Consider the following 72,089-nt stretch of genomic DNA (forward strand, 5'->3'; position numbering starts at 1 on the left):
TCAACCATGACCATATTGAATGTTGGAGCAGGCTCAAGGTGCCATTGGACATGCTCCTGCTCCTAATTATGTTCTTATGTTATTGCATGGAGTGGGGTGAACATTGACCTGATATATTTTGTGATGCGTACGTAAACAGTTAACCATTAGCGCAGTTCTGAGCTCAGAGCGAGGAATGTCTGCAGCTGAACCACATCCGTGTGCAGCATGTTAAATTTGTATAGAACCTTGGCTAGACAACACTTGGAGTCCTGTGCACAGTGCTGGTCTTCAGAGAATCACAGAATAATAAAGCACAGAAGGAGGCCATTCGACCCATCGAGTCTGTGCCGGCTTGTTCAACGAGCAATCCAGTTAGTCCAGTTCTTTCCCCATAAACCCTGCAATTTTTTCTCCTTCATGTATTTATCTAGTTCCCTTTTGAAGGCTACTATTGAATCTGTTTCCACCATCCTATCAGGCAGTGATTCCAAATCCTAATCACTCGTTGAGTTAACAAGTTTTTCTTCATGTCGCCTCTGGTTCCTTTGCGAATCACATTAATTCTGTGCCCTCTGATTATTGACCCTTCAGCCAATGGAAACATTTTTGTTAATTGGCAAAGTGAAGCGATCCCACAATCAATGGGTCAGATCAAAGCTCTGCAGTCCTGCCACATCCAGTCGTGAATACTGGGAGATCATTTAAGCACTAATGGGAAGAGGAGGCTCCATGAATATTCCCGTCCTCAAAGTTGGCAGAGCCCAGCATGTGATTGCAAAAGACAAGTCTGAGTCATTTGCAACCATCTTCTGCCAGAAGTGCCTCATGTATGATCCGTCTCAGCTTTCTCCTGAGGTCCCCACCATCACAGAAGCCAGTCTTCAGCCAATTCAATTCACTTGACATGATATCAAGCTGAGCACACTGGATACAGCAAAGTGTATCGGCCCCATCAACTGTCGTGCTGAAGACTTGTGCTCCAGAACTAACTGCACTTCTAGCCAAGCTGTTCCAGTACAGCTCCAACATTGGCAACTAACGACAACATGGAAAACTGCTCAGGTATGTCCTGTCCACAAAAAAAGAGGACAAATCAAATCCAGCCAATTACTGTCCCATCATCTACTCTCAAACATCAGCAAAGTGATGGAAGGTGTCATCAACAGTGTTATCAAATGCCACTTACTCACCAATAATCTGTTCACAGATGTTCAGTTTGGGTTTGGCCAGGACCACTCGGCTACAGACCTCATTACAGCCTTGGTCCAAACATGGACAAAAGAGCTGAATTCCAGAGATGAGGTGAGAGTGACGACCTTTGACATCAAGGCAGCATTTGACTGAGTGTGGCATCATGGAGCCTGGATAAAATTGAAGTCAATGGGAATCAAGGAGGAACCTCTCCACGGCTGGAGTCATACCGAGCACAAAGGAAGATGGTTGTGGTTGTTGGAGGTCTATCATCTCAGCCACAGGACATTGCTGCAGGAGATCCTCAGAACAGTGTCCTCGGCCCAACCATCTTCAGCTGCTTCATTAATGAACTTCCCTCCATCATAAGGTCAGAAGTGGGAATGTTCACTGATGATTGCACAGTGTTCAGTTCCATTTGCACCTCCTCAGAATATGAAGCAGTCCATGCCCGCATTCAGTAAGACCTGGACAACATTCAGGCTTGGGCTGATATGTGGCAAGTAACATTTGCACCACACAAGTGCCAGGCATTGACTATCTTCAACAAGCGAGAGTCTAAGCACCTGCCCTTGCTTTCAACAGCATTACCATTGCCGAATCTCCTACTATTAATACCTGGGGGTCACCATTGAACAGAAACATAAATGGACCACTCTGATAAATACTGTGGCAACAAGAGCGGGTCAGAGGCCAGGTATTCTGCAGCGAGTGTCACATCTCCTGACTCCCCAAAGTCTTTCCACCATCTACAAGGCACAAGTCAGGAGTGTGATGGAATAATCTGCACTTGCTTGGAGGAGTGCAGCTCCAACAACCCTCGAGAAGCTCGACACATCCAGAACAAAGCAGCTCATTTGATTGGCATCCCATCCACCACCTTCAATATTCACTGCCTTCACCATGGCTGCAGTGTGTACCATCTACAAGGTTCCCCGCTGCAACTCAGCAAGGCTTCTTTGGCAGTATTTGCCAACCCGCGACCTCCACCAACTAGAAGGACAAGGGCAGCAGGCACATGGGAACACCATCACCTGCAATTTCCCTCACTTGGAAATATATCGCCATTCCTTCATTGGCACTGGGTCAAAAGCATGGGTCTCCCTCTATAACGGCATTGTGGGAGTACCTTCATCACAAGGACTGCAGCAGCCCAAAAAGGCGGCTCACTACCATCTTGTCAAGTGAAATTAGGGATGGGCAATAAATGCCATCCTTGCCAGCGACATCCACAGCCCGGAAAGAATTAAAAAGACATTAACATGGAAAGACTAAAGGAGACAATTTTAATTGCACCCAGTGCAGTTCTCAGCAAAGTTCCTAAATTAACTTGTAAACACTGGATTATTGGACCTTCGGCATCAACAACATTTGAATCCATTCATGGACAAGAAGGGGACAAAGAGATATCCAGTAGGATTGGAAAGGATGATTGCTATTTGGTATGAAATGCACAATTGGACGAAATACAACTGGGTACATTTATGAAGGAGCTGCTGGTATTGGATTTATAAATTGATGGAACAGACATGGCGGGGAGGAGAATGGGGGGTGTGAAAGTTTCAGGAGAAGTATCTATTTGACTTGACAATTTAACTCATTTAGTGAATGATGCATTATTCACTCAATGCATAAATAACCTTAATGCTTTTAGTGAAATACATTTACTCATTCCAGGAGGATTATACTTTGTTGGAGTACAGTCCCACACATATTCCTTGCCCAATTCCTTATTCATGTAGGAGCCTAGTCAGTGAGTGTTCACAGGTTAGTCAGCCATGACGTGGGGTAGGAGGGGTCCCAGAACCACGCCCAATCGTGTATTCTACTTGGGGTATAATAGAATAGTGGTATTGTTACTGGATAAGTAATACAGAGGCCTGGACTACTGATACAGAGGCAAAATCCCACCACGGGTTCTGCAGAATTTAAATTCAGTTAATTAATGGAATAAATCTGGAATAAAAAGCTACTACAGGTGATCATGGAATGAGAAGATTATCATAAAAACCCATGTGATTCTCTAATTTCCTTTAGGGAAAGAAATCTGCCGTCCTTACCCAGTCTGGCCTATATGTAACTCCAAGCCCACAGCAAATTGGCTGACTATCAACTGCCCTCTGAAATGGCCCAGCAAGGCACTCAGTGCTACAAGGCGTTTCACCTTCAAGGGCAATTTGAGATGGGCAATAAATGCTGGCCTTGAGCTCAGACATTACTGGTCTGTATGGCAGTTACTTGCTTCTTTGCCCACACAGCTCAACAGGAAGTCTATAGCAGCAGTGATACGTTTAGTTACTGAGCTACCCACAGTAATAACTCTGAATGCAAAGAGCACAGATGCATTTAAGGGGAGGCTAGATAAACACATGAGGGATAAAGGAATAGAAGGATATGCTGATAGGTCTAGATGAAGTGGGGAGTGCGGAGGCTCACATGGAGCATAAACCACAGCATGGCCCAGTTGGGCCTGAATGGTCTTTTTCTGTGCTGTGAATTCAATGTCATTCTTAAAACACGGGCACCTGTGAAGTTTTTCAAATCGAGTGAGCTTGAGACTTTGTCAGAAACAGAAAGTTGCCAAACCCATCAGCCGCAAACCCAGGCCGACTCGTGGAATTGTCGCTCATCAATATATGAAATATTGTAACATCGATACCCAAAAAGTGCCTTTGAGAGTTGCAAAGACATTAACGTGGAATGGCTGATGGCACTTTAATTGCAACAAATACAGTTTTCAGCTAAATTCCTAAAACAAATTTGTAAACACTGGATTATTACACCTGTAGCATTTACATTTGAATCCATTCATCGGGGTGAAGGAGAGAAATGGAGAGCCCTGTGGATTTGGACAGATTAATTGCTATTTGGTATGAAATGCACAATGAGTCTAAATACAAATGGATACATTAGGTTGATGAATTGAGGTATTAGGCATTGGAGCTGGGGGTGAGGGAAATGTTTATCCAGAGGTGTGTGTTTAACTGCTTGGGCCTTTCGCTTTGTGCCTTTAATGAAATACATACACTCCTTCCAGAAGAAGATGTGTTGGAGTACATTTGCACAGGTATTTGTTCAATAACTTACCTAATTACTTATTTATGCAAGCCAAGGTCATGTTGGCAAGTTATTCAGCCATGAGGTAGGATTGAGCAGATGAAAATCTGTCCCAGAACCACCACACTCAGGTATCCACTGAAGCTGTGACAGCAAGCTGATGTCACCTGTTGCTTTCCCTCCTCACCCAATTGTCGTCCCCGGGGTTCAATGCACGAGGACATTGCTGGTCTGTACAGCAGTTGCAGATTTGCCTACAAAGCTTAACAGAAAGTCTACAGCACCAGTGGTGAGTTCAGTTACTGAACAACCTGCAATAATAACCAAACAGGATCTGCAGCAGCTACTGAATACAACCTGCTAACTCCAGGGCCAGTGCAATTATTAAATAGGAAGTTAACCCAGGACTTTTTCTTCACTGTCTGGAGGTGAAACTCAATATACTGGGAAACATTCCTTGTGTAACACACATCACAGCAACTTGTATTTTGTTGTATGGAGTTGTCATTTATCTAAGGGCTGAGAGAATGTTCACAAGTGGGAACATGTATTTTTAATTCAGCTGTCTAGTTCCCACATTCCCTCTCTAAACCTATTTAAGACTCTCCTTACACTGTACCTCTACCTAGGCTTTGACCCTCAGTCAATAGCTCATGTGGCTGTTAATGGTCTAAATGTAAATTTTAGACCTTGCATCATGTGTCTGAACATCCAAATCTATAGATCGACATTACACCAGAGGAAAAACAAATTTCATAGGATTAAATCCTATAACTATTGCACAGCTCCAGCTAATTCTGGTTTGATGTAAACCACATTATTTTAATTGAATAATAAGCAACCACTCCAATATACAACGATACAAATCCCAGTCCAATATTGAACATTTATTTACAGTTATGTTACATTTCACATCAAGAGCCCATGTCTCACAGATCTTTGTACAAAGTCAGAAGCCATCATTCCCTACAGGACAGGGATCCCCATTATATAAATACATGTACTAAACACAAAGTGCTTGATCCAGTCAGTTTAGTCACTCTCCCCCAGCTTGAGCTTGTCAAACAGGTACTCTCCCAGGCCATTGTCAGGGGCTCCCAGTCTCTTCAGGTTGGTGATGTGATCTCCAAGCTTCTTGATCATCTTCACTTGTTCATCCAAGTAGTGGGTCTCCAGAAAGTCACACAACTGAAAGAGGGAAACTAGTTATGTCCAGCAGCAAATATCATGGAACGTCAGCTTCCCCTTCAGAATTTGGATTTTAATCCTCTTGAACTGGAGGAGAGTCAAGTGATGCAATTGAGATTTGATGGAATTACTGCATCATTAGGTGCTCAGATCATGGGATCACAGAGACACATTTACAAGTCACTGTCCAAAGTAGGCCAACTTTCCCCAGCCCTTCCCAAACAGAAAATACATAGGGAGACTACAACTCAAATCTATTAAGCATGGAGATCTTTTAATTAGCCCCAACAACAGCAAGGTGCCACAGCCTCCAACTTACCCAAAAGCCCACATTAAATTATTAACAACTTACATGCGGGTCTGTCCTCTCAGTGGAGAGTTTGTGCAGATCCAGCAGACTCTGGTTCACATTCTTCTCCATCTGCAGAGCTCTCTGCATCGCCTCCAGACCATTGCTCCACTCAGCCTGCTCTGGTTTCTGGAAATAAAGAAAATTCCAACAGTGCACTTACAATGGATTAAACAAACATTAAAAAGTATTGACGGAAATTAGGGGTTCAATCAAAAGTCTACTTTACCATGAACCCATGTGTGAGAATATAAAATTGCCATTATGCAATCACAACAATGAGTCACATTGATGAGGCAAATAGCATAGCTGTGTTTAAGGGGAAGCTAGGCAAGTGCATGGGGAGAAAGGAATATAATGATATGCTGAGAGGGCGAGATGAAGCAAGGTGGGAGGAGGCTCGCTGGAGTATAAACACCAGCAAAGACCAGTTTGGCCAAATGGCCTGTGTTGTAAATTGGAACCAATTGCTTCAGAATGTACTGGGAACAATCAGTCGAAGTGGAGCTAGACAGAAGGCCACTCCTTTATTGAATCCAACCTTGATATCTGTCAAGATGATCCGTCCTCCACGACAATTCTGGAATTTCATCAGTTTCTCAGCATGTTCACGTTCCTCATGTGACTGCTCCTTGAAGAACTCCGCAAAGTGACGCAGGGCAACATCATCCCGGTCAAAGTAGAAGGACTATGGAAAAAAAATTTTTTGAGTAATTTGGTATTGCATAGCAGACCCATAACCATGTGTACATTACTTAAATTCAAATTTTACTTTCTTTCAAGGGTTCAAAGTCTTACTGAAACTTTGATGTGCATGGGCAAGGAAACAATGTTTTGATATCCTTACCCAATGAAAAGCCAGAGCACAGCATCAAAGCCTTGATTTTTCAGTGGTGGGAGCAAGGAAGAAAGTGTTGCAGATTGGACCACCCTTGCAGGAAAGAATACTTCCCGACATCCTTCTTAAATGGTCTAGCTTAAATTTTATTATAGACCCTCAGAAAGTCCATGGAATGCATTAGAATGAGGATACAAATTCTGAGTTCCATGTATTCCAAATAAACTTCAACAAAAACTCAAAGGAGAACAAGAAAGTGAGTTAAGATTCAAGATACTCCGAATAGTTGGGCTGGATACAGCACATAATTTAGTAAATTCACTTTACATAGACTCCATTGTGAAGTGGTCTAAAATGTAAAACTAACCATAGAGAGATAAACATAGGAGGAATAGAGCTCCATGTTGATCAGCTTGTTAAAAGCATCCTCACAGTCCTGGTGGTAGTTCTGACACACTTGAGAAGCCATCTTGATTCTTTTTCACAAATCAAACCTTTGTTGTAGCAACAAACTAAGATTTAGCCAACCTCAAACTCCTGTATTTATACTGAGGGATAATCCAGGGTGTGGCAGCCTCGATAATGAGTGACGGTCCTCAATACGCAATCAGAAGTTGCAGCCTCTCAGAGCACCAATGAACTTAAGGGAGGAGGGGGATGTACTCCCAGAGCCAGTCAGATTTTTGAAGAATGAGCATCATTGGCTGACAACTCAATGAGGATCCCAATTGTCCTAACTTTCCTCAAACTCAGTTCAAATATCCATAATACAGGTTGAAATGAATCCTCTGCTCTTCAGGCTAATCAATTGGGAAAAATATAAACCATAAATGCCCGCTTTACAAGGGGGAATAAACAAAAGTTCCAAGGGCCCAAGATTCCACTTGGCTTTTTTTGGCGCTATTTAAGATTAACGACCAAGTTTTTAAGCCAAAGTAGCTCCAAAAAAAATCCGAAGTGTCGCCATTTTTCTGTTTGAATTTGGCGCTGCGCAGAAAAGCCTTAGCTTCTGTGGGTGGAGCTTATTGATAGCGCCTCAAAACTGAGGCCCCGTTCTGCGCATGCACAAGTATTTGGGTTTCCAGGGTAACGTGTTGTTCTACAGTTTACTCTGTAGCTAGCCCATGCTGATTTTTCCCGTGCCGACCCGCTGAGATTTCCAGCATTTACCGCTTTTGTTCCAGCATCCAGTATTTTACTTTAGTATCCATTCTGTACCTGGCCTGGGAGTATTTTGATGCTGAATCTCCCCATCCCAGTCAACGGCTCGCAAATGGCCCCCCGCTGCTGCCTCATCCCTGACCGAATGGCCCCCTGCTGCCGCCCCTATCCCCGGCTTGGCTTTCACCTTGCCCCCGGGCTTCTTGGGATATGGTAACATAGAGGCCTGGACCGATGATCAAGAGACATGACTAAAAGTCCTACCATGGCAGCTGCAGAATGTAAATTTAGTTAAGTAAATAAAAATCTGGAATAAAAAGCTAGTATCAGTAATGTTGCCCAGGGAGTTATCAGATTGTTGTAAAAACCCATCTGCTTCACTAATGTCCTTAGGGAAGGAAATCTGCCATCCTTAACCGGTCTGGCCTATATGTGTTTCCAAACCCACAGCAATTGACACTTAACTGCCCTCAGAAATGTTCTCGCAAGCCACTCAGTTGTAACAAACTGCTACAAGAAACATTAATAAGAGTAAAACAGGATGGACCACCTGGCATCGAACTCGGCACCAGCTTTGGACAAGACAATGGCATACCCAGCCCATGTTGACCCTTCAAGGTCCATCTCACTAACATCTGGGACTTGTGTCAAAATTGGGAGAGATGTCCCACAGGCTGGTCAAGCAACAGCCTGACATAGTCATCCTCACAGAATCATACCTTTCAGTCAATGTCCTAGACTCCTCCATCTCCATCCCTGAGTATGTCCTGTCCCACCAGCAGGACAGACGCACCTGAGGTGGTGGCTCTGCAGAATACAAAAGGGATGAAGTGACCCTGGGAGTCCTCAACATTGACCCCGGACCGCATGAAGTCGAAGGTCAAACATGGGCAAAGAAATCTCCTACTGATTACCATCTACTGCCCTCCCTCAGCTGATCAATCAATACTCCTCCATGTTGAGAATCACTTGCAAGAAGCACTGATTGCAGCAATGGATTTCAATGTCCATCAGCAGGAGTGGCTCAGTAGCACCACTACTGACCGAGCTGGCTGAGTCCTGAAGGTATAGCTGCCAGATTGGGCCTGCGACAGGTGGTGAGAGAACCAACAGAAGGGAAAAACCTATTTGACGTTGTCCTCACCAATCGTCGACAATGCTATCAAGTGCGACTTACTCGCCAATCATGAGGTGGGGTGGGAGGGGTCCCAGAACCATGCCCAATAGGGTATTCTGTGTGGGATATGGTAGAATAGTGGTTATGTTACTGGATAAGTAATCCAGATACTGGGGCTAATGATCCAGAGAAAAGATACCACTACAGCAGCTGGGGAATTTAAATTCAGTTAATTAATTCAATAAACCTGGAATAAAAAGCTGGTATCAATGCTGGTGATCATGAAACTTGTCGGTTTGTCATAAAAATCCAGCTGATTCACGAATATGCTTCGGAAAATAAATATGCCATTTGACCCGGCCTGGCCTATATATGACTCCAGGCCTACAGCCAGGTGGTTGACTCTTAAATGCCCTCTGAAATGGCCTAGCAAGCCACTCAGTTGTACAAGGCGGCTCACCAGCACCTTTAAGGGCAATTAGATATAGAAACATAGAATCATAGAAAATAGGTGCAGCAGCAGGCCTTTCGGCCCTTCGAGTCTGCACCACCATTCAATATGATCATTGCTGATCATGCAACTTCAATACCCCATTCCCGCCTTCTCTCCATACCTCCTGATCCCCTTAGCCGTAAGGGCCACATCTAACTCCCTCTTGAATATATCCAACGAACTGGACTCAACAATTTTCTGTGGTAGAGAATTCCACAGGTTCACCACTCCCTGGGTGAAAAAGTTTCTCCTCATCTCGGTCCTATATGGCTTACACCTTATCCTTAGACGGTGACCCCTGGTTCTGGACTTCCCCAACATTGGAAACATTCTTCCCGCATCTAACCTGTCCAGTCCCGTCATAATTTTATATGTTTCTATGAGATCCTTTCTCATTCTTCTAAATTCCAATGAGTATAAGCCTAGCCGATCCAATCTGTCTTCATATATCAATCCTGCCATCCCGGGAATTAGTCCGGTGAACCTTCGCTGCACTCCTTCAATAAGCAATAAATATGGGCAATAAATGCTGGCCTTGAGCTCAGATATTGCTGATCTGTATTGCAGTTACTCGCTTCTTTGCTCACGCAGCTTAACAGAAAGTCTACAGCAGTCGTGGTACGTTTACTGAGCTACCCACGGGAATAACTCTGATTGCAAAGAGCATAAATGCATTTAAGGGGAAGCTAGATAAACACGAGGGAGAAAGAAGAGAGGGATATTCTAATAGGCCTAGATGAAGTGGGGTGGGAGGAGACTCACATGGAGCATAAACTATGGCATGGCCCAGTTAGGCCGAATGGTCTTTTTCATTGCTGTAAGTTCGATGTAATTCTTAAAACACGAGCACCTGTAAAGTTTTTCACCGAGTGAGCTGAAGACTTTGTCAGAAACATGAAGCTGTCAAACCCAGGCCAACTCACAAGAACAAAGGAACACAAGAAATAGGAGCAGGAATAGGCCATTTGACCCCTCAAGTCTGCTCCGCTATTTAATAAGATCATGGCTGATCTGATAATGGATTCAGTTTCACTTCACTGCCCGCTTCCCATAACCCATTATTCCCTTATCATTCCAAAATCTGTCTATCTTCATCCTCCACATCTCTCTGGGGTAGAGAATTCCATAGATTTACACTCCTCTAAGAGAAGAAAGTCCTCCTCATCTCAATTTTAAATGGGCAGCCCTCTAGTTTTAGTTTCCCCCATGCCTGGAGATATACTGCCTGCTTCCATCTTGTCCAGCCCTCCCATTATCTTATATGTTTTGTAAAGATCACCGCTCATTTTTCTGACCTCCGATGAGTGTAGACCCAATTTACTCAACCTATCTTCATAAATCTACCCCCTCATCTCTGGAATTAACCTAGTGAACCTCCTCTGAAGAGCCTCCAATGCAAGTATATCCATTCTTAAATACGGAGACCAAAACTGTACACAGTACTCGAGGTGTGGCCTTACCAATACCCTGAACATTTGTAGCAGGACTTCCCTTCTTTTATACTCTATCCCCCTTGTAATAAAGGCCAACATTCCATGTGCCTTCCTGATTACTTGCTGTAACCTGCATACTAACATTTTGTGTTTCATGCACAAGGGCCCCCAGGTCCCTCTGTATTGAAGCACTTTGCAATTTTTCTCCATTTAAATTACAATCTGCTTTTCTATTTTTTCTGGCAAAGTCGATAACCTCATATTTTCCTACATTATACTCCATATGCCAAATTTTTGCCCACTCATTTAGCCTGTCTATATCCCTTTGCAGATTTTTTGTGACCTCCTCACAATTTGCTTTCCAACCCATCTTTGTGTCATCACCAAACTTGCTTACATTACACTCGGTCCCTTCATCCAAGTCATTAATATAGATTGTAAATAGTTGAGGCCCCAGCATTGATCCCTGTGGCACCCCACTAGTTGCTGATTGCCAACCGAAAAATGACCCATTTATCCTGACTGTCTGTTTTCTGTTAGTCAGCCAATCCTCAAACCATGCTAATATGACTCGAAGAATTGTGGCTTGTCAGTGTATGAAATTTTGTGTGATTGATACCCCAAAGGTGCCTTTGAGAATTGCAAAGACATTGGGCTCAATTTTCTCCAGTTATCTGCACCGTTTTTTTGGCGCACGCAACTTTTTTTGCTGTAAATTAAAATATCTAAGTTTCCCCAAAGTTTCTGCGTTAACGTAACTCAGTTAGTTACGATTTTTTTAGGTTAGGATTTTTTTTGCATCATACGGGGTGGATCATGATGTCTGCCCCAGTTTTTCACATTTAAGCAAGTTTGGCCAACTTACATTTTTTCTAGGACGGTGTATGTGACCACTCCCAAAACACCTTCTGGGCATTTAAGAAAAACCAGCACGCATTAAAAAATCGACGCAAAAGGACGCCACTGTTTTTATGCAAAGTTTTGGAGAAAGTCAAGAAGACAAAAAATTGCCTTATGAAGCTTCATTTTTTAAAACTCAAAATGGAGAAAATGGAAGTCGAATGCAATTCTTTAATTTTCGATATTTTTCAAAGTGCCACACCACCACCGAACGTCTCCCCACCGGGCTCGAGGGTCGGAGCGTCAGCCAACGGAATCAATCCCTCGCCCGGACACAGGGGCTCGGGGCTCGGCTTCAAAAGGAGCCCGGGGAGGTGATGGAAACGGAACTGAAGGGATGAGAACCCTTGCACTATACAGCAGCATCAAAAGAAGCATGTGGTATGTTTGCTGAGCCCCTGTGTCCAGGCGAGGGAGTGATTCTGCGAACCGACCCACTAGGGCATCGACCATGGGGAGAGAGAGAAGAGAGCAGCTTTAACTCCTTGTCCTGCTATTTTGAGCTTGTTGCAAAGATACAGTTTAATTATGGGGGAAATATTGACAATGCCATACCTCATGCAAGCCTCCTGGATGATGGTGCTGCGGAGGAGACGGTTGATTCGACATCATCACATGAGGGACTGCAGAGCACGTAGGATGATGGGCAGGATGCCTTCCCCATGTCAGGTATATCGACACAGGTGTTCATACCTGCACCTGAGTGATGCAGACTGTGTGAGAAGGCTGCATTTCCACAAATAAATTTTAACCGAAATCTGAACATTAGTAAAACAGACTTGCAACCTAGAAGCGTCAGGAGGTCTGCTTTGTCACTTGAAGTGAAGGTTACAGCTGCACTTTCATTTTATGCATCTGGATCATTCCAGGCCACAACTGGGGATGTGTGCACCATTTCTCAACATGCAACATGTTATGCCTTGAATAAAGAGTCAGACTAGATGTTGCAAGCTCAAAGTAAGGTGTGACCGTAATCCTTTATTGCAGATCTCAGAGTGCCTCTCCAGCTTGTGAGGCCTCCTTATACACAGGTGCTCGCAAGGGATTCTGGGCTCCTTTGGGACTCCAGGGGATAAGCCCCCTGGTGGTTAGACATGGTATTTACAGGGTTATATACATAACAACATTACCCCCCAAAGTCAATAGTGTAACTGTTTACAATGTGAGTCGATCTGGGGACTTCCTTTCCCTAGATGATCGTTTCGGTGCAAATGCTGGTTTTGGTGAGTCGTTTGTTGGGCCCTCGCTGGGCTGATGCGCACCTGGTCTTGCTGGTCTGCTAGGCATGGTGATTCCTGCTGGGCTGCTGTGGGTGATGGGTTCTACTTCGTGGTCAACCGCTGGGTGGGTTGCCACTTGTGTCTGTGTTGGAGGGTCAAAAAAGTTAGTCTATTTGGGTTGTTCTGGATAGTCCGTAAATCTGAGTTTGGTTTGGTCCAAGTGTTTCCTGCAGGTGAGACAATTTGAGAGTTTGACCACAAACACCCTACTCCCCTCTTTGGCCAAAATAATACCAGGAAGCCACTTGGGACCTTGTCTATAGTTCAGCACAAATACAAGATCATTCATCTCAATTTAATGTGACACATTTGCGCGATCATGATATGTATTCTGTTGAAACCGCCTGCTCTCTACCTGTTCGCGTAGATCAGGATGGACTAGGGAGAGCTTTGTCTTAAGCGCCCTTTTCATGAGCAGTTCAGCGGGAGGGATCCCAGTGAGCAAGTGGGGTCTTGTGCAGTAACTAAGCAGGACTCAGTACAAACGAGTCTGCAATGAGCCTTCAATTACCCTTTCCAAGCTCTCTTCATTGTTTGAACTGCTCATTCTACCTGACCATTGGATGCTGGATTGAACGGGGAAGATGTGACATGTTTGATCCCATTGCGGGTCATGAACTCCTTGAACTCGGCACTGGTATAGCATGGCCCATTGTCGCTTACAAGGAAATCAGGCAGGCCGTGCATTGCAAACATGGCCCGTACATTTTAATGGTGGCAGCGGACGTACTTGCCAACATTATCACACATTCAATCCATTTGAAGTATGCATCTACAATCACGAAGAACATTTTTCCCAAGAATGGGCCTGCATAGTCGACATGGACCCTGGACCACAGTTTGGACGCCAGGACCATAAACTTAGTGGTGCTTAACTGTGAACATGTGAACTGTGAACATTTGCGCACGCAGGACTCTAAGCCTGCATCGATACTGGGCCATCAAACGTCGGATCTGGCTATCACTTTCATCAGTACGATGCCTGGTTGGGTGATGTGGAGATCACTAATGAAAGTGTCCCTGCCTTTTTTTGGCACCACTAACTGATTACCCCATAGGAGTCAGTCTGACTGTCTAGACATTTCATCTCTGCACTGCTGTTACGGCTTTGTTTCTTCCTGCATCTCTAACGGGACACTAGACCAACTCCCGTGGAGCACACAGTTTTTTACTAAGGACAGTAAGGGGTCCTGGCTCATCCAGGTTCTAATCTGGCGGGCTGTAGCAGGTGATTGCTCACTCTCCAATGCTTCCATTACCATAACTAAATCTGCGGGCTGTGCCATCTCCACCCTTGTGCTGGGCAATGGCAGCCTACTGAGAGCATCTGTGTCTGGCCTGTGGCAGATGGCGTAGTTATATGTGGACAACGGAGCGCCCATTCTGGATGCGGCCCGACGCATTCGCATTTATCCTCTTGCTTTCAGAAAAGAAGGATCTAAGCAGCTTATGGTCCGTTTCCAATTCAAATTTGAGCCCGAACAGATATTGATGCATTTTCTTTACCCCGTAAACGCACGCTAACACTTCTTTTTCAATCATGCTATCGGATCTCTCAACCTTAGACAGACTTCTGGATGCATAATCAAGCGGTTCCAATTTTGCAAATTCATTAGCTTGTTGCAATACACATTCGACCCCGTACGATGACGCATCAAATGCTAGTACCAAACGCTGACATGGATCATACAACACAAGCAATTTTTTTGAGCATAACAGTTTCCTCGCTTTCGCAAAGGCATTTTCTTGGCTTTTACCCCATACCCATTCATCTCCTTTACGCAGTAACGACTGCAGGGGTTCATCATGGGCCTGATGCCATCCGCCGTGATTCTTCTCTCCTCGAACTCCACTTCAGGCACCAGGAAAACGCATTTTGAGCGTTTTTGCCTGAGCCCCAGATGATTAAGCCGACTAAGAAACTCCACCAGGTTCTGCAGGTGCTCGACGGTGTCCTGACCCATAACCAAGATGTTGTGCTGGAAGACCACGGTGCACGGGACCGACTTCAGCAAGCTTTCCATGTTCCTCTGGAATATCGCCGCGGCAGCTCGAATCCCAAAAGGGCATCTGTTGTAAATGAAGAGACCTTTTTGCGTGTTGATGCAGGTGAGGCCCTTCGATGATTCCTCCAGCTCCTGCGTTATGTAGGTTGAGGTCAAGTCCAGCTTCATGAATGTTTTCCCTCCCGCCAGCATCGCAAATAGGTCATCTACCTTTGGTAGCGGGTATTGATTCTGCAGCGAGAAATGATTGATAGTTACTTTGTAATCCCCACAGATTCTGATGGTGCCGTCTCCCTTTAGGGCTGGAAAAATTGGACTGACCCACTCATTGAATTCGATCGCCAAAATGATGCCTTCTCATTGCAGCCTGTCCAGCTCGATCTCCACCCTTTCATCATATACGGTACTGCTCTCACCTCATGATGGATGGGTCGCGCCCCCGGAATCAAATGCATTTGCACTTTTGTTCCTTGGAACTTCCCGATGCCTGGTTTGAACAGCGAGGGGAATTTCTTCGGACCAGGGCACATGAGGTGCCGTCGACGGAAGAAAGCGCTAGGACATCGTCAAGTTCCAGCGTATCTTTGTCAGCCAGGTTTTGCCGAACAGCATGAGGCCATCGCCCGGTAACACCCAGAGTAGTAACTCGTGCACCGCTCCATCGTAGGTGACCTTTACAGTAGCACTGCTGATTACAGGAATCAGTTCCTTTGTGTATATTCTCAGTTTAGTATGAATGGGAGTCAGGACTGGCCTTGAGGCCTTGCTGCACCACAATTTATCGCAAGTCTTTGTGCTCATTATGAACTGGCTTGCGCCCGTGTCCAGCTCCATGGACTCCGGGAGTCCATTTAATTCAACCTTCAGCATAATAGGGGGAAACTTTGTGGTAAATGTGTGCTACCATATACCACTGCCCCCTCAGTCTGAGGCTCTGGTTCGTCGTGATTCACTGTGAATCTGTCCTCCTCTGCAACATGGTGGTTTGCAGGATTAGCAGGGTTTGCAGCTCGCCTGCACCTGCGTTGGAGGTGTCCCATTGTTCCACAGCCCTTGCAAATGTATCCTTTGAAGCGGCATGAATGGAAATGATGATCACCCCCACAGCGCCAACAAGGTATTAATGTCCTTGTATTCACAACCCTTGATGGTGGACTCTGAGTCATCTGCGGACGTGCAGCTGCAGGCTTGTAAGTTCTGCCCTGTACATTTCGATTCGCAAACAACATTACTTTGTTCACAGTACTTGCAGCAGCACTAGTGTGCTGAGAAATTTGTTTGATATTGTCACTGGTGGTGATAGAGCTCCCACCTGGGCTACCGCTATGGCATTACTCAAGGTTGGGGTATCTACAGTCAAAACTTTGCGAAATATTACTTCATGGCCAATGCCAAGTACAAAGAAGTCCCTGAGCATGTGCTCCAAGTGTTCTTCAAATTCGCAATGTCCGGCAAGGCGCCTTAGCGCGGCGACGTAGCTCGCCACTTCCTGGCCTTCAGACCTATTGCATGTGTAGAACCGATACCTCGCCATCAGAATGCTTTCCTTCGGGTTTAGATGCTCCTGGACTAGTGTGCACAACTCATCGTTCGAATTGTCTGTGGGTTTCGCTGGAGCGAGCAGATTTTTCACGAGGCCATACATTGGTGCCCCGCAAATGGTGAGGAGGATTGCCCTTCGTTTGGCAGCGTTCGGTTCTCCTTCCAGCTCGTTGACCAGGAAGTATTGGTCGAGTTGCTCCACGAAGGTTTCCCAATCGTCTCCCTTTGAAAGTTTCTCCAGGATGCCCACGGTACTCTACATTGTTGCAGTGGGGTCCATCATTTGTATCTCATCGCCAGTTGTTATGTCTTGAATAAAGAGTCAGACTAGATGCTGCAAGCTCAAAGTAAGGTTTGACCATTGTCCTTTATTACAATTCTCAGAGTGCCTCTCCAGCCTGTGAGGTCTCCTTATGTACAGGTGCTCCCAAGGGATTGTGAGCTTCCTTGAGACTCCAGGGGATAAGCCCTCTGGTGGTTAGACATGGTATTTACAGGTTTACATACATAACACAACGGCAGGTGACTGCTGCACTATATACCCGGAGGAATGTCGACATAAAGTTCCCCATGATCACTCAGGCAATGCGTGACAGGGCTGTGGGCTTCTCCAGGATTGCTGACTTCCCAAAGGTACAGAGCTGCATTGATTGTAGCCACATTGCCTAGCAAGCACCTTTGAAGGACTCTGAGATGGACAGGAACAGAAAAGGCTTCCATTCCGTGAATGTGCCTCGTGTGTGATGATATGCATCGCATCATGGTAGTTGATGCGAGATAGCCTGGGAGCACCCACAATGTGTTCATCCTACGTGAGAAGGGCAGTTCTGACTGCTGGGAGATAAAGCGTTAGGCCTCGCCATCCGGCTCATGACGCCCCTACATGCAAGCCGGATGGAACCTGACGGGGAATACAACATGTAGCACATTGCCACATGCAGCATAATAGAGAGGGCCATTGGCATCTTGAAGCAGTGTTTCCGATGCATGGACCATCCCGGAGGCTACTTGCTATATTCCCCTGAGATTGTCAGTCAGTTCACTGTTGTGTGCTGCATGCTGTATAACTTAGCCATCATGAGGCAGCAGCAGCTGGTAGTAGAAGACCCACCTGAGGTGAGAGTGGCTGATGATGAGGAAGAAGATGCAGATGACGAAGAGGAGGAGGAGGACGAGGATGAGGAAGCCATGCAACTACTTGAAACCGGAGCACGACGGCGGAGGAGGGCGGGCGGTTGTACCCCTTTAACGATTTCTCGAGCCTTGCACCAGCAGCTCGTCCGTGAATGCCTTCCTGCCTCAAGACTCAGCGGCAACTATTCCACATGGACCATGATTAGTGTTTGGATCTGTTTCGTAATGTTGTGTTGTGTTAATGGAAAAATAATGCAAATGGTTCTTCTTTATTTCAAAAAGTTGTGTTAGTAATGGAACAAATAATGGAAATGATTCTTCTAAACTTCAAAAAGTTGTGTTAATAATGGAAATGATTCTGTTATAATTTAAAAATATATATTATTCAAAAGTTTAACACTTGTTTGTACTTAACTTTAATCAAAATATTCTTGTATCAAACTTTAAAGTTTTCAGTTAAGATCACTTACAAACTTTAAGCTCACTTACAAACTTTAAGATCACATACAAACTTTTAAACTTGTGAATTTACATAACTTACAAAAAATGTTTAATTTGAGAACAGTTACAAAAGTAACAACAATAATACCAACAACAACAGCAGCAAAGAAAGGCTGCACCTCGCCTCCACCTTATGCTAAGACCACCCGCTGTGCTTCGTCTTGGTGACTTGGATAGCTTAGGTGAGTGGGTAAATGAATGGCAGATGAAGTATCATGTGGATAAATGTGAGGTTATCTACTTTGGTGGTAAAAACAGAGAGACAGACTATTATCTGAATGGTGACAGATTATGAAAAGGGAAGGTGCAACGAGACCTGGGTGTCATGGTACATCAGTCATTGAAGGTTGGCATGCAGGTACAGCAGGTGGTTAAGAAATCAAATGGCATGTTGGCCTTCATAGCGAGGGGATTTGAGTACAGGGGCAGGGAGGTGTTGCTACAGTTGTACAGGGCCTTGGTGAGGCCACACCTGGAGTATTGTGGACAGTTTTGGTCTCCTAACTTGAGGAAGGACATTCTTGCTATTGAGGGAGTGCAGCGAAGATTCACCAGACTGATTCGGGGGATGGCGGGACTAACCTATCAAGAAAGACTGAATCAACTGGGCTTGTATTCACTGGAGTTCAGAAGAATGAGAGGGGACCTAATAGAAACGTTTAAAATTCTGACGGGTTTAGACAGGTTAGATGCAGGAAGAATGTTCCCAATGTTGGGGAAGTCCAGAACCAGGGGTCACAGTCTAAGGATAAGGGGTAAGCCATTTAGGACCGAGATGAGGAGAAACTTCTTCACCCAGAGAGTGGTGAACCTGTGAAATTCTCTACCACAGAAAGTAGTTGAGGCCAATTCACTAAATATATTCAAAAGGGAGTTAGATGAAGTCCTTACTACTCGGGGGATCAAGGGGTATGGCGAGAAAGCCGGAATGGGGTACTGAAGTTTCATGTTCAGCCATGAACTCATTGAATGGCGGTGCAGGCTAGAAGGGCTGAATGGCCTGCTCCTGCACCTATTTTCTATGTCTATGTCTATGTCTATGACTCCACCCCTGCACGCAGGTACCGAGCTTATTTTTTTCGAGGATCTCGGGTAATGCGCACTTCTTGATGGGGGGCATGGGCAGGCAATAATGTGGAAGGCCCGGCTTGGGCCTCTTCAGAGGCTGGTCTGGGGATTGGAGTGCGAGTGGCAATTGATTCTGTGAATGGCTGTGGGGTCTGGGCGTGTTCCCTTATTGCAGCAACGAACTCCGACATTCTCTCCCTCATGTGCCCTGACAGGGTCTCAACTACCTGCGACATTCCCTCCCTCATGTTCATCAACATTGTATCAGCTGCCTGCAACATTCCCTCCCTCATGTGCCGAATAGTGTTCCCATTTCTCGTGAAAGTATTGTTAATTCTCCCGACAGTCCCGATACCTCTTCACCCACCCCACTGATGGTGTCCAGGAGTGATCGCGTAAGGTCAATGCTCTCCGCACTCATTGCCATCATCTGAACCACACCTGTTAGATCCTGCACCTCAAGAGAGAGCTGTCGAGCTCTCCTTCCACTGCTCACCCTGGGTGTGGCTCGCTGCACCCCACTGGATCCCGCAGCTTCGGACGGTGGGGCCCTGGGTGTGCCTTGCTGCACACCACTGGAATCCCCAGCCTCGGAGAAACCATGGAATGTTCCAACACTCGTACCACTCATTAAAGGGCCTGGCACCACAATCGGCAGTACCTGCACCTCCGCCAGAGTGGGTACAAGAGCGGGGGCTTCATCCATCCCCTTCCCCTACCCCTCCCCCTCACACCCATGCTCTTGGTCTGGAAGGTGGCACTGGAAGATGTTCTCTTAAGGCTCGTCCGTGTCTGAATCTTCTTCTGTATCGGCTTCAGCCTCATCAGGGTTGGCCGCAAGTTCTACAAAATATAACAGAATAGACAAATGATTAGCAGCAGAGGAAGGGGCAGGGTGATATGAGTAGGCTCACATAGTACAGGCAGCAGGCTCATTTGAAGGACCACGATGAATGATAGCACATTACATTAACCGAAGCCTGACTGACAGAGATATCCCCATGAATCGAAGCATGGCTAGCCCGCGCAGCACTTAACATTTAGCAAAGCCAGACTGTAGAATTTGCAGGGATTACCCTCTCCATCAAGTGTGGGCCCAGCTTGTGCAGTGGTGGTTGCTTTTCTCCAGGCAGGACCCATCAAAGTAGCGACCCTGTCTTCCAAGGATGTCAGTGGGTGCAGATTTGCCGGGTCTCCTCCTGTTCGAGTTCTTTCCCTTTTGTTGTGTGCCACCTTCCTCTGCAGTGATGAAAATATAACTTTTTAGAGAGGGAATCTTTCTGCTGGGTGGGACATATACTGATGCTCACATTTACAATTGCAATTCCAGTGAATAAATGAAAATATTACTTACACTAACTACTTGACCAAGGTCCTGCTACTTCTTATTGCACTGGCCTCCAGAACTCGGGGTGGTCACCATTGCACAGTAATCTTCTGCAAGTTGGTTCCAGTGTTTCTTCATTTCTTTTGGTGAAACTTTTATGTGACCTCTACTGGTGTCCAGCTCTTGCCATCTGGCCTCAATTACAGTAACTGGTGTCTCCACTTCATCCTGTGAGAAATTCTTGGTCTTTGAGCTATGTTGCATATTGTATTGCAGCTCCAATTTTTCCACTGAGAATTAAAGTTCTCACACACAACTGGCTCTTTAAAAATGGCTGAATGCAGACCGGGAGCTGTACTGGGCATACGCGTCTATTGCAGTCACGTAAAAAACATCATTTTTTTCCCGCGCATGTGCTGGGGGGAGCATCATTTTTTTCAGTGCAGACATTAAGCTCCACCCCCCTAAAGCTAAAGGACAGGCTGCGTGGCGCCAATTTCAAGAAATAGAACGGGGAAACTTGCAAGTTATTTTTTTTGTCCAGTCAGGGCCAAAAACAACTGGCGTAACTCTTGCAATACACCAAAAAACGGCATTGGGGAAAATTGAGCCCAATAACATGCAATGGCTGATGATGGCAATTTAATTGCACCCAATACAGTTCTCAGCTAAATTCCAGAAACTAACTTGTAAACACTGGATTTTTACAGCTGCAGCATTAATATTTGAATCCATTCTCGGGGTGAAGGAGGGAAATAGAGATCTAGTTGGATTTGGACAGGATGATTGTTATTTTATATCAAATGCAAAGTGGGACGAAATACAAATTGCTACATAATTTTCTGCTAGAAATACGTCGATTTTGCGACCGGGTTTTTGGTGCTATTTCACCCATTTTGAAAAAACCCGCTGGCCGGGAAATTCGGTGACATTTTGCGGCAGCACTTTCCACGTACCGCTGGGCAGAGGAGCGCCGCTGTGCCAGACCCGATATCGCATTTTCACCAAAAATGTGACTCCCTGTACCCGTATTCTGTGCTCAAAATACCGATGAGGAAAAACCTATCATAGCAGCCCTGCCAGCATCGGTAAGTATGAAGACCTGCAAAAAGGCAAGTTAAAGTTTTTATTTTTTAATTCTTTTTCAATGATTTGATAGATAAGTGTCTTGTAAATGTTGTGAGTTTTTTCTTTTTCCAATTTATTTTTTGGTCGTTTTCCACCGTCCCAAGGCCAGCCTCAGACTGAAGTTGGCGAGGATCGCAGTTTGCGCCATGAATCCTCGTGCAACGCCAATTTTAACCGATGAGAAATTACATTTCCGATCTGCTAGCGATGCGAAAATGGTCATTTTGCCTAAAAAAAAAGAGTTTTTGCTGAAACGCGAATTTCTAGCCCATTTGTGTATGAATTGAGGGATTTGGCTTTCGGGCCCAGAATGGGGTGCGGGGGTGGGGCAAATGATTTTCCAGAGAAATGTGTTGAACTTTTTGGGACTTTTGCTTTGTGCATTTCATGAAATACATTTACTCCTTCCCGAAACGATATATTTTGTTGGAATAGGACACATATATTCCTTCTATACGTTTCTCACGTGAGCCTAGGTCGTGCTATTCGATCATGTTGGGAGCGGGCGGAAGAGAAGCTGGCCCAGAACCATGGGAACGAGAGAATCCACACTAACCAATGAAGCGGGGTCAGCAAGCTGATGTCACTAACATTTTCCCTCCTCACCCAATTGTAGTCCCCGGAGTTCAATGTACTCATAGATTGGTCTGTACAGCAGTTTCTGCTTTACAGAAAGTCTACAGCAGCAGTGGTGAGTTCCATCACTGAATTACCTGCAGTAATAACTGAACAGGATTTATAGCAACAACTTAATACAAATAGCTCTTCCCAGGGCAGATACACTTAATAGAATGCTACAGACCCAAAGCTAGAAAGGGGAATTAGACTGGATAGCTCGTGGTGGACTGGCATGGACACAGTGGGCAAAAATGGCCACCTTCCACACTAAATTTCTATGATTCTGTAATCCAGGACTTCACGAAAATAAAATGGCACAATTGAGTGCCCAGAAGACATGCCCTGTATTGAGTTGCCATTTATGAAAGAAAGTGAGAGAGAGAAAGTGAGAGAGAGAAAGAGAGAGAGAGAGAGAGAGAGAGAGAGAGAGAGAGAGAGAGAGAGAGAGAGAGAGAGAGAGAGAGAGAGAGAGAAAGAGAGTCGTGGGAACGGTATTTTTATTTAGCTGTCAAGACCCTATCCTCCAAGTTATCGCTCTAAACCTTACCACCACGAGGACACTCCTTAACCCCAACCTTGACCATCCTTTGTCACTCAATCAATTGTCTGAACGCCCCAAACCCCCTCCCCTCCCCTCAATGTTTCAGGTCTTACAAACAAGTCTGAATATCCCAGTCAATATATTGCCATTACAACCGAGGAAAAACAAACTTCATAGGACTAAATCCCATAACACTGTTGCACAGCTCAGTGTAATTCTTATTTTATGTAAACCACATAATGTTGATTGATTGAATGGTTGCTTATTTTTCAAACATGCAAAAGAGACAAAACCCAGTACAATGTTGAATAGTTTATTTACAGTTATGTTACATTTCACATCAGAATCTCAGGTCTCACAGCTTCTTGTAAAAAGTCACAAATCATCATTTCCTATAGGATTGGGGGTGGGGGGGGGGGGAATGTTGGGGGGGTAGGGCAATTATATAAATACAAGTACTAAACAATAAGCTTGATCCAATAGTCAGTTTAGTCACTCTCCCCCAGGGAGAGCTTGTCAAAAGGTACTCTCCCAGGCCATTCTCAGGGGCTCCCAGTCTCTTCAGGTTGGTGATGTGATCACCAAGCTTCTTGATCATCTTCACTTGTTCATCCTAGTAGTGGGTCTCCAGGAAGTCACACAACTGAAAGAGGGAAACTAGTTACATCCCGCAGAAAATATCAAGGAATGTCAGCTTCCCCTTCAGAGTTTGATTTTAATGCCCTTGAACTGGAGGATAATCAAGTGGTGCAATTGAGATTGATGGAATTACTGCATCATTAGATTAAACTTACTGCACAATAGGTGTTGAGATCCTGCGATCACAGACACATTTACTAGTTGCTGTCTACAGTAGGCCAACTTCCCACGTCCCTTCCCACTGCTCCCCAACATAAAATGGAGACACACCAACACAAAGCTATTGGGCATGCAGATCTTTTAATTAGGCTTAAGGACAACAAGGTTTCACAGTCTCAGCCCAAATTAAATTATTAAGAACTTACATGAGGGTCTGTCCTCCCAGTGGCAAGTTTGTGCAGATCCAGCAGACTCTGGTTCACATTCTTCTCCATCTGCAGAGCTCTCTGCATCACCTCCAGACCATTGCTCCACTCATCCTGCTCTGGTTTCTGGAAAGAAAGAAAACTCTATTAGTTCACCAACACCAGATTAAATAAACATTTCAATCAAAGTCTACGTTTCCATGAACCTATTTGCTAGAATATAAAATTGCCATTAACCTATAACAAGCACTAGAGTCATATTGATAAGACAAATAGCTTGGATGTATTTAAGGGAAAGCACATGGGGAGAAAGGAATAGAACAATATGCTGATCGGGTTAGAGGAAGCATGGTCGTGTGGAATATAAAAACCAGCACAGTCCAGCTTGGCTAAATGGCTTGTGTGCTGTAAATTGGAACCAATTTTTTGACAATGTAATGGGAACATTCAGTCTAATGGGAGCCAGACAGAAGGCTACTCCTTTATTGAATCCAACGTTAATATCCGCCAAGATGATCCGTCCTCCATGCCGATTCTGGAATTTCATCAGTCTCAGCATGCTCACGTTCCTCGTGTGACTGCTCCTTGAAGAACTCCGAAAACTGACGCAGGGCAACAGCATTACCACGTGTACCATACATAATATCACCTCAATATTGTGCTTTCTTTCAAGGGTTCAAAGTCTCACTAAACTTGTATGTTCATACCCGATGCAATAATAAACCTTGGCCCAACATCAATGACTTTTTTTGCAAGGGGGTGGCGGGGGAGGAGGAGGAATGGAACGGGAAAGAAAGGTGTTGCAGATTTCCACCATACTTTCAGGAAATAATACTTCCTGACTTGCCCCCTAAATAGACTAGTTCTAATTTTAAGATTACATCCCCTCATTGCAAAGGTAAAGTAGAGAAAGTCCATGGAGTTATTTAGAATGAGGATACAAATACTGAATTTCATGCATTTAGTGCAGAATGTATTCCAAATAAACTTCAACAAGCTCAAGAGAGCTCAGGAAAGTGACGCATTAAGATGCAAGATACTCAGAATCGGTGGGCTGGATATAACACAGAATTTAGTCAATTCACATTACATCATCTCCATTGTGAAGTGGTCAAAAATACAAAACTCAGCATAGAGAGATAAACATGGGAGGAATAGAGCTGCATGTTCATCTGCTTGTTGACAGCATCCTCGCAGTCCTGGTGGTAGTTCTGATGCACTTGAGAAACCATTTTGATTATTTTTCACAAATCTAAACTTTGTTGAAGCAACAAGCTGAAATTTAACTAACATCAAACTCCTGTATTTAAACTGCTGGATAATCCAAGGCGTGGCAGCCTAGAGGATGAGTGACAGTCCTCAATACCCAATCAGAAGTTGTTGTCTCTCAGCGCACCAATCAACTAAAGGGAGGAGGGGGATGGACTCCCAGAGCCAGTCAGATGTTTGAGCAATGAGCATCATTGGCTGACAACTCAATGAGGATCTCAATTGTCCTAACTTTCCTCAAACACAGTTCAGAAATTCAGCATCACAGGTTTAAATGAATCTTCTACTCTTTGGGCTAATCAAGTGTGAAAAACTTATAAGTGCCCCTTTATGAGGGGGAATAAACAATATGTTCCTAATCTGAGAAAACTAACATAAAAACTCAAGTCCCTCTCGTGACCACTGACCACGGAAAGCCTCAATCATACAACAAGCACCGCGTGCTCCCTCTTCAGGGACATAGAAACATAGAAACATAGAAATATAGAAAATAGGTGCAGGAGTAGGCCATTTGGCCCTTTGAGCCTGCATCACCATTCAATAAGATCATGGCTGATCATTCCGTCAGTACCCCTTTCCTGCTTTCTCTCCATACCCCTTGATCCCTTTAGCCGTAAGAGCCATATCTAACTCCCTCTTCAATATATCTAATGAACTGGCATCAACAACTCTGCGGTAGGGAAATCCACAGGTTAACAACTCTCTGAGTGAAGAAGTTTCTTCTCATCACAGTCCTAAATGGCCTACCCCTTATCCTAAGACTGTGTTCCCTGGTTCTAGATTTCCCCATCATTGGGAACATTCTTCCCGCATCTAGCCTGTCCAGTCCCATCAGTTTCTATGAGATCCCCTCTCATCCTTCTAAACTCCAGTGTATAAAGGCCCAGTTGTTCCAGTCTCTCCTCATATGTCAGTTCCGCCATCCCAGGAATCAGTCTGGTGAACCTTCGCTGCAGTCCCTCAATAGCAAGAATGTCATTCCTCAGATTAGGAGACCAAACCTGAACACAATATTACAGGTGAGGCCTCACCAAGGCCCTATACAACTGCAGTAAGACCTCCCTGCTCCTATACTCACATTCCCTAGCTATGAAGGCCAACATACCATTTGCCTTCTTCACCGCCTGCTGTACCTGCATGCCAACTTTCAATGAGTGATGAACCATGACACCCAAGTCTCGTTGCACCTCCCCCTTTCCTAATCTGCCTCCATTCAGATAATATTCGACCATCGTGTGTTTGCCCCCAAAGTGGATAACCTCACATTTATTTACATTATACTGCATCTGCCATGCATTTGCTCAGTCACCTAACCTGTCCAAGTCACCCTGCAGCCTTTTAGCGTCCTCCTCATAGCTCACACAGCCACCCAGTTTAGTGTCATCTGCAAACTTGGCGATATTACATTCAATTCCTTCATCTAAATCATTAATGTATATTGTAAGCAGCTGGGGTCCCAGCACTGAGCCCTGCGGCACTCCACTAGTCACTGCCTGCCATTCTGAAAAGGACCCGTTTATCCCGACTCTCTGCTTCCTGTCTGCCAACTAATTCTCTATCCACGTCAGTACATTACTTCTAATATCATGTGCTTTGATTTTGCACACCAATTTCTTGTGTGGGACCTTGTCAAAAGCCTTTTGAAAGTCCAAATACACCACATCCACTGGTTCTCCCTTGTCCACTCTAGTAGTTACATCCTCAAAAAATTCCAGAAGATTTGTCAAGCATGATTTCCCTTTCATAAATACATGCTGACTTGGACCAATCCTGTCACTGCTTTCCAAATGTGCTGCTATTTCATCTTTAATAATTCATTCCAACATTTTCCCCACTACTGATGTCAGGTTAACCGGTCTATAATTACACATTTTTTCTCTCCCACCTTTTTAAAAAAGTGGTGTTACATCAGCTACCCTCCAATCCATAGGAACTGATCCAGAGTCGATAGACTGTTGGAAAATGATCACCAATGCATCCACTATTTCCATGGCCACTTCCTTAAGTACTCGAGGATGCAGACTATCAGGCCCCGGGGATTTATTGCCTTCAATCCCATCAATTTTCCGAATACAATTTCCCGCCTAATAATCAGTTCCTCCTTCTCATTAGACCGTCAGTTCCCTAGTAATTCCGGAAGGTTATTGGTGTCTTCCTTTGTGAAGATAGAACCAAAGTAATTGTTCAACTGGTCTGCCATTTCTTTGTTCCCCATTATAAATTCACCTGAATCTGACTGCAAGGGACCCACATTTGTCTTCACTAATCTTTTTCTCTTTAGATATCTATAGAAGCTTTTGCAGTCAGTTTTTATGTTTTCGGAGGCTTCCTCTCATACTCTATTTCCCCCCTCTGAATTAAACATTTTGTCTTTGTTTCTATGTCCTCCTCTGCTGAATTCTCAATTACTCCCAGTCCTCAGGTTTGCTGCTTTTTCTGGTCAATTTATATGCCTCTTCCTTGGATTTAACACTATCGTTAATTTCTTCTGTTAGCCACGGTTGAGCCACCTTCCCCGTTTTATTTTTACTCCAGACAGGGATGTAAAATTGTTGAAGTTCATCCATGTGATCTTTAAATGTTTGCCTTTGCCTATCCAAAGTCAACCCTTTAAGTAACATTTGGCAGTCTATTCTCGCAAATTCACGCCTCATACCATTGAAGTTACCTTTCCTTAAGTTCAGGACCCTTGTCTCTGAATTTGTCACTGTGTCACTCTCCATCTTAATAAAGAATTCTACCATATTATCATCACTCTTCCCCAAGGGGCATCCCACAACAAGATTGCTAATTAATCCTTTCTCATTACACATCAACCAGTCTAGGATGGCTAGCCCTCTCGTTGGTTCCTCAACATATTGGTCCAGAAAACCATCCCTAATACACTCCAGGAAATCCTCCTCCACCGTTTTGCTACCAGTTTGGTTAGTCCAATCTATCTGTAGATTAAAGTCGTACCATGATAACTGCTGTACCTTTATTGCACGCATCCCTAATTTCTTGTTTGATGCTGTCCCCAACCTCACTACTATTGTTTGGTGGTCTGTACACAACTCCCACTAGCGTTTTCTGCCCTTTGGTATTCCGCAGCTCCACCCATACCGATTCCACATCATTCAAGCTATTGTCCTTGCTTACTATTATGTTAATTTCCTCTTTAACCAGCAACGCGACCCCACCTCATTTTCCTTTCTGTCTATCCTTCCTGAATGTTGAATACCCCTGGATGTTGTGTTCCGAGCCTTGGTCACCCTGGAGCCATGTCTCCGTGATGCCAATTATATCATATTCATTAATTGCTGGCAGTGCAGATAATTCATCCATCTTATTAAGAATACTCCTCGAATTGAGGCACAGAGCCTTCAGTCTTAACTTTTTAACACACTTTGCCTTTTTGGAATTTTGTTGTAATGTGGCCCCTTTTGAATTTTGCATGGGGTTTCTCTGCCCACCATGTTTACTTTTCTTCTTTCTATCTTTTGCTTCTGCCTCCATTCTACTTCCCTCTGTCTCCCTGCATAGGTTCCCATCCCCCTGCCATATTAGTTTAACTCCTCCCCAACAGCACTAGCAAACACTCCCCCTAGGACATTGGTCCCGGTCCTGCGCAGGTGCAGACCGTCCCGTTTGTACTGGTCCCAACTCCCCCAAAACCGGTTCCAATGTCCCAGGAATTTGAATCCCTCTCTTCTGCACCACTCCTCAAGCCACGTATTTATCTGAGCTATCCTGCGATTCCTACTCTGACTAGCACGTGGCACTGGAAGCAATCCTGAGATTACTACCTTTGAGATCCTACTTTTTAATTTAACTCCTATCTCCTTAAATTCATCTTGTAGGACCTCATCTCGTTTGTTACCTAAATCATTGGTACCTAGATGCACCACGACAACTGGCTGTTCACCCTCCTGCTCCAAAATGTCCTGCAACCGCTCTGAGACATCCTTGACCCTTGCACCAGGGAGGAAACATAACATCCTAGAGTCTCGATTGCGGCCACAGAAACATCTATCTATTCCCCTTACAATAGAATCCCCTACCATTATTGCCCTTCCACTCTTTTTCCTGCCCTCCTGTACAGCAGAGCCACCCACGGTGCCATTGTCTTGGCTGCTGCTGCCTTCCGCTGATGAGTGATCCCCCCCAACCATACCCAAAACGATGTATCTGTTTTGGTGGGGGATGACCGCAGGAGACCTCTGCACTAGCTTCCTTCCACTGCTCTCCCTGTTGGTCATCCATTCCCTCTGTGACTGTGTAACTTTTACCAGCTGTCTGACCAACTCACTAAACGTGCTATTCACGATATCGCGGATGCTCCAGAGTGAATCCACCTGCAGTTCCAGTGCCGCAATGCAGTCTGTCAGGAGTTGCAGCAGGACACACTTCCCGCACTTGTCGTCGTCAAGGACACTGGAAGTGTCCGAGTTCCAACATAACACAGGAGGAGCATAACACGTGTCCGAGCTCTCCTGCGATGACTTAACCCCTAGATTGACTTAAATTGGTAACAACAATGATAAAGCTTACCTACTGATAAGGAAAATAAAAGAAAAACTACTCACCAATCACCAGCCAAACACTTACCCTCTTGGCTGTAACGTCACCTTTCGATTTCCTTCTACTTCTTTGTTTACCTCCTGCCCCTGCTGCAGCTGCACCGGCTGAGCCTCTCTGACTGCCTCACCGGCTGGCCTCCTCCTCAAACTCCCGCCTCCTGTTCGATCTCCCCGGACTCCCGACTGTTGGGCCTTTATAGGCCGCTGGCTGTTTGAACTCCCGCCTGCTCGAACTCCTGTGTGACCTTAGTCTTTTATTGCTGGTGTGCCGAGTGCCTCTCCAACCTGTGATGACTTCTTAAATACCTGTGCTCCCAAGGGACTATGGGGTCCCTTGGGACTCTGGGGAATGAGCCGTCTGGGAGCAGTACAGAGGAAATATAAGTCCACATATATAACAGGTATATAAAATGGAAAAGAGTGGCTAAAGTAAATGTTGGTCCTGTAGAGGACGAGACAGGGGAATTAGTAATGGGGAACATGAAGATGTCAGAAACTGAACAAATATTTTGTATCAGTCTTTACGGTAGAGGACACTAACAATATCCCAACAGTGGATAGTCAAGGGGCTATATTCGGGGAGGAACTTAACACAATCACTAAGGAGGTGGTACTCAGTAAGATAATGGGACTAAAGGCAGATAAATCCCATGGACCTCAAGGCTTGTATCTTAGCGTTTTAAGAAAAGTAGTGGCAGGGAGTGTGGAGACATTGGTTGTAATTTACCAAAATTCCCTGGAGTCTTGAAAGGTCCCAGCAGATTGGAAAACTGCAAATGTAACGCCCCTATGTAAAAAAAGAGGCAGACAAAGAGGAGGAAACTATAGACCAGTTAGCCTAACATCTGTGGTTGGGAAAATGTTGGAGTCCATTATTAAAGAAGCAGTATTAGGACATTTGGAAAAGCAAAATTCGGTCCGGCAGAGTCAGCATGGATTTATGAAGGGGAAATCATGTTTGATAAATTTGCTGAATTCTTTGAGGATTTAACGAACAGGGTGGATAAAGGGGAACCAGTGGACGTGGTGTATTTGAACTTCCAGAAGGCATTTGACAAGGTGTCACTAAAAAGGTTACTGCACAAGATAAAAGTTCATCGGGTTGGGGGTAATATATTAGCATGGATAGATGATTGGCTAACCAACAGAAAACAGAGAGTCAGGATAAATGGTTCATTCTCTGGTTGGCAACCAGTAACTAGTGGGGTGCCGCAGGGATCAGTGCTGGGACCCCAACTATTTGCAATCTATATTAACGACTTGGAAGAAGGGACTGAGTGTAACGTAGCCAAGTTTGCTGATGATACAAAGATGGGAGGAAAAGCAATGTGTGAGGAGGACACAAAAAATCTGCAAAAGGACGTAGGCAGGCTCAGTGAGTGGGCCAAAATTTGGCAGATGGAATATAATGTTGGAAAGTGTGAGGTCATGTACGTTGGCAGAAAAAAATCAAAGTACAAGTCATTATTTAAGTGGGGAATGATTGCAAAGTGCTGCAATACAACGGGACCTGGGGGGTACTTGTGCATGAAACACAAAAGGATAGTATGCAGGTACAGCAAGTGACCAGGAAGGCCAATGGAATCTTGGCCTTTATTGCAAACGGGATGGAGTATAAAAGCAGGGAAGTCATGCTACAGCTATGCAGGATATTGGTGAGGCCACACCTGGAATACTGCGTGCAGTTTTCATTTCCATATTTACTTTGGAGGCAGTTCAGAGAGGGTTCACTAGGTTGATTCCAGAGATGAGGGGGTTGACTTATGAGCAGGTTGGGCCTCTACTCATTGGAATTCAGAAGAATGAGAGGTGATCTTATCAAAACAGATAAGATTATGAGGGGGCTTGACAAGGTGGATGCAGAAAGGATGTTTCCATTGAGGAGGGAGACTAGAACTAGAGGTCGTGAACTTAGAATAAGGGGACGCCCATTTAAAACTGAGAGGAGGAGAAATTTCTTCTCTTAGAGGGTTGTAGATCTGTGGAATGCACTGCCTCAGAGAACTGTGGAAGTTGGGACATTGAATAAATGTTGAGACAGAAATAGACAGTTTCTTAAACAATAAGGGGATAAGGGGTTATGGGGAGCAGTCTGGGAAGTGGAGATGAGTCCATGATCAGATCAGCCATGATCTTATTGAATGGCGGAGCAGGCTCGGGGGCCATATGGCCTACTCCTGTCTCTATTTCTTATGTTCTTATGTTCTTATGTAAGTCATGCTTGAATATAAATACTCATCTTGGCCTATATCAATTTAATAGGCTACAATTTGGTGTTTTTTCCACCCCTGCCATATTCTCAGGGATGATGAACCAGATTTTGCAAGGTATTGGAGGGGTTTTTACAATACATACTAATTTCATCACCAAACAGGCAAATTCATAACATATTGAATTAAGTCCTCAAATGGCTAGAGAAGCACTGAGTAGAAGTGACTGCTTGCATGTGTGAGTTATTTCAAAACTCAGTGGAGTACTTAGGGTGGAGTAGACAAAGATGGTTTACATCCAACCAAGGGATGCAATCAGAAATGCACCCACTCCCCAAGAATGTCACTGAACTTCGATCATTTTTGGGTCTTTTGAATGATTATGGGAAGTTCCTATCAAATTTGGCTACAGTGTTACATCCAGTGAATGATCTAGTGAAAAAACAGGTCCATTGGAAGTTGTCAGAAGAATGCGACACAGCATTCAAGGAGTGTAAAAGACAATTGGTAGACAGCACCGTGTTAGTTCACTTTAACGTATCTCAGGAGATCAAGCTAGCATGTGACGCTTCTCCATATGGAGTTGAGGCAGTGATCTCTGATGTACTACATCATGGTTCAAGCTACGGTGTCCCTGGAGATGGAGCACGCATTGTCTGCCGGTACGCTCACGGTCTTCCATGAGAGATAGGGACCGGAGGCAACAAAATTTTAAACTGATTTGTTTAACGGCCAAAGTTTCATTTGTTTATTTGTCGGTTCTAGTGCCCCCTTTTAAGGGGGACGGTCACATGATTTATGGTTTCACTTAAAATAGTTATACGACATAGTGTGGAGGAGGAACCAATTGCTTTTGCTTCATGCATTCTCAGTGCCAGTGACCGTAATTATGCGCAAATCGAAAGGGAAGGTTTGGCATTACTTTTTGGGGTCAAGAAGTTCCACAAATACTTGTACGGTTGTAAGTTTACCATCGTTACAGACCATATGTCTCTGACAGCAATCCTCTATCCAAAGTCCCCAGTTCCAACATTAGCTCCAGCCCAAATGCTGAGTTGGGTTTTGATTTTGTCCACATATACATATGATATTGAATACAGATGATCAGCTGATCACAGTAATCTTGATGCTATATCTAGATTGCCTTCCCCATCACAAGTTCCGCCCGATAGGGACAAATCATTCGATTTTTCAGACAACTATTTTAGTTGAAGACAATAATCAAGTGCCCCCTGATTAAAGCGGGGGGCATACTCCAAAATGTCCCCGCCCCAAGGGCACCAAAACACAAATAATTGCCCCCTGGCGAAAAGGGTGGCAGGGGCACTAAAACTGAGAAACATAGACAAATTTAACTTTAAGCAATAATATTCAAATTAAAATTTGGTTGCCAGGGTGATGATGCACTCGAGTCCCTCTGGCGCCCACCTCTCACGGAAGGCCACGAGCGTACCGATGGACATTGCATGCTCCATCTCCAGGGACACCCTGGCTTGGATGTAACCGCAGAAGAGGCAGGCAGTCTGGCTGAACGATCCCCTGACTGGACCAGCTGATGGTCTCCTTGGCCATTCCCAGGAGCAGTCCGACGAGGAGGCCTTCCGACCTGCCCACTTCCCTCCACACAGGGTGTCCAAAGTTCAGGAGTGTGGGACTGAAGTGCAACCAGAATTTGAGGAGCAGCCCTTTCAAATAATGGAACTCGATTTTTCAAACATTGATGAATGCCAGTCACAGTTGGAGAGATTGTTAGAGCAACCAAACATGACCCAGTTATGTCAAAGATGTATGATTACATCGCAAATGGCTGGCCAAACCAGGTAACTGACAATGTTATTCATCTATTCTTCATAGGAATGAATTATCAGTCAATAAAGATTGTTTCGATAAAGATTAACTAAATTCAGGTCCAAATTATTAGATCTTCATGACCAGCACGTGGTAATGCGCTTGACAATGTTTTGCACGTAGTTACTTATGGTGGTCAGCTCTAGATAAAGATATTGAGTGCATCGTCAATCAGTGTACAACTTGTCAATCAACAAGCAAGAAACCACCATCAGTACCATTATAGCCATGGCAATGACCTGCCAGGGTATGGCAAAGGTTTCATATCAAAGTTGCTGAGCTAGAAAGATACCAATCGTGCATTGCGATTGTTAGCCATTCAAAGTGGGTCAAGGTGTTGCCAATGCAGAAAATAGACATTTTGCAAAGATTATTTTCTTCATTTGGCCTCCCAGAAGAAATTGTGTCTGCTAAGAATTTGCACAATTCACAAGCAAAAATGGTGAGAACCATATTAAAGTTGCACCATACCACACTGCATCAAATGGTACAGCAGAGCGCAGTGCAAATTGCAAAATATGCCCTCATCAAACCAATGTCGGGTCCAAATCCAAAGAAATTACAGTTGTCATTGGACCACAAATTCATTAATTTTCTAATTACATAAAATACTCCTCATACAACACTAGCAGAGTTGTTTCTCAAACGACAGCCACAAACCAGATTCACATTGTTCAAACAAAACTTCACACAACTCTGATTTACTGAGAAATGGTCCGAGTATAAACATGTTACAGCAACTGGGATTTTGCTGTATTGAGTAGTCATTTATGTAAGGGCAGAGCGAATGCACTAGTGGGAACAGGTTTTTTTTTTTTTAATTCCACTGTCTAGGTCCCAAGCTCTACTGTTCCCTCTCTAAATCCTATCTGACCATGCTTTGTCCCTCAGTCAATATCTTATGTGGCTGTTCATACCATTAACATTTTAGACCTTGCAACAGATGTCTAAATATGCGACTTACATGACCTTTACACCAGATGAAAAACAAATTGCATGGGGTTGAATCCCATCACACTATTGCACAACTCAAGTGTAATTCTTGTCTGATGCAAAACAAGTTAATTGCTCATTTTTCATCCACTCAAAAACATACAAGGAGACAAAACCCAGTCCATTGTTGAACAGTTTATTTACATTTCACATCAAGCACCCAGGTCTCACAGCTCTTTGTACAAAGTCAGAAGCTATCATTCCCTAAATGATATTTTTAATTATACAAATACTGTACACAATTGCTTGATCTCAGGTCAATTCAGTCACTCTCCCCCAGGGTGTGCTTGTCAAACAGGTACTCTCCCAGGCCATTCTCAGGGGCTCCCAGTCTCTTCAGGTTGGTGATGTGATCTCCGAGCTTCTTGATCATCTTCACTTGTTCATCCAAGTAGTGGGTCTCCAGGAAGTCACACAACTGAAAGAGGGAAACTAGTTATGTCCAGCAGCAGATATCAAGGAATGTCAGCTTCCCCTTCAGGAGCTTGGATTTTAATCCTCTTGAACTGGAGGATAGTCAAGTGGTGCAATTGAGATTGATGGAATTACTGCATCATTAGGTTAAACTTATTGCACAATGTGCTCAGATCCTGGGACACATTTAACAGTCAGCCAACTTCCTCATCCATTCCCACACAAAAGCCAATGAGACACTTGCACAAAGCTATTGGGCATGGAGATGTTTTAAGTAGGCCCAAGCAGAGCTAGGTTCCGCAACCTCCAACTTACCCAAAAGACAACATTAAATCATTAAGAACTCACATGAGGATCTGTCCTCCCAGTGGAGAGTGTGTGCAGATCCAGCAGACTCTGGTTCACATTCTTCTCCATCTGCAGAGCTCTCTGCATCATCTCCAGACCATTGCTCCACTCAGCCTGCTCTGGTTTCTGGAAAGAAAGAAAATTCTACATTGAACATAGAATGGATTAAACAAACATTGTAATGTATTGAAGGAAATTCAGAGTGCAATCAAAAGTCTACTTTATCATGAACCTGTATGTTATCAAATTGCCATTAAGTTTTGCTATCACAAACACTGCAGTTATATTGATGAGGCAAATAGCTCAGATATATTGAAGGGGAAGCAAGGCAAGTGCATGGGGAGAAAGGAATCAAATGATATGCTGATAAAGCAAGGTGGGAGGAGGTTTGTTGGAATATAATCACTACAAAGACCAGTTTGGCCCGTGATGTAAATTGGAACCAATTGCTTTAGCATGTATTGGGAACAATCAGTCTAAGGGGAGCCAGAGACAAGGCCACTCCATTATCAAATCCAACCTTGATGTCCGCCAAGATGATCCGTCCTCCACGGCGATTCTGGAATTTCATCAGTTTCTCAGCATGCTCACATTCCTCATGTGACTGCCTCTTGAAGAACTCGGCAAAGTGATCCAGGGCAACAACATCCCAGTCAAAGTAGAAGGACTGCAGAGGCATCAGAAGAGTATTTGGGTGTCGTGTACAGTACATAACTTCAACCTCAATGTTTTGCTTTATATTTCAAGGGTCCAAAATCTCAAGGAACTGGTATATACTGTCATGGAAACAATCTTTTCATACCCATACCCAACAAAAACTACAGCCTAGCATCAAAGTCTTTAAAATTTGAGGGAGATGGGAAAGAAAGGTGTTCCAGATTTCCACCACACTTGCAGGAAATACTAATTTGATTTCCACCTAAACGGGCTAGCTCTAATTTTATGATTACATCCCCCATTGAAAAGGCAAGGTACGGAAATTCAATGGAGTGATTTAGAATGAGGACACAAATTCTAAATTCCATGCATTGAGTGCAGAATGTATTCCAAATAAACTTCAACAACAAGTTCAAAAGCACCCAGGAAAGTGAGTCATTAAGAGTCAAGATACTCAGAGTAGGTGGGCTGGATACAACACAGAATTTAGTAAATTCACATTACATAGTCTCCATTGTGAAGTGGTCTAAAATGCAAAACTCACCATAGAGAGTTAAACATAGGAGGAATAGAGCTCCCTGTTGATCTGCTTGTTGACAGCATCTGCACAGTCTTGGTGGTAGTTCTACCACACTGGAGAAACCACCTTGATGAATTTTTTTAAAAAGAAATCGTAACTTTGATGAAACACAAAACTAAGCTTCAGCTAAACTCAAACTCCTGTATTTATACTGAAGGATAATCCAAGCAAGGCAGCCTCGATAATGAGTGACATTCCTCATTACCCAATCAGAAGTTGCAGCCTGTCAGAGAACCAATCAAATAAAGGGAGGAGGGGGATGGACTCCCAGAGCCAATCAAATCTTTGAAGAATGAGCATCATTGGCTGACAACTCAATGAGGATCCCAATTATGCTAACTTTACTCAAACACCAAATATCCAGAATCAAAGATTTAATTGAATCCTCTACTCTTTAGGCTAATCAATTCATAGAATCATAGAATGGTTACAGCAGAGAAGAGGCCCATGCCGACTCGCAGCTGGGCCTACTGCCCTAATTGGGATGATTAAATCAGCTATCGGAAACATTTAAACCATAAGTGCCCCCTTTATAAAGGGGGAATAAACAATAAGTTCCAAATTTATGACAAAACTAACATAAAAACCTTAAAAATTTTAATTTTGTTCCCTTTATCCACACTGCACTCCAGTCCCTCTGGTGACCACCGGTCACAGAAAGCCTCCAGCATACCAGTAGACACAGCATGCTCCCTCTCCAGGGACACCCGGGCACGGACATAGCCGCAGAAGAGAGGCAGGCAGACAGAGAAAACACCTCATCGACCGTGCTCTGCCTGGACCAGTTAATGGCCACCTTGACATCCTCTATTGTTTGCAAGTCAGCGTCTTTTCAATAATTCTGGATGGTTCTGAGCGTTGGTCATTTGCAGGTATCTGCGGGTTTGATGCAACATCCAAACAGATCAGTGAGTGTGCTAAGCAACCGACAGTGGGTCCTTTGAATGGAAAGTGCTTGTGATGAATGTGTCAAACACAAGTGCTCAGATACTCCATCACTTCCAAGTTTAGTGAGCACCTGTGCACACAGGAGCTCGAATGTGGAGGGGACCGTGGGATGTTCAGATCTTGTTTTGTTACCATGAAATTGCAGTAACAATGAGACAGACTGTAGTCCAAAAAGAAAGCCTTGCATTTATATAGCGCCATTCATGATCTCAGGATGTCCCAAAGTGCTTTGCAGCCAATGAAGTACTTTTTGAAGTACAGTCACTGTTGGAGGAAATGCAGAGCCAATTTGCACACAGCAAGGTCCCACAAATAGCAATGTGATCATGAACACATAATCTGTTTTCAGTGATGGTGTTTGAGGAATAAATATTGGGCAGAATAACTCCCCTGCTCTTCTTCGATATAGTGTCGTGAGACCATGGGATCTTTTCTGTCCACCTGAGAGGGCAGACGAAGCCTCGGTTCAACATTTCATCCAAAAGATGGCATCTCCATCGGTGCAACATGCCCTCATTTCTGCACTGTAGTATCAGCCGAGATTTTGTGCTCAATTCTCTGAAGTGGGGACTCAAACCCATAATTTTCTGTCTGTGAGATGAGAGTGCTACTCACTGAGTCCATCTGACTGATCCCTGATACTAAAAGTTCTCAGTCACCCAGACGCCGATATCTATCTCAATCATGTGTAAAATCTCCACGCTATCCGCTTCCGGGATCCCCAGACGCATCTACTGTGTTGCTGGCTTGTGGCCTAGAACTATTAAGTTTATATTCCCACTGTTGATTTCTCCACCCTAGTCTCATTCTCTTGTATTTCCCACATTAAATGCCATTTTCCACCAGCAGCACACCTATCCAGGTCCCTTTATATTAGGTTTGTCTCACCCCTATTATTAGATTCATGCAAACTTGAAATGATGGTTAACTGAGTGTGTTTTCGTTAATGTCTTAAATATCTGAGGAGGCACCTATTTGTACCAGTACATTCCATGTATTTTACATGTGCTGTGGTAATCTGGTCTATCCGCAGAGGGTAAAGGGCAGGACGTTTGTGTCAAGCTGAAGGGATTGGAAGGATTGCGCGAAGAGAGAGAGAAACAATGTGTGCAGTGTTGGTTGTCTAGACATTGTCCCACTGGTGTGAAGAGAATATCAGTTTTTTCCTGTGTTTGCGAATGATTAATCTCTCTTGATGTTTGACTGTCCACGGGAAAAGCACAAATGGAAAGAGGCAACGAGAGTGGTGAATGTTTTCTGTTAGAACACGATGTCCAGTAAATATTTCTGAGCTGAGAGTTACTAATGTTTCCACAAATCTGGTCAGGGAAGGATGGTGCTGGGGCTCCATGGATATCTTCCGTTCCTCATCGGATCAGAACACTGTGGGATCAACAGGAAACAACAGGCTCAGAAAGCACATCAAAGGTGGAACACTATTGAAGGAAGAAGTAAGGAAAAGATGGACTGACACGCCCGTGTTCATGTGTTGTAGGCAAGTTGAGAATAACCTCTGAATTTCAGTATGGACAAAACTCAGGTGAAGCTCAAAACACTGTGAGCAAGTCTCCAATTGTTTATCCGATAGATACTTGTCTCTATTATCCAACTCTTCATTAGACCAATAAGTGACAGCTTTGGAAGTTGAGATCTAGTGCAATATTGTTCTAGGCCAATGAAGAGAGTATTCAGGAGGTCATGGGGCTCAGAGCAACAACATTCTAGTGAGAGACGAGAAATCAGCAAGTGAGACCGATGGGATTTCCAAGATTGCAACTGAAATTGGAAGCATTTTGAAGCCTGAAGGCTGGAACACGTGTTAGAGCTGAGCGCAGAGAGAGGCTGGGAAATATAAAACAAGATTGATACAAACAGCAGCAACTTGGGCCAAGTGCTGCACAGCAAGGGGAAGACAGGCTGAAGAGATGGAGAAAGCAGCCAGGTAACGATAGGAGGAACTACTGCTGATCAAATCTCACCCTGACAATTTGGATTCAGTTTAAAATTTAAAACCAACTGATCAGCGAGGTCAATGCTTCGATGCAGGGGATGTTGGCCTGAGTGAGAACACTGACGTTGATGCGCCTATCCTGCCAATGGATTTGCAGGATCTTGTGGAGTCAATGTTGGTGGTACTTCTCCAGTGTTTTGAGGTGCCTGCTATACATAGTCCATGTCTCTGAGCCATATAGGAGCCGGGTATCACCACTGCTCTGTAGACCATGAGCTTGGTGTCAGGTTTGAGGTCCTGGTCTTCAAACACCCTCTTCCTCAGGTGACCGAAGGCTGCACTGAAGGCGGTTTTGGACCTTGTTGTCGATGTCTGCCCTTGTTGACAGTAGGCTCCCAATGTATGGAAAATGGTCCACATTGTCCAAGGCCTCGTCATGGATTTTAATAACCGGGGGGCAGTGCTGTGTGGCGGGGCCAGGTTGGTAGAGGACCTTTGTCTTACGGATGTTTAGTTTAAGGCCCATGCTCTCGTATGCCTCGATGAAGGTGTTGATGATGGCTTGGAGTTTAGCCTCCGAGTGTGCACAGATGTAAGCATCGTCTGTGTACTGTAATTCAGTGACGGAGGATGGGACGACCTTGGATCTGGTCTGGAGGCGGCGGAGGTTGAACAGATTCCTGTTTGTCCTGTAATGTAGCTCCACTCCAGCGGTTTGTGGCAGGGAAGTTTTTTTTTTAAGTGCCTGATTTGTGTTGGTAACACTTTAGTTAAGTCAATTGAACAACATTTTTAGGGCAGTTCTAATCCTGAGCTGACCGCACTCTAGAAATGTTACAGAATAGCGCAAGACATTTGTTATATATGTAAACTTGTATATACTCTGCACAGCCACCAGACAGCACATCCTCTGGAGTCCCAAGGGATCCCATAATCCCTTGGGTGCACAGGTTTTTAAGGAGGCCTCACAGATTGGAGAGGCACTCTGGAGACCTGCAATAAAAGACTCAGGTCACACTTTACTTTGAACTCACAGTGTTCAGTCTGATTCTTTCTCCATACAAAACAACTGGCGACAAGCTACAGATAGCAAATCCAAGGAGGCAGTGAACAGGGGACATCCTGGAGATATTTTCGGAGGGAGCTGATTGGGAAATCTTTGTGGAGTGACTCGACCAATACTTCGTAGCCAAAGAGCTGGATAGAGAAGAGAACGCTGCCAAACGAAAGCCGATTCTCCTCACCGTCTGTGGGGCACCAACGTATGGCCTTATGAAAAACCTGCTTACTCTAGCGAAACCCACGGAGAAATCATACGATGATTTGTGCACACTGGTCCGGGAGCATTTGGATCCAAAGGAAAGCGTTCTGATGGCGAGGTACCGGTTTGACACCTCCAAAAGATCTGAAGACCAGAAAGTGGCGTGTTATATCGCCGAGCTAAGACGCCTTGCACGACATTGTGAATTTGAAGGACATTTGGAGCACATGCTCAGAGACTTTGGCCACGAAACCATACTTCACAAACCTTTGACTATAGAGACCTCAACCTTGAGTAAGGCCAGAGCGATAGCCCAGGCGTTCATTGCCACCATTGACAATACTAATCAAATTTCTCAGCACACAAGTGCTGCTACAAGTACTGTGAACAAAGTGATGTTGTTTTCAAATCACAACGTACAGGGCAGATCACACATGCCTGCAGCTGCACGTCCGCAGATGTCTCAGAGTCCACCACCAAGGGTGATGAATGCAAGGCCATTGACAACTTAATGGCGTTGCGGGGGTGATCATCGTTTCCATTCATGCCGCTTCAAACGGTACGTTTGCAAGGGCAGTGTAACAATGGGACACCTCCAACATATGTGCAGGTGAGCTGCAAATCCTGTTAATCCTGCAAACCACCATGTTGCAGAGGAGGACAGATCCATGGCGGATCACGACGAACCAGAGCCTCAGACCGAGGAGGCAGAGGTACATGGGGTGCACACATTCACCACTACATGTCCCCTGATAATGCGGAATGTTGAACTAAATGGATTCCCGGTGTCAGTGGAGCTGGACACGGGCATGAGCCAGTCCATCATGGGCAAAAAGACTTTCAAAAAATTGTGGTGCAGCAAAGCCTCAAGGTCAGTCTTAAGTCCCATTCACACGAAACTAAAAGTTACAAAAAGGAACTGATTCCTGTAATTGGCAGTGCTGCCATAAAGGTCTCCTACAATGGAGCGGTGCACAAGCTACCACTCTGAGTGGTACCAGGTGATGGTCACATGCTGCTCGGCAGGAGCTGGCTGGGAAAGATACGCTGGAACTGGGACGCCATCCGAGCGCTATCGTCCGCTGATGACACTTCGTGTGCCCAGGTCTTAAACACGTTCCCTTCGCTCTTCGAACCAGACATCGGCAAATTCCAAGAAGCAAAAGTGCAGATCCACCTAATTCCGGGGCACGACCCATCCATTACAAGGCGAGAGCAGTACCATATATGATGAGAGAAAGAGTAGAGATCGAGCTAGACCGGTTGCAAAGAGAGGGCATCATTTCACCGATCGACTTCAACGAGTGGGCCGGTCCTATTGTCCCAGTTATCAAGGGAGACAGCTCCGTTAGAATCTGTGGCAATTACAAAGCAACTATCAATCGTGTATCCCTGCAGGACCGATAACCACTACCAAAGGTCAATGACCTCTTTGCAACGCTGGCGGGAGGAAAGACGTTCACGAAGCTGGATTTGAGTTCCGCCTACATAACGCAGGAACTGGAGAAATCATCGAAGGGCCTCACCTGCATCAACACGCACAAAGGTCTTTTCATGTATAACAGATGCCCGTGTGGAATTCAATGAGCGGCGGCGATATTCCAGAGAAACATGGAAAGCTTACGCAAGTCGGACCCACGCACTGTGGTCTTCCAGGACAATATTTTGGTTACAGGTCGGGACACAGGCGAGCATCTGCAGAACCTGGAGGAGGTTCTTAGTCGACTCAACAGCGTGGGACTCAGGTTAAAATGCTCGAAGTGCGCTTTCCTGGCCCCTGAAGTGGAGTTCCTGGGGAGGAGGATCACGGTAGGCATCAGGCCCACCGATTCGAAGATGGAGGCAATCGAGAATGCACCGTGGCCACGGAACGTGATAAAGCTGCGGTCGTTTCTAGGACTCCTGAACTATTTTGGTAACTTCTTACCAGGTCTCAGCACACTGTTAGAACCACTGCATGTCTTACTGCATAAAGGGGACGAATGGGCATGGGGCAAAAATCAAGAAAATTCCTTTGTAAAAGCGAGAAAATTGTTATGCTCAAACAAATTGCTTGTGTTGTATGATCCATGTAAGCATTTGGTACTAGCATGTGATACGTCGTCATATGGTGTTGGGTGTGTATTGCAACAAGCTAATGATTTTGGGAAATTGCAAACGGTTGCTTATGCATCTAGGAGTCTGTCTAAGGCTGAGAGAGCCTATAGCATGATGTTAGCGTGTGTCTATGGGTTAAAGAAATGCATCAATATCTGTTTGGGCTTAAACTCGAATTGGAAACTGACCATAAGCCACTTATATCCCTGTTTTCCGAGAGTAAGGGGATAAATACTAATGCATCGGCCCGCATCTAGGGGTGTTGGCGCTCACTTTATCCGCATACAATTTTGCCATCCACCACAGGCCAGACACAGAAAACTGCACTGATGCTCTCAGTAGGCTGCCATTGTCCACCATGGGGTGGAAATGGCGCAGCCTGCAGATTTAGTCATGGTTATGGAAGCATTTGAGAGTGAGCAATCATCCGCCACTGCCCGGCAGATCAAAACCTGGACGAGCCAGGACCACTTATTGGCCCCAAGTTTCCACACGCTACAAAACAGGCGCCCCTCCGAGCTGGGCGCCCGGTTTTTGCGCCGAAAATCGCGCCTGAAAAAAAACGCGCGAATCTGAAGCGCCCTGCAGCTCCATGGCAGCTTGGCACGGCGCCCAGGGGGCGGAGCCTACCTCTCGTGCCGATTTTTTAAGTGGGAGGGGGCGGGTACCATTTTAATTAGTTTTTTTCGTGACGGCAACGCTGCGCGTGCGCGTTGGAGCGTTCGTGCACGCACAGTGTGAAGGAAACATTGGCACTCGGCCATTTTTGTCGTTCTTTGTAGCTGTTTAATTTTTGAACATTTTTTAATAAAACCAATTGCCCTTCCACGATCAGCACTGAGGCTTCTTACAGCAGTGAGAAGGTGCAGGAAGCCTCAGAAGTTGAGGCAGCCATTTCCCGACGGCTTCCCCCCACTGCCGTCGGGAATGGCTGCCTCAACTTCTGAGGCTTCCTGCACCTTCTCACTGCCTCCTCCCCCCCCCTGCTGTCGGGAACGGCTGCCTCCTCCTCCCTGCCTCCCCCCCCCGCTGCCGTCGGTCGGTTGGTCGAGCCCTCCCTCCCTCCCGTTCGCGGGAACGACGCCACACCGCTGAGCTGACTGAACCTGCCTGAAGCACTTTCACACAGGAAGGAAGATGGTTTATTTAATCTTTTCTTTGCTGATAAATGTTTATTCAGGTTGGATTTATTTGTATAATATTTGTATAAGTATATATAAGGATTTATTGTAGAATTTAATGACTTCCCTTCCCCCCACTCCCAGCTCATTCCAGACGCCTAATTTGTAACCTGCGCCTGATTTTTTAATGTGTAGACAAGGTTTTTTCAGTTCTACAAAAATCTTCAATTGCTCCCTTCTAAGTTAGTTTGGAGTACGTTTTCACTGTGGAAACTTGGAAATCAGGAGTCAGTGGCCAGACATGCCCCCTTTTGAAGAAAAAATTCTGTTCCAAAGTGAAACTGTTCTAACTGACTAGAACTGCAGAAAACAAAATGTGGAGAATTGCGATTTCTAAGATAGTCCGTTCTCCACCAGTTGCTCCTAAAAATCAGGAGCAAATCATATGGAAACTTGGGGCCATTGTCCCTAGTCAAAAACTGTGTGCTTCACGGGAGCTGGTCCAGTGTCCAAGTGGAAATGCAGAAAGAGATAAAGCCGTTCCACCGGCGCAAAGATGAAATGTCTATACAGGCAGACTGCCATCTGTAGGGCAAGCGAGTAGTGTTTCCCGAGAAGGGCAGAGACACCTTCATCAGTGACCTCCACAGCACCCATCCAGGCATCGTAATGATGAAAGCGATAGCCAGATCCCACGTATCAATGCTGTCTTAGAGTCCTGCATGCACAGATGTAATACATGCTCGCAGTTAAGCAATGCGCCCAGGGAGGCGCCGCTAAGTTTATGGTCTTGGCCCTCCAGCCGTAGTCTAGTGTACATGTCGACTATGCGGGCCCCTTCTTGGGTAAAATGTTCCTTGTGGTTGTCGATGTGTACTCCAAATGAATTGAATGTGATAAAATGTCGGCTAGCATGCCCGCTGCCACTACTGAAAGCCTGCGGGCCATATTTGCCCCACACAGCCTACCCGATGTCCTGGTGAGCGACAATGGGCCATGTTTTGCCAGTGCTGAGTTCAAAGAATTCATGACCTGCAACGGGATCAAATATGTCACATCTGCCCCATTTAAACTAACGTTCAATGATCAGGCAGAGAGAGCAGTGCAAATCATCTAGCAGGGCTTGAAGAGGGTCACGGAAGACTCACCGCAAACTTGCCTATCCCGAATCCTGCTTAGCTCCCGCACGAGACCCCATTCACTCACTGGTATCCCAACTGCTGAACTGCTCATGAAAAGAGCACTTAAGACAAGGCTCTCGTTAGTTCACCCTGATCTACATGAACAGGTAGAGAGCAGCCGGCTTCAATAAAGTACATACCATGATAGCGCAAATGTGTCACTTGAGATTGAAGTCAATGATCCTGTGTTTGTATTGAATTATGGACAAGGTCCCAAGTGGCGTCTCGGCACTGTTGTGGCCAAAGAGGGGAGCAGGGTGTTTCGGATCAAACTTTCAAATGGACTCATTCACCGGAAACATTTGGACCAAATCAAACTCAGATTCATGGGCTATACTGAGCAACCCACTTTGTACCCTACCTTTTTTGACCCCCCAGCATACACACCAGTGGCAACCGACACCACGGTTGGCCACGAAGCAGAACCCATCATACACAGCAGCCCAGTAGGTCCCACCACACCAGAAAGCCCAGCAAGGCCAGCTGCACAGCCGCCCAGCGAGGGCCCAACAGTTGATTCAACAATACCAGCTTTCACTCCGAGACGATTAATCATGGCAAGAAGGGCCCCAGATTGACTCATCTTGTAAATTGTTACACTGTTCACTTTGGGGGGGGAGTGTTGTTATATATGTAAACTTGCATATACACTGTACAGCCACCAGAGGGCTCATCCCCTGGAGTACCAGGGATCCCATAATCCCTTGACAACACAGGTATTTAAGGAGGCCTCACAGGTTGGAGAGGCACTCTGGAGACCTGCAATGAAAGACCAAGGTCACACTTTACTTTGAGCTCACAGTATTCAGTCTGACTCTTTCTCCATACATAACAACAGTGACCTATTGTGACACCATATTCTAGAATGCTAACACTCATTGAACCATGGGACATTGGGAGGTTAGACATCCCGAGTGTAAGAGACATGAAGCGGACATACCCGACTTTTTTGGATCTTTTCTCTTTCCTTGTTTTGGCCTCATTGTCCTATGTGGAAGAATATGAGGCAGAAGCACCTGAGATGACTATGTAGGGGTTAAGATAGAAACATAGAAAATAGGTGCAGGAGTAGGCCATTCGGCCCGTCGAGCCTGCACCAACATTCAATGAAATCATGGCTGAACATTCACCTCAGTACCCCTTTCCTGCTTTCTCTCTATACACCCTTGATCCCTTTAGCCATAAGGACCATATCTCTTGAATATATCTAATGAACTGGCATCAACAACTCTCTGAGGTAGAAAATACCCCAGATTCACAACTCTCTGAGTGAAGAAGTTTCTCCTCATCTTGGTCCTAAATGGCTAACCCCTTATCCTTAGACTGGACCCCTGGTTCTGGACTTCCCCTACATTGGGAACATTCTTCCTACATCTAACCTGTCCAGTCCCGTCAGAATTATATATGTTTCTATGAGATCCCCTCTCATTCTTCTAAACTCCAGTGAATACAGGCCCAGTCGATCCAGTCTCTCCTCATATGTCAGTGCTGCCATCCCGGGAATCAGTCTGGTGAACCTTCGCTGCACTCCCTCAATAGCAAGGATGTCCTTACTCAGATTAGGAGAACAAAACTGAACATAATATTCCAGGTGAGGCTCACCAAGACCCTGTACAACTGCAGTAAGCCCTCCCTGCTCCAAAACTTAAATCCCCTAGCTATGAAGGCCAACATGCCATTTGCTTTCTTCACCGCCTGCTGTACCTGCATACTCAAAGCAGTGTATGAGCTCACACTGAGTGTCAAGAGAAAATGGTGGGTGCAAGTGATGTCAGAGGAGGCGATGAAGACTGGAGAAAGATGGTTTGGATTTGTTCTGATCCATGATGAGCTTCAAATAATAATATTTGACCGTGGAGAGGGAGAGGTGGACCACCTTGAGGTGATTGTGCCAAATCTGGCCATGGACAGCAGGCTAAAATCCAGGCTGCATCTTTGAACAGGACATGAATAATTTTGATTTTTAGAAACTTTGAAAATCTACAAACCAGAACCACCTCAAATTTAGGTTTCACACTAATTTTCATGAGGTATATTTAAACTGGTGGAGATATCCACAACCTGACTCCCCACTGACTGACTGTGGGCACATTCCTCAGTTCCTGCGGACCTTCATTGCTTGTCCCTCCCTGTATTGTGAATGAATACATTTGGAAGGGGAATTACAATCTGAGCCTCCATACATATATGACTTTGCATTTGTTGTGAGTGGTGCTGACTGTGTCTTTTAGTTGGAGCAGTGTTACAAATCCACCTGTGTACATTCATCCAGATCCAGATCTTCCCATTGTAAACAGACCGAATGGGGACCTTGCTGTGTATAAATTGGCTGCTACAAAACAGTGACTGAACTTCAAAAGAACTTCATCAGCTATGAAGTGCTTTGGGCTGTCCTGAACAAAAGGCATCATATAAATGTAAGATTTGATCAACCTTGCCTCAGTTGCTAACACCCTTGTCCCTGAGTCAGTAGGTATCAGCACAGGGAATCAAAGGATATGGAGATAGGGTGGGAAAGTGCAGTTGACGATCAACCATGACCATATTGAATGTTGGAGCAGGCTCAAGGTGCCATTGGACATGCTCCTGCTCCTAATTATGTTCTTATGTTATTGCATGGAGTGGGGTGAACATTGACCTGATATATTTTGTGATGCGTACGTAAACAGTTAACCATTACCGCAGTTCTGAGCTCAGAGCGAGGAATGTCTGCAGCTGAACCACATCCGTGTGCAGCATGTTAAATTTGTACAGAACCTTGGCTGGACAATACTTGGAGTCCTGTGCACAGTGCTGGTCTTCAGAGAATCACAGAATAATAAAGCACAGAAGGAGGCCATTCGACCCATCGAGTCTGTGCCGGCTCGTTCAACGAGCAATCCAGTTAGTCCAGTTCTTTCCCCATAAACCCTGCAATTTTTTCTCCTTCATGTATTTGTCTAGTTCCCTTTTTGAAGGCTACTATTGAATCTGTTTCCACCATCCTATCAGGCAGTGATTCCAAATCCTAATCACTCGTTGAGTTAACAAGTTTTTCTTCATGTCGCCTCTGGTTCCTTTGCGAATCACATTAAATCTGTGCCCTCTGATTATTGACCCTTCAGCCAATGGAAACATTTTTGTTGATTGACAGAGTTAAGCGATCCCACAATCAATGGGTCAGATCAAAGCTCTGCAGTCCTGCCACATCCAGTCGTGAATAGTGGGAGATCATTAAAGCACTAATGGGAAGAGGAGGCTCCATGAATATCCCCGTCCTCAATGATGGCAGAACCCAGCATGCGAATGCAAAAGACAAAGCTGAGGCATTTGCAACCATCTTCTGCGAGAAGTGCCTCATGTATGATCCATCTCAGCTTTCTCCTGAGGTCCCCACCATCACAGAAGCCAGTCTTCAGCCAATTCAATTCACTTGACATGATATCAAGCTGAGCACACTGGATACAGCAAAGTGTATGGACCCCAACAACATCCCGGCTGTCGTGCTGAAGACTTGTGCTCCAGAACTAACTGCACTTCTAGCCAAGCTGTTCCAGTACAGCTCCAATATTGGCAACTAACGACAACATGGAAAACTGCTCAGGTATCTCCTGTCCACAAAAAAAAGAGGACAAATCAAATCCAGCCAATTACTGCCCCATCATCTACTCACAAACATCAGCAAAGTGATGGAAGGTGTCGTCGACAGTGTTATCAAATGCCACTTACTCACCAATAATCTGTTCACAGATGTTCAGTTTGGGTTTGGCCAGGACCACTCGGCTACAGACCTCATTACAGCCTTGGTCCAAACATGGACAAAAGAGCTGAATTCCAGAGATGAGGTGAGAGTGACTACCTTTGACATCAAGGCAGCATTTGACCAAGTTTGCATCATAGAGCCCAGATAAAATTGAAGTCAATGGGAATCAAGGAGGAACCTCTCCATGGCTGGAGTCATACCGAGCACAAAGGAAGATGGTTGTGGTTCTTGGAGGTCAATCATCTCAGCCACAGGACATCGCTGCAGGAGATCCTCAGAACAGTGTCCTAGGCCCAACCATCTTCAGCTGCTTCATTAATGAACTTCGCTCCATCATAAGGTCAGAAGTGGGAATGTTCACTGATGATTGCACAGTGTTCAGTTCCATTTGCACCTCCTCAGAATATGAAGTAGTCCATGACCACATTCAGCAAGACCTGGACAACATTCAGGCTTGGGCTGACATGTGGCAAGTAACATTTGCACCACACAAGTGCCAGGCAATGACTATCTTCAACAAGCAAGAGTCTAAGCACCTGCCCTTGCTTTCAGCAGCATTACCATTGCCGAATCTCCTACTATTAATACCTGGGGGTCACCATTGAAGAGAAACATAAATGGACCACTCTCATAAATACTGTGGTAACAAGAGCGGGTCAGAGGCCAGGTATTCTGCAGCGAGTGTCACACCTCCTGACTCCCCAAAGCCTTTCCACCATCTACAAGGCACAAGTCAGGAGTGTGATGGAATACTCTGCACTTGCTTGGACGAGTGCAGCTCCAACAACCCTCGAGAAGCTCGACACATCCAGAACAAAGCAGCTCATTTGATTGGCATCCCATCCACCACCTTCAATATTCACTGCCTTCACCATGGCTGCATTGTGTACCATCTACAAGATTCCCCGCTACAACTCACCAAGGCTTCTTTGGCAGTATTTGCCAACCCGCGACCTCCACCAACTAGAAGGACAAGGGCAGCAGGCACATGGGAACACCATCACTTGCAATTTCCCTCACTTGGAAATATATCGCTATTCCTTCATTGGCACTGGGTCAAAATCATTGATCTCCCTCTATAACGGCATAGTGGGAGTACCTTCATCACAAGGACTGCAGCAGCTCAAGAAGGTCGCTCACTACCATCTTGTCAAGTAAAATTAGGGATGGGCAATAAATGCCATCCTTGCCAGTGGCACCCACAGCCTGGAAAGAATTAAAAAGACATTAACATGGAAAGACTAAATGAGACAATTTAATTGCACCCAGTGCAGTTCTCAGCAAAGTTCCTAAATGAACTTGTAAACACTGGATTATTGGACCTTCGGCATCAACAACATTTGAATCTATTCATGGACAAGAAGGGGACAAAGAGATATCCAGTAGGATTGGAAAGGATGATTGCTATTTGGTATGAAATTCACAATTGGACAAAATACAAATGGATACATTTATGAAGGAGCTGCTGGTATTGGATTTATAAATTGATGGAACAGACATGGCGGGGCGGAGAATCGGGGGTGTGAAAGTTTCAGGAGAAGTATCTATTTGACTTGACAATTTAACTCGTTTTGTGAATTATGCATTATTCACCAAATGCATAAATAACCTTTATGCATTTAGTGAAATACATTTACTCATTTCAGGAGGATTATACTTTGTTGGAGTACAATCCCACACGTATTCCTTGCCCAATTCCTTATTCATGTGGGAGCCGAGTCAGTGAGTGTTCACAGGTTAGTCAGCCATGACGTGGGGTGGGAGAGGTCCCAGAACCACGCCCAATCGTGTATTCTACGTGGGGTATGACACAATAGTGGTTATGTTACTGGATAAGTAATGCAGAGGCCTGGACTACTGATAGAGGCAAAATCCCACCACCGGTTCTGCAGAATATAAATTCAATTAAACAAATAAATCTGGAATAAAAAGCTACTACAGGTGATCGTGGAACTAGAAGATTATCATAAAAACCCATGTGATTCTCTAATTTCCTTTAAGGAAATAAATCTGCCGTCCTTACCCAGTCTGGCCTATATGTGACTCCAAGCCCACAGCAAAGTGGCTGACTATCAACTGCCCTCTGAAATGGCCCAGCAAGGCACTCAGTGCTACAAAGCGGTTCACCTTCAAGGTCAATTAGAGATGGGCAATAAATGAAGCCTTGAGCTCAGACATTACTGGTCTGTATGGCAGTTACTTGCTTCTTTGCCCACACAGCTCAACAGGAAGTCTATAGCAGCAGTGATACGTTTAGTTACTGAGCTACCCACAGTAATAACTCTGAATGCAAAGAGCACAGATGCATTTAAGGAGAGGCTAGATAAACACATGAGGGATAAAGGAATAGAAGGATATGCTGATAGGTCTAGATGAAGTGGGGAGTGAGGAGGCTCACATGGAGCATAAACCACAGCATGGCCCAGTTGGGCCTGAATGGTCTTTTTCTGTGCTGTGAATGCGATGTAATTCTTAAAACACGGGCACCTGTGAAGTTTTTCAAATCGAGTGAGCTTGAGACTTTGTCAGAAACAGAAAGTTGCCAAACCCATCAGCTGCAAACCCTGGCCGACTCGTGGAATTGTCGCTCATCAATATATGAAATATTGCAACATCGATACCCAAAAAGTGCCTTTGAGAGTTGCAAAGACATTAACATGGAATGGCTTATGGCACTTTAATTGCAACAAATACAGTTTTCAGCTAAATTCCTAAAACAAACTTGTAAACACTGGATTATTACAGCTGTAGCATTTACATTTGAATCCATTCATCGGGGTGAAGGAGAGAAATGGAGAGCCCTGTGGATTTGGACAGATTAATTGCTATTTGGTATGAAATGCACAATGAGTCTAAATACAAATGGATACATTGGGTTGATGAATTGAGGTATTAGGCATTGGAGCTGGGGGTGAGGTAAATGTTTATCCAGAGGTGTGTGTTTAACTGCTTGGGCCTTTTGCTTTGTGCCTTTAATGAAATAAATATACTCCTTTCAGAAGATATGTTGGAGTACAATTGCACAGGTATTCATTCAATAACTTACCTAATTATTTATTCATGTGAACCACGGTCATGTTGGCAAGTTATTTAGCCATGAGGTAGGATTGAGCAGATGAAAATCTGTCCTAGAACCACCACACGCAGGTATCCACTGAAGCTGTGACAGCAAGCTGATGTCACCTGTTGCTTTCCCTCCTCACCCAATTGTAGTGCCTGGGGTTCAATGCACTCAGACATTGCTGGTCTGTACAGCAGTTGCAGCTCTGCCTACAAAGCTTAACAGAACATCTACAGACCAGTGGTGAGTTCAGTTACTGAACAACCTGCAATAATAACCAAACAGGATCTGCAGCAACTATTGAATACAACCTGCTAACTCCAGGGCCAGTGCAATTATTAAATAGGAAGTTAACCCAGGACTTTTTCTTCACTGTCTGAAGAGGTGAAACTCAACATACTGGGAAACACTCCTTGTGTAACACACATTACAGCAACTTGTATTTTGTTGTATGGAGTTGTCATTTATCAAAGGCTGAGAGAATGTTCAAAAGTGGGAACAGGTATTTTTAATTCAGCTGTCTAGTTCATACATTCCCTTTCCTAAACCTATTTAAGAGTCTCCTTAAACTGTACCTCTGCCTATGCTTTGACCCTCAGTCAATAGCTGATGGGCTGTTAATGGTCTAAATGTAAATTTTAGACCTTGCAACATGTGTCTTACCATTCAATTCAATACATCGACATTACACTAGAGAAAAAACAAATTTCATAGGATTAAATCCTATATTTGTTGCACAGCTCCAGCTAATTCTGGTGTGATGTAAACCACATTATTTTAATTGAATAATAAGCAACCACTCAAATATACAAGGAGATAAAACCCAGTCCAATATTGTACAGTTTATTTACAGTTATGTTACATTTCACAAGAGGAAATGTCTCAGATCTTTGTACAAAGTCAGAAGCCATCATTCCCTACAGGACAGGGGTACCCATTATATAAATACATGTACTAAACACAAAGTGCTTGATCCAGTCAGTTTAGTCACTTCCCCCCCACCCCCCAGGGTGTGCTTGTCAAACAGGTACTCTCCCAGGCCATTCTCAGGGGCTCCCAGTCTCTTCAGGTTGGTGATGTGATCTCCAAGCTTCTTGATCATCTTCACTTGTTCATCCAAGTAGTGGGTCTCCAGGAAGTCACACAACTGAAAGAGGGAAAACTAGTTATGTCCAGCAGCAGATATCAAGGAATGTCAGCTTCCCTTCAGAATTTGGATTTTAATTTTCTTGAACTGGAGGAGAGTCAAGTGATGCAATTGAGATTGATGGAATTACTGCATCATTAGGTGCTCAGATCATGGGATCACAGGGACACATTTACAAGTCACTGTCCAAAGTAGGTCAACTTTCCCCATCCCTTCCCAAACAAAAAGTACATAGGGAGACACCAACTCAAATCTGGAGATCTTTTAATTAGCCCCAACAACAGCAAAGTGCCACAGCCTCCAACTTACCCAAAAGCCCACATTAAATTATTAACAACTTACATGAGGATCTGTCCTCTCAGTGGAGAGTTTGTGCAGATCCAGCAGACTCTGGTTCACATTCTTCTCCATCTGCAGAGCTCTCTGCATCGCCTCCAGACCATTGCTCCACTCATCCTGCTCTGGTTTCTGGAAAGAAAGAAAGTTCCAACAGTGCACTTACAATGGATTAAACAAACATTAAAAAGTATTGACGGAAATTAGGGGTTCAATAAAAAGTCTACTTTACCATGAACCCATGTGTGAGAATATAAAATTGCCATTATGCTATCACAACCACTGGAGTCACATTGATGAGGCAAATAGCATAGATGTATTTAAGGGTAAGCTAGGCAAGTGCATTTGGAGAAAGGAATAGAATGATATGCTGAGAGGGCAAGATGAAGCAAGGTGGGAGGAGGCTCGCTGGAGTATAAACAAAGACAAAGACCAGTTTGGCCAAATGGCCTGTGTTGTAAATTGGAACCAATTGCTTCAGAATGTACTGGGAACAATCAGTCGAAGGGGAGCTGGACAGAAGGCCACTCCTTTATTGAATCCAACCTTGATATCCGTTAAGATGATCCGTCCTCCACGACGATTCTGGAATTTCATCAGTTTCTCAGCATGTTCACGTTCCTCATGTGACTGCTCCTTGAAGAACTCCGCAAAGTGACGCAGGGCAACATCATCCCGGTCAAAGTAGAAGGACTATGAAGAAATTTAAAAAAGGTAGTTTGGTATTGCATAGCAGACCCATAACTGTGTACATTACATAAATTCAAATTTGACTTTCTTTCAAGGGTTCAAAGTCTCACTGAACTTGTATGTGCATGGGCAAGGAAACAATGTTTTGATATCCTTACCCAATGAAAAACCAGAGCCCAGCATCAAAGACTTGATTTTTCAGTGGTGGGAGCAGGGGAAAAAGTGTTCCAGATTGGCACCACCCTTGCAGGAAAGAATACTTCCTTACATCCTTCTTAAAGGGTCTAGCTTAAATATTATAGACCCTCAAAGTCAATGGAGTGCATTAGAATGAGGATACAATTTATGAGTTCCATGTATTGAGCACAGAATGTATTCAAATAAACTTCAATAAAAACTCAAAGGAGCACAAGAAAGTGAGTTGTTAAGATTCAAGATACTCCAAATAGGTGGGCTGGATATAACAGAATTTAATAAATTCACATTACATAGTCTCCATTGTGAAGTGGTCTAAAATGCAAAACTCACCATGGAGAGATAAACATAGGAGGAATAGAGCTCCATGTTGATCTGCTTGTTGACAGCATCCTCACAGTCCTGGTGGTAGTTCTGATGCACTTGAGAAGCCATCTTGATTCTTTTTCACAAATCTAACCTTTGTTGTAGCAACAAACTGAGATTTAACCAACCTCAAACTCCTGTATTTATACTGAGGGATAATCCAGGGTGTGGCAGCCTCGATAATGAGTGACGGTCCTCAATACCCAATCAGAAGTTGCAGCCTCTCAGAGCACCAATCAACTTAAGGGAGGAGGGGGATGGACTCCCAGAGCCAGTCAGATTTTTGAAGAATGAGCATCATTGGCTGACAACTCAATGAGGATCCCAATTGTCCTAACTTTCCTCAAACTCAGTTCAAATATCCATAATACAGGTTTAAATGAATCCTCTACTCTTCAGGCTAATCAATTGGGAAAAACATCAACCATAAATGCCCGCTTTATAAGGGGGAATAAATAAAAGTTCCAAGGGCCCAAGATTCCACATTGCCTTTTTTTGGCGCTATTTAAGATTAACGACCAATTTTTTAAGCCAAAGTAGCTCCAAAAAAAATCCGAAGTGTCGACATTTTTCTGTTTGAATTTGGCGCCGCGCAGAAAGGCCTTAGCTTCTGTGGGTGGAGCTTATTAATAGCGCCTCAAAACTGAGGCCCCATTCTGCGCATGCCCGAGCATTTGGGTTTCCAGGGTAACGTGTTGTTCTACAGTTTACTCTGCAGCTAACCCGTGCTGATTTTTCCCGTGCCGACCCGCTGAGATTTCCAGCATTTACCGCTTTTGTTCCAGCATCCAGTATTTTGCTTTTGTATCCATGCTGTACCTGGCCTGGTAGTGTTTTCATGCTGAATCTCCCCATCCCAGTCAACGGCTCGCAAATGGCCCCCCGCTGCTGCCTCATCCCTGACCAAATGGCCTCCCGCTTCTGCCCCTATCCCCGGCTTGGCTTCTACCTTGCCCCCGGGCTTCTTGGGAAGCTAAGTACGGTAACATAGTAGTTATGCTACTGGACGGGTCATCCAGAGGCCTGGACTGATGATCAAGAGACATGAGTAAAAGTCCCACCATGGCAGCTGCGGAATGTAAATTTCGTTAATCAAATAAAAATCTGGAATAAAAAGCTAGTATCAGTAATGTTGCCCAGGGAGCTATCAGATTGTTGTAAAAACCCATCTGTTCACTAATGTCCTTAGGGAAGGAAATCTGCCGTCCTCCCCGGTCTGGCCTATATGTGTCTCCAAACCCACAGCAATTGACACTTAACTGCCTTCTGAAATGTTCTCGCAAGCCACTCAGTTGTAACAAACTGCTACAAGAAACATCAATAAGAGTAAAACAGGACGGACCACCCGGCATCGAACTCGGCACTAGCTTTGGACAAGACAATGGCACACCCAGTCCAGTCGACCCTTCAAAGTCCATCTCACTAACATCTGGGACTTGTGTCAAAATGGGGAGACCTGTCCCACAGGCTTGTCAAGCAACAGCCTGACATAGTCATACTCACAGAATCATACCTTTCAGTCAATGTCCTAGACTCCTCCATCACCATCCCTGAGTATGTCCTGTCTCACCGGCAGGACAGACCCACCAGAGGTGGTGGCTCAGCAGAATACAAAAGGGATGAAGTGACCCTGGGATCCTGAATGTTGACGCCGGACCGCATGAAGTCTCATGAGGTCTGGTCAAAAATGGGCAAGGAAATCTCCTGCTGATTACCATCTACTGCCCTCCCTCAGCTGATCAATCAATACTCCTCCATGTTGAAAATCACTTGCAAGAAGCACTGATTGCAGCAATGGATTTCAATGTCCATCAGCAGGAGTGGCTCAGTAGCACCACTACTGACCGAGCTGGCTGAGTCCTGAAGGCATAGCTGCCAGTTTGGGCCTGCGACAGGTGGTGAGAGAACCAACAGAAGGGAAAAACCTATTTGACCTTGTCCTCACCAATCTACATGCCTCAGACGTGTCATCGACAATGCTATCAAGTGCGACTTACTCACCAGCCATGAGGTGGGGTGGAATGGGTCCCAGAACCATGCCCAATAGGGTATTCTGTGTGGGATATGATAGAATAGTGGTTATGTTACTGGATAAGTAATCCAGATACTGGGGCTAATGATCCAGAGAAAAGATACCACTACAGCAGCTGGGGAATTTAAATTCAGTTAATTAATTCAATAACTCTGGAATAAAAAGCTAGTATCAATGCTGGTGATCATGAAACTTGTCGGATTGTCATAAAAATCCAGCTGGTTCACGAATATGCTTCGGAAAAGAAATATGCCATTTGACCCGGTCTGGCCTATATATGACTCCAGGCCTACAGCCAGGTGGTTGACTCTTAAATGCCCTCTGAAATGGCCTAGCAAACCACTCAGTTGTACAAGGCGGCTCACCAGCACCTTCATGGGCAATTAGATATAAAGAAAGATAGAAACGTAGAAAATAGGTGCAGCAGCGGGCCATTCGGCCCTTCAAGTCTGCACCGCCATTCAATATGATCATGGCTGATCATGCAACTTCAACACCCCACTCCCGCCTTCTCTCCATACCCCCTGATCCCTTTAGCTGTAAGGGCCACATCTAACTCCCTCTTGAATATATCCAACGAACTGGATTCAACAACTTTCTGTGGTACAGAATTCCACAGATTCACCACTCCCTGGGTGGAAAAGTTTCTCCTCATTTCGGCCCTATATGGCTTACACCTTATCCTTAGACGGTGACCCCTGGTTCTGGACTGCCCCAACATCGGAAACATTCTTCCTGCATCTAACTTGTCCAGTCCCATCATAATTTTATATGTTTCTATGAGATCCCCTCTCATTCTTCTAAATTCCAGTGAGTATAAGCCTAGCCGATCCAATCTTTCTTCATATGTCAGTCCTGCCATCCCAGGAATTAGTCCGGTGAACCTTCGCTGCACTCCTTCAATAAGCAATAAATATGGGCAATAAATGCTGGCCTTGAGCTCAGATATTGCTGATCTGTATCGTAGTTACTCACTTCTTTGCTCACACAGCTTAACAGAAAGTCTACAGCAGTCGTGGTACGTTTACTGAGCTACCCACAGTAATAACTCTGAATGCAAAGAGCATAAATGATTTTAAGGGGAAGCTAGATAAACACGAGGGAGAAAGAAGAGAGGGATATTCTAATAGGCCTAGATGAAGTGGGGTGGGAGGAGACTCACATGGAGCATAAACCATGGCATGGCCCAGTTGGGCCGAATGATCTTTTTCTGTGCTGTAAGTTCGATGTAATTCTTAAAACACGAGCACCTGTAAAGTCTTTCACCAAGTGAGCTGAAGACTTTGTCAGATACATGAAGCTGTCAATCCCATCAGCATGCAAACCCAGGCCGACTCACAAGAACAAAGGAACACAAGAAATAGGAGCAGGAGTAGGCCATTTGACCCCTTGAGCCTGCTCCGCTATTTAATAAGATCATGGCTGATCTGATCATGGACTCAGTTCCACTTCACTGCCCGCTTCCCATAACCCTTTATTCACTTATCATTCCAAAATCTGTCGATCTTCAGCCCCAACAGCTCTCTGGGGTAGAGAATTCCATAGATTTACACTCCTCTAAGAGAAGAAAGTCCTCCTCATCTCAATTTTAAATGGGCAGCCCTCTAGTTTTAGTTTCCCCATGCCTGGAGATATACTGCCTGCTTCCATCTTGTCCAGCCCTCCCATTATCTTATATGTTTTGAAAAGATCACCGCTCATTTTTCTGACCTCCGATGAGTGTAGACCCAATTTACTCAACCTATCTTCATAAATCTACCCCCTCATCTCTGGAATCAACCTAGTGAACCTTCTCTGAAGAGCCTCCAATGCAAGTATATCCATTCTTAAATACGGAGACCAAAACTGTGCACAGTACTCGAGGTGTGGCCTTACCAATACCCTGAACATTTGTAGCAGGACTTCCCTTCTTTTATACTCTATCCCCCTTGCAATAAAGGCCAACATTCCATGTGCCTTCCTGATTACTTGCTGTAACCTGCATACTAACTTTTTGTGTTTCATGCACAAGGACCCCCAGGTCCCTCTGTATTGAAACACTTTGCAATTTTTCTCCATTTAAATTATAATCTGCTTTTCTATTTTTTCTGGCAAAGTCGATAATTCATATTTTCCTACATTATACTTCATCTGCCAAATTTTTGCCAACTCATTTAGCCTGTCTATACCCCTTTGCAGATTTTTTGTGTCCTCCTCACAATTTGTTTTCCCACCCATCTTTGTGTCATCACCAAACTTGGTTATATTACACTCGGTCCCTTCATCCAAGTCATTAATATAGATTATAAATAGTTGAGGCCCCAGCATTGATACTTGTGGCACCCCACTAGTTGCTGATTGCCAACCGAAAAATTACCCATTTACCCTGACTGTCTGTTTTCTGTTAGTCAGCCAATCCTCAAACCATGCTAATATGACTCGAGCAATTGTGGCTTGTCAGTGTATGAAATTTTGTGTAATCAATACCCCAAAGGTGCCTTTGAGAATTGCAAAGACATTGGGCTCAATTTTCTCCAGTTATCTGCACCGTTTTTTTGGCGCACGCCGCTTTTTTTGGTGTAAATTAAAATATCTAAGTTTCCCCAAAGTTTCTGCGTTAACGTAACTCAGTTAGTTACGATTTTTTTAGGTTAGGATTTTTTTTGCATCATACGGGGTGGATCATGATATCTGCCCCAGTTTTACACATTTAAGCAAGTTTGGCCAACTTACATTTTTTCCAGGACGGCGTATGTGACCACTCCCAAAACAGCTTCTGGGCATTTAAGAAAAACCAGCGCGCATTAAAAAATCGATGCAAAAGGACGCCACTGTTTTTATGCAAAATTTTGGAGGGAGTCAAGAAAACAAATAATCTGCATGATGAAGCTTTCTTTTTTAAAACTCAAAATGGAGAAAATGAAAGTCTAGTGCAATTCTTTAATTTTGGATTTTTTTCAAAGTGCCACACCACCACCGAACGTCTCCCCACCGGGCTCGAGGGTCGGAGCGTCAGCAAACGGAATCAATCCCTCGCCCGGACACAGGGGCTCGGGGCTCGGCTTCAAAAGGAGCCCGGGGAGGTGATGGAAACGGAACTGAAGGGATGAGAACCCTTGCACTATACAGCAGCATCAAAAGAAGCATGTGGTATGTTTGCTGAGCTCCTGTGTCCAGGCGAGGGAGTGATTCTGCGAACCGACCCACTAGGGCATCGACCATGGGGAGAGAGAGAGGAGAGCAGCTTTAACTCCTTGTCCTGCTACTTTGAGCTTGTTGCAAAGATACAATTTAATTATGGGGGAAATATTGACAATGCATACCTCGTGCAAGCCTCCTGGATGATGGTGCTGCGGAGGGGACGACTGATTCGACGTCGTCGCATGAGGGACCGCGGAGCACGTAGGATGATGGGCAGGATGGCTTCCCCATGTCAGGTATATCGACACAAGTGTTCATACCTGCACCTGAGTGATGCAGACTGTGTGAGAAGGCTGCATTTCCACAAAGAACTTTTAACCGAGATCTGAACATTAGTAAAACAGACTTGCAACCTAGAAGCATCAGGAGGACTGCTTTGTCACTTGAAGTGAAGGTTACAGCTGCACTTTCATTTTATGCATCTGGATCATTCCTGGCCACAACTGGGCATGTGTGCACCATTTCTCAACATGCAACATGTTATGCCTTGAATAAAGTGTCAGACTAGATGCTGCAAGCTCAAAGTAAGGTGTGACCGCAATACTTTATGACAGATCACTGAGTGCCATTCCAGCCTGTGAGGCATCCTTATATACAGGTGCTCCCAAGGCATTGTGGGCTCCCTTGGGACTCCAGGGGATAAGCCCTCTGGTGGTTAGACATGGTATTTAGAGGTTTACATACATAACAACATTACCCCCAAAGTCAAAAGTGTAACTATTTACAATGTGAATCGATCTGGGGCCTTCCTTTCCCTGGTTGATTGTCTCGGTGCAAATGCTGGTTTTGGTGAGTCGTTTGTTGGACCCTCACTGGGCTGCTGCGAAACTGGTCTTGCTGGGCTGCTCGGGGTGGTGAGTCCTGCTGGGCTGCTGTGGGTGATGGGTTCTGCTTCGTGGTCAACCGCTGGGTCGGTTGCCATTTGTGTGTGTGTTGGAGGGTCAAAAAAGGTCATCTATTGTGGGTTGTTCTGGATAGTCTATAAATCTGAGTTTGGTTTGGTCCAAGTGTATGCTGCAGGTGAGTCAATTTGACAGTTTGACCACAAACACCCTACTCCCCTTTTTGGCCAAAACAGTGCCAGGAAGCCAGTTGGGACCTTGTCAACAGTTCAGCTCAAATACAAGATCATTTATCTCAATTTCAAGTGACACATTTGTGTGACCATGATATGTATTCTGTTGAAGCCGCCTGCTCGCTACCTGTTCGTGTAGATCAGGATGGACTCGCGAGAGCATTATCTTAAGTGCCCTTTTCATGAGCAGTTCTGCGGGAAGGACCCCAGTGAGTGAGTGGGGTCTTGTGCGGTAACTAAGCAGGACTCGGGACAAGCGAGTCTGCAGTGAATCTTCAGTTACCCTTTTCAAGCTCTGCTTGATTGTTTGAACTGCTCGTTCAGCCTGACCATTGGATGCTGGATTGAACGGGGCAGATGTGACATGTTTGATCCCATTGCGGATCATGAACTCCTTGAACTCGGCACTGGTAAAGCATGGCACATTGTCACTTACAGGTACATCAAGCAGACCGTGCATGGCATACATGGCCCGCAGGCTTTCAATGGTGGCAGCGAACGTGCTTGCCAACATTATCACACATTCAATCCATTTGGAGTACGCATCTACAACCACTAAGAACATTTTTCCCAAGAATGGGCCTGCATAGTTGACATGGACCCTGGACCACGGTTTGGATGCCAGGACCATAAATTTAGTGGTGCTTAACTGTGAACATGTGTTACATTTGCGCACGCAAGACTCAATGTCTGCATCGATACCGGGCCATCAAACGTGGGATCTGGCTATCGCTTTCATCAGTACGATGCCTGGTTGGGTGATGTGGAGGTCATTGATGAAGGTGTGTCTGCCCTTCTCGGGAAACACTACTTGATTGCCTCACAGAAGGCAGTCTGCCTGTATAGACATTTCATCTCTGCGCTGCTGGTACGGCTTTATTTCTTCCTGCATCTCTAACGGGACACTAGACCAACTCCCATGGAGCACACAGTTTTTTACTAAGCTCAGTAAGGGGTTCTGGCTCGTCCAGGTTCTAATCTGGCAGGCTGTAACAGGTGATTGCTCACTCTCCAATGCTTCCATTACCATAACTAAATCTGCGGGTTGTGCCATCTCCACCCCTGTGGTGGGCAATGGCAGCCTACTGAGAGCATCTGTGTCTGGCCTGTGGCAGATGGCATAGTTGTACGTGGACAACGGAGCGCCCATCTCTGGATGCGGCCCGATGCATTCGTATTTATCCCCTTGCTTTCAGAAAAGAAGGATATAAGCAGCTTATGGTCAGTTTCTGATTCAAATTTGAGCCCGAACAGATATTGATGCATTTTCTTTACCCCGTAAACACACGCTAACACCTTTTTCAATCATGCTGTAAGCTCTCTCAGCCTTAGACAGGCTTCTGGATGCACAAGCAACCGGTTCCAATTTTGCAAATTCATTAGCTTGTTGCAATACACACCCGACCCCGTACGACGACGCATCACATGCTAGTACCAAACACCTACATGGATTGTACAACACAAGCAATTTGTTTGAACATAACAACTTCCTTGCTTTCTCAAAGGCATTTTCTTGGCTTTTACCCATTCGCATACCCATTCATCTCCTTTACGCAGTAACGACTGCAGGGGTTCATCAATGTGCTATGACCCGGTAAGAAGTTATCAAAATAGTTCAGGAGTCCTAGAAATGACCGCAGCTCCATCACGTTCTGTGGTCTCGGTGCATTCTTGATTGCCGCCGTCTTCGAATCGGTTGGGCCTGAATTCATCCTTCGCGATTCTTCTCTCCAGGAACTCCAGTTCAGGCACCAGGAAAACGCACTTCAAGCATTTTAGCCTGAGCCCCATGTGATTAAGCCAACTAAGAACCTCCTCCAGGTTCTGCAGGTGCTCGACGGTGTTCCGACCTGTAAACAAGATGTTGTCCTGGAAGACCACGGTGCACGGGATCGACTTCAGCAAGCTTTCCATGTTCCTCTGGAATATCGCCGCGGCCGATCGAATCCCAAACGGGCATCTGTTGTAAATGAAGAGACCTTTGTGCGTGTTGATGCAGGTGAGGCCCTTCGATGATTCCTCCAGCTCCTGCATCATGTAGGCCGAGGTCAAGTCCAGCTTCATGAACGTTTTCCCTCCGGCCAGCATCACAAATAGGTCATCTACCTTTGGTAGCAGGTATTGATCCTGCAGGGAGAAACGATTGATAGTTACTATGTAATCGCTACAGATTCTGACGGTGCCATCTCCTTTGAGGACAGGAACAATTGGATTGGCCCACTCATTGAATTCGATCGGTGAAATGATGCCCTCTCATTGCAGCCTGTCCAGCTCGATCTCCACCCTTTCATCATGTACGGTACTGCTCTCACCTTGTGATGGATGGGTCGCGCTCTCAGAATCAAATGGATCTGCACTTTTGCTCCTTGGAACTTCACGATGCCTGGTTCTAACAGTGAGGGGAATTTGTTTAGGACCAGGGCACATGAGGTGTCGTCAACGGACGAAAGCGCTGGGACGTCGTCCCAGTTCCAGCGTATCTTTCCCAGCCAGCTCCTGCCGAACAGCGTGGGGCCATCGCCCGGTACCACCCAGAGTAGTAACACGTGCACCGCTCCATTGTAGGAGACCTTTACGGTAGCACTGCCGATTATGGGAATCAGTTCCTTTGTGTACGTTCTCAGTTTAGTACGAATGGGAGTCAGGACTGGCCTTGAGGCCTTGCTGCACCACAATTTATCGAAAATATTTTTGCTCATTATGGACTGGCTTGCGCCAGAGTCCAGCTCCATGGACACCGGGAGTCCATTTAATTCAACCTTCAGCATAACAGGGGGACACTTTGTGGTAAATGTGTCCTACGATATACCACTGCCCCCGAGGTCTGAGGCTCTGGTTCATCGTGATCCACCGTGGATCTGTCCTCCTCTGCAACATGGTGGTTTGCAGGATTAGCAGGGTTTGCAGCTCACCTGCACATGTGTTGGAGTTGTCCCATTGTTCCACAGCCCTTGCAAATGTATCCTTTGAAGCGGCATGAACGGAAATGATGATCACCCCCGCAGTGCCAACAAGGTATTAATGGCCTTGTATTCTCCACCCTTGATGGTGGGCTCTGAGTCATCTGCGGATGTGCAGCTGCAGGCGTGTAAGTCCTGCCCTGTACATTTCGATTTGAAAACAACATTACTTTGTTCACAGTACTTGTAGCAGCACTAGTGTGTTGAGAAAATTGTTTGGTATTGTCACTGATGGCGATAAACGCCCGCCTGGGCTATCGCTATGGTTTTACTCAAAGTTGGAGTCTCTACAGTCAAAAGTTTGCGAAGTATTACTTCATGGCCAATGCCAAGTACAAAGAAGTCCCAGAGCATGTGCTCCAAGTGTCCTTCAAATTCGCAATGTCCTGCAAGGCGCCTTAGCGCGGCGACGTAGCTCGCCACTTCCTGGCCTTCAGACCTCATGTAGAACCGATATCTCGCCATCAGAATGCTTTCCTTCGGGTTTAGATGCTCCTGTGGGTTTCGCTGGAGCAAGCAGATTTTTCATGAGGCCATATGTTGGTGCCCCGTAAACGATGAGGAGCATCGCCCTTCGTTTGGCAGCGTTCGGTTCTCCTTCCAGCTCGTTGGCCACGAAATATTGGTCGAGTTGCTCCACGAAGGTTTCGCAATCATCTCCCTCTGAAAATGTATCCAGGATGCCCAAGGTACTCTGCATTGTCGCAGTGGGGTTCATCATTTGTATCTCGTCGTCAGTTGTTATGTCTTCAATAAAGAGTCAGACTAGATGCTGCAAGCTCAAAATAAGGTTTGACCGTAGTCCTTTATTACAGATCTCAGAGTGCCTCTCCAGTCTGTGAGGCCTCCTCATGTACAGGTGCTCGCAAGGGATTGTGCATTTCCTTGAGACTCCAGGGGATAAGTCCTCTGGTGGTTAGACATGGTATTTACAGGTTTACATACATAACACAACACCTATGTGCACTCAGCAGGTGACTGCTGCACTATATGCCCAGAGGAAAGACGACATAAAGCCCCATGATCACTCAGGTAATGCGTGATGGGGCTGTGGGCTTCTCCAGAATTGCTGGCTTCCCAAAGGTACAGAGCTGCATCGATTGTACCCACATCGCCTTGCAAGCACCTTTGAAGGATTCTGAAAAGAACAGGAACAGAAAAGGCTTCCATTCCGTGAATGTGCCTCGTGTGTGACGACATGCATCGCATCATTGCAGTTGATGCGAGATACCCTGGGAGCACCTACAATGTATTCATCCTACGCGAGAGTGCTATATCTGCCATGTTTCAACAGCAGCCAGAAGGGCAGATCTGACTGCTGGGAGATAAAGCGTAAGGCCTCGCCACCTGGCTCATGACGCCCCTACGTGTAATACGGACGGAACCTGATGGGTAATACAACATGTAGGACATTGCCACACACAGCATAATAGAGAGGGCCATTGGCATATTGAAGCAGTGTTTCCGATGCATGGACCATCCCGGAGGCTACTTGCGATACTCCCCTGAGATTGTGAGTCAGTTCACTGTTGTGTGCTGCATGCTGTATAACTTAGCCATCATGAGGCAGCAGCAGCTAGTAGTAGAAGACCCACCTGAGGTGAGAGTGGCTGATGATGAGGAAGAAGATGCAGATGATGAGGAGGAGGATGAGGACAAGGATGAGGAAGCCATGCAACTACTTGAAACTGGAGCATGATGACGGAGGTAGGCGGGCCATTGTACCACTTTAATGATTGCTCGAGCCTTGTACCAGCAGCTCGTCTGTGAACACTTTCCTGCCTCAAGGCTCAGTGGCAACGATTCCACATGGACCATGTTTAGTGTTTGGATCTGTTCCGTAATGTTGCGTTGTGTTAATTGAAAAATAATGCAAATGATTCTTCTTTATTTCAAAAAGTTGTGTTTGTAATGGAACAAATAATGGAAATGATTCTTCTATACTTCAAAAAGTTGTGTTAATAATGGAAATGATTCAGTTATAATTTAAAAATATATATTATTCAAAAGTTTCAAACTTGTTTCCAATTAACTTTAATAAAAATATTCTTGTATCAAACTTTAAAGTTTTCAGTTAAGATCACTTACAAACTTTTAAACATGTAAATTTACATAACTTACAAAAAACGTTTAATTTGAGAACAGTTACAAAAGTAACAACAATAATAACAATAACAACAGCAGCAAAGAAAGGCTGCACCTCGCCTCCACCTTATTCTAAGACCACCCGCTGTGCTTCGTCTTGGTGACTCCACCCCTGCCCAAAGGTGGTGGTGCAGCATTTCTCGGGTTGGTATCAAGCTTATTTTTTTTGAGCATCTCAGGTAATGTGCACTTCTTGATGGGGGGTGTGGGCAGGCAATAATGTGGAAGGCCCGGCTTGGGCCTCTTCAGAGCCTGGTCTGGGGATTGGAGTGAGAGTGGCAGTGGTTAATGGCTGTGGGGTCTGGTCGTGTTCCGTTATTGCAGCAGCCAACTCCGTCATTCTCGCTCTTATGTGCCCTGATAGTGTCTCAACTATTTGCGACATTCCCTCCCTCATGTGCCGAATAGTGTTCCCAATTCTCGTGAGAGTATTGTTACTTCTCCCGACAGTCCCGATACCTCTTCACCCACCCCACTGACGGTGTCCAGGAGTGATCGCGTAAGGTCAATGCTCTCCGCACTCATTGCCATCATCTGAACCACATCTGTTAGATCCTGCACCTCAGGAGAGAGCTGTCGAGCTCTCCTTCCCCTCCTCACCCTGGGTGTGGCTCGCTGCACCCCACTGGATCCCGCAGCTTCGGACACTGGGGCCCTGGGTGTGCCTTGCTGCACACCACTGGAATCCCCAGCCTCGGACTGTGAGAAACCATGGAATGTTCCAACACTCGTTCCACTCAGGAAAGGGCCTGGCACCACAATCGGCAGCACCTGCACCTCCGCCAGAGTGAGTACAAGAGCGGGGACTTCATCCATCCCCTTCCCCTACCCCTCCCCCTCACACCCATGCTCTTGGTCTGGAAGGTGGCACTGGAAGATGTTCTCTTAAGGCTCGTCCGTGTCTGAATCTTCTTCTGCATCGGCTTCAGCCTCATCAGGGTTGGCCGCAAGTTCTACAAAATATAACAGAACAGACAAATGATTAGCAGCAGAGGAAGGGGCAGGGTGACATGAGTAGGCTCACACAGTGCAGGCAGCAGGCTCATTTGAAGGACCACGATGAATGATAGCACATTGCATCAACCGAAGCCTGACTGACGGAGATATCCCCATGAATCGAAGCATGGCTAGCCCGCACAGCACTTAACATTTAGCAAAGCCAGACTGTGGAATTTGCAGGGATTACCCTCTCCATCAAGTGTGGGCCCAGCTTGTGCAGTGGTGGTTGCTTTTCTCCAGGCAGGACCCATCAAAGTAGCGACCCTCTCTTCCAAGGATGTCAGTGGGTGCAGATTTGCCGGGTCTCCTCCTGTTCGAGTTCTTTCCCTTTTGTTGTGTGCCACCTTCCTCTGCAGTGATGAAAATATAACTTTTTAGAGAGGGGATCTTTCTGCTGGGTGGGACATATACTGATGCTCACATTTACAATTGCAATTCCAGTGAATAAATGAAAATATTACTTACACTAACTACTTGACCAAGGTCCTGCTACTTCTTATTGCACTGGCCTCCAGAACTCGGGGTGGTCACCATTGCACAGTAATCTTCTGCAAGTTGGTTCCAGCGTTTCTTCATTTCTTTTGGTGAAACTTTTATGTGACCTCTACTGGCGTCCAGCTCTTGCCATCTGGCCTCAATTACAGTAACTGGTGCCTCCACTTCATCCTGTGAGAAATTCTTGGTCTTTGAGCTGCCTTGCATATTCTATTGCAGAATTCTTTCCACTAAGAATTAAAGTTCTCACACACAACTGGCTCTTTAAAAATGGCTGAATGCAGACCGGGAGCTGCACTGGGCATACGCGTCTATAGCAGTCACGTAAAAAACATAATTTTTTCCCCTTGCATGCGCAGGGGGGAGCATCATTTCTTTTCGGTGCAGACATTAAGCTCCACCCCCCTAAAGCTAAAGGACAGGCTGCGTGGCGCCAATTTCAAGAAATAGAACAGGGAAACTTGTAAGTTATTTTTTTTGTCTATTCAGGGCCAAAAACAACTGTCGTAACTCTTGCAATACGCCAAAAAACGGCACTGGGGAAAATTGAGCCCAATAACATGCAATGGCTGAAGATGGCAATTTAATTGCACCCAATACAGTTCTCAGCTAAATTCCAGAAACTAACTTGTAAACACTGGATTTTTACAGCTGCAACATTAACATTTGAATCCATTCTCGGGGTGAAGGAGAGAAATAGAGATCTAGTCGGGTTTGGACAGGATGATTGTTATTTTATATCAAATACAAATTGCTACATATTTTTCTGCTAGAATTACGTCGATTTTGCGACCGGGTTTTTGGTGCTATTTCACCCATTTTGAAAAAACCCGCTCGCCGGGAAATTCGGTGACATTTTGTTGCGGCGCTTTCCACGTACCGCTGGTGTGGAAAGTATTTTTATCTAAGCTGATACCATACGGTATTTGTGTGCCTTTTGATTAAAATGGAGTCCTGTCCCTTCCAGAACTTTCTGCATTTTAGCAGTCAGCTTGCATAAACAGCTAAACCTGCTGTTAGATGGCTGATGGCCATCAGACAGCTAGGAGACAAGTCATGCTGAGACAAGTAACCCCCCATGGTGCTCTCCTATTGTCTACACTACAGGAGTTCCATGTCACCCCACCCTTATCTTCTAGCCATTATCTCTTTCCGAGACCTCATCCATTTGATGCAAACAGATAAACTGACCAGGAAATTGGAACAATCCTGACACAATACAAGACAGGTGATAGCCCATTACCTATGACTCATGGAGTAATGGCCGTTTGGCTTCCTGATTACCCTGACAAAAGGAAATATCTGGATACCATGTCAGGACCAGGATATAGTAATTAACTCTTTATCTGTATTCACTGACTGTGAGACAGAGCAATACACAGGGAGAGGCCAGAACTTTGGTTTTACTGTATAAATATCTTGTTAAACTGAACCATTTCGGAGGTGTTCACTTAGCCCTTGACTGAGTGTGACCTACCCCTTGCGAGCAAGTAAATTAAAGAATCTTCTACCGGAGCTGTAAGTGTCGGAGTCATTCTTTTCAGAGGTCGAGATTTCGACAGTTATAACTTGGAGGTTCCACCGAGATGCATACTCTCTGTCCTGTGAGTAAAACGGATACGGGCATAGTGCCTCTCCAGTGAAAGGCTTCAGTGGCCAAACAAGGTGAGCCTTTTGCTCACAAGAGGTTTCTTCACTGTTGAATCGCATATGTAATCTGTTGTCCACAGCGGAGGTGCTGCATCTACAAGACTCGGCATTTAAAAGTTAAAGGTATTTTTTTTATAACCATTTCTTTCTCAGCTCGCCAGCAGAAGAGAACAGGTTCTGGAAAAAATCTCGAGACAGCCCGGGGAAGGTTTCAGTAGGTAAGGGAGCGCTAGTCGATCGAAAAGGGTTCCAGGTTCTTATGTGATAAGATTTTTATTGTTTTTAATTCGGAAGGGGTTCTTATGTGATAAGACTATTAAAAAAAAAGAAAAAAGAAAGCGCTAATCGATCGAAGGTTCTTATGTGATAAGATTTTTATTGTTTTTAATTCGGAAGGGGTTCTTATGTGATAAGACTATAAAAAAAAAGAAAGCGCAATCGATCAAAGAGTTTGGGTACGGAACCTTAAGTTTTATCAGTTTTTATTAGGATAAGTTAAGGACTCGGTCTGTAGTGGCGTACAACGCAGACTGAGAATTTGTTTAGAGGTTATGATTTGTGTACTCGCGGGAATATTGTTTGTTGTCCTTGTATTACTGTTGTGTGCAACACCTTTGGGAGTCATTGCCATTAGAGAAACGGGAAGAGTCACTAGGGAAAATTGTGATTCGGGGAAAAAAAACCCCACAAGGATTGATTAAGAAAAGAAACAGTAACTGATTGATCAACTACGATTGGTTCGTGCCAACATATCTCACACACCCAGACTGAGCCCGAATTAAGAGCCTTTTCAGGCCACGTAACGGCCAGGAGAAGTGGGCGTAGAGAACTCGGTTGGCCGAAAGGATTGTGAGATCAGAAACTGTGGGAAAATCTTAATCATCCAGAATGGGTGCCGGAGCAAGTTAAAACACCACAAAAGACACACCAGCCTATGTCATGCTCCAGAATTGTGGTCAGTCTTCAATTGACCAAAGAAACAAAAACGGTAAAGTGGACTAAGGGTGAAAACAGGCCATTTCCACCCGATGGTTCATTTAATTTAGAGAGAACAACATGTCTAGAGGAGTGTCTTATAAACAGAGATCCAGGTAAAAAAAAAAGGAAAGTAATAGAAAAGGCCTGGGTTCCGATTCTTCAAGTCCATGTAAAATTAACAGAGGAAGTAAATCAAATGTAAAAAAAAAAAAGAGAACCTGATAGTGACTTATGGATTCAAAAAAAAAATGAAGCTAGCAAAAGAAAAAGCTTTATTGAATGGAGAGAGACTTGTGAATGTCTTGTCTTTGAATGAGAGTGCGTGAATGTCTTGTCTTTGAATGAGAGTGCTTCTGTCTTTTTTCCTTGTGTCTGGAAACCTGTTTGGAAAGGTTGTGGAGCTGCCTGTTTGTTTTAGCTCCACCCACTTTTTCAAACAAAGTGAAGTTTTTTAACCCTTCATAGTATTGTCCTGTATGTGGGAAGTTTAAGACATTTTAAGTTAGAAGCGCAGGTGTGGATTTATTCGGATGAGAGGTTACGGAGCTAGGAAATGCACAAAGGATAGGTTTGTTGAGACATGGTCCCGGTGGTTAAAAGTTGTAATGACTTTTTTTTTTAAAAAGCCTTTGTGGGTCTCTCGAGGTGCAGGCTGGGGGAGTACACTTTCATTGTCCTTGGTGTAAAATCTTGGTACAAAAGCTTCTAACTCAGTAGGAGGATTTTTTTTGGGATAAAGAGTGGCAGTACAGTAATTGAATTGGGATTTTGAGATATTTCAGGTGATCTCCTTGATCAACATTTTGAGTGCATTGGAAAAATCTTGGGTTTGGAAGCCTTTTAATAAAATAGAAAACAAGTACTTTACATTCTGTGATCTGTGAATCACTATAAGCATAAATGAGAAGTCCGTGTAACACACAGATTCGTCCAGTTCAGAAGCCCACACAAATGGAGGTTTGTCCATGACCTACGAGCTGTGAATTAATCTACTATATTCTCACAATGCTTAAAGGATGTGGAATGAAGTATCCCGGAATGCTTTCCAGAGTCTTAAGCAGTCCCTCACTTCAGCACCCGCCTTGGGATTACCAGATTACACTAATCTATTCAATTTATTTGTGCATCACAAGTCGGGTTTTGCACAATCTGTTTTGACTCAGTTACATGGGGACAGGCAGCGACCGGTAGCATATTTCAGTACCCAACTAGACCCAGTGGCACCGGACTACCAGGATGTCTTCCTTCATTGGCAGCAGCTTATTACACTGTACAACAGGCTCAGACAATAACTCGAAATCATCAGACCATTTTGTATATCCGTAGCTCCGTAACTTCTGTCGAGATTTTACTTACTAAATGTGCCACCCAACACCTAACCTCCGCAAGAACCACTAAATACGAGGTCGAACTGTTATCAAATCCGAACCTTATCATCAAAAGATGTACAACCTTAAATCCAGCCACTCTACTTCCCACGGAAGACGACGGCGAACCCCATCCATGTGAAATGGTAACCGAATTAGTGACTAAACCACGTATCAATTTAACAGATGTACCAATGTGTAACCCTAATCTAGTGTACTATGTTGACGGATCAGCCTTACGAAATGATAGGGGCCAACCTAGAGCGGCTTATGCAATTGTGACCCAGTTTAATGTTGTCGAAACAGCCTCTCTTCCAGACTCCTTTTCAGCCCAACAAGCCGAATTGTTTACGTTAACTCGAGCCTGTATTCTGGC

At 44.9% G+C, this 72,089-nt stretch overlaps 2 protein-coding genes across 2 annotated transcripts; both read right to left on the bottom strand.

Moving 5' to 3' along the window:
• Positions 1 to 979: 979 nt before the first annotated feature.
• On the bottom strand, positions 980 to 7,074 carry LOC139262666 (ferritin heavy chain, oocyte isoform-like). The gene is made up of 5 exons (XM_070877817.1): positions 6,973 to 7,074; positions 6,309 to 6,455; positions 5,771 to 5,896; positions 5,332 to 5,418; positions 980 to 1,051 (listed from the first exon to the last, which is right to left on the bottom strand). The coding sequence occupies exons 1-5, from the start codon at positions 7,072 to 7,074 to the stop codon at positions 980 to 982; spliced, it is 534 nt and encodes a 177-aa protein (XP_070733918.1).
• A 14,840-nt stretch (positions 7,075 to 21,914) lies between these two features.
• Positions 21,915 to 54,901, bottom strand: LOC139262667 (ferritin heavy chain, oocyte isoform-like). The gene is made up of 9 exons (XM_070877818.1): positions 54,800 to 54,901; positions 54,128 to 54,274; positions 53,588 to 53,713; positions 53,101 to 53,245; positions 40,925 to 41,040; positions 36,020 to 36,166; positions 35,500 to 35,625; positions 23,859 to 23,984; positions 21,915 to 21,923 (listed from the first exon to the last, which is right to left on the bottom strand). The coding sequence occupies exons 1-9, from the start codon at positions 54,899 to 54,901 to the stop codon at positions 21,915 to 21,917; spliced, it is 1,044 nt and encodes a 347-aa protein (XP_070733919.1).
• Between the last annotated feature and the right edge of the window lie 17,188 nt (positions 54,902 to 72,089).

The sequence above is a fragment of the Pristiophorus japonicus genome, chromosome 4 (genome assembly GCF_044704955.1).
Source record: "Pristiophorus japonicus isolate sPriJap1 chromosome 4, sPriJap1.hap1, whole genome shotgun sequence".
Classification (NCBI taxonomy): Eukaryota; Metazoa; Chordata; class Chondrichthyes; family Pristiophoridae; genus Pristiophorus; species Pristiophorus japonicus.

What these genes read in the sequence shown, in the direction of transcription:
- LOC139262666 (XM_070877817.1), bottom strand. Translation starts at nt 7,074, where the DNA reads ATGGCTTCTCAAGTGTGTCAGAACTACCACCAGGACTGTGAGGATGCT. An exon ending in CTGAGAGGACAGACCCGCAT is followed by an intron (nt 5,419 to 5,770) that starts GTAAGTTGTTAA and finishes TCCCTCTTTCAG; the next exon opens with TTGTGTGACTTTCTGGAGAC. An exon ending in ACATCACCAACCTGAAGAGA is followed by an intron (nt 1,052 to 5,331) that starts CTGGGAGCCCCT and finishes TTTTGTGGACAG; the next exon opens with GACATACCTGAGCAGTTTTC.
- LOC139262667 (XM_070877818.1), bottom strand. Translation starts at nt 54,901, where the DNA reads ATGGCTTCTCAAGTGCATCAGAACTACCACCAGGACTGTGAGGATGCT. An exon ending in TCATCTTAACGGATATCAAG is followed by an intron (nt 53,714 to 54,127) that starts GTTGGATTCAAT and finishes CTTTCTTTCCAG; the next exon opens with AAACCAGAGCAGGATGAGTG. An exon ending in CTGAGAGGACAGATCCTCAT is followed by an intron (nt 53,246 to 53,587) that starts GTAAGTTGTTAA and finishes TCCCTCTTTCAG; the next exon opens with TTGTGTGACTTCCTGGAGAC.